At 37.1% G+C, this 72,089-nt stretch overlaps 1 protein-coding gene across 1 annotated transcript; it reads right to left on the reverse strand.

The window, feature by feature from the left end:
- Positions 1–30,021: 30,021 nt before the first annotated feature.
- On the reverse strand, positions 30,022–41,558 carry LOC145609335 (uncharacterized). Its single transcript, XM_081664840.1, has 11 exons — positions 40,871–41,558; positions 38,109–38,373; positions 37,007–37,163; positions 36,104–36,863; positions 35,560–35,989; positions 35,287–35,468; positions 34,993–35,149; positions 33,569–33,805; positions 33,123–33,473; positions 31,255–31,356; positions 30,022–30,671 (listed from the first exon to the last, which is right to left on the reverse strand). The coding sequence occupies exons 1-11, from the start codon at positions 41,377–41,379 to the stop codon at positions 30,432–30,434; spliced, it is 3,390 nt and encodes a 1,129-aa protein (XP_081520966.1). The 5' UTR covers positions 41,380–41,558; the 3' UTR covers positions 30,022–30,431.
- Positions 41,559–72,089: the final 30,531 nt, after the last annotated feature.

Below are 72,089 nucleotides of genomic sequence, written 5' to 3' on the forward strand. Positions count from 1 at the left end.
TAATGCGTTAGCTTGGGTATTTTTGTCTCTGAGTATCTATTTGATGGGGAATGGGTTAAATGTTTTTGCAAGGGTTTTTGCTTTCTCAAGGTACGCCATCATCTTGGAGTCTTTGGCGGCGAATTCTCCATTTAGCTGGCTGGCAATCAGCAGTGAGTCGCTAAAGACGTTGAGCCCTGTAGCTTGCAAATCTTGTGCTACCCGCATCCCTGTTATCAATGTTCATATTCTACTTCATTATTTGTTGCCTTAAAGTCACAGCTGATGGACTGTACTATTAACTCCCCCTGTGGCGTCTTTAGCACAACTCCTAATCCAGCTCCGCATTGATTAGATGATCTGTCGCAGAACATTGTCCAGATTGACTGCTTATTGACGTTGTTAATCTCTTCCAGCTCCTTGTTTGCCGACGTCTCTAGTTCTAGGCTGAAGTCTGCCACAAAATCGGCAAGTGCTTGAGACTTAATGGCTGTCTTGGGCTGGTAGGTGATGTTGTATGTGCTGAGGGATATGCTCCATTTGTCTAGTCTACTTGTCAACTCGGGCCTACGCAACACAGACTTAATTGGGAAGTTAGTCCTCACCACCACTAGGTGAGTTTGAAAATAATGACATAACTTTTTTACAGCTGTATATAAAGCAAGTATGAGTTTTTCAAGGGAGGAATACTTGGTCTCTGGGTCGAGAAGAGACTTACTTATGTAATATACGGGCTACTGTTGCCCTTGGTCCTCTCTTGCAAGGACGATGCTGACTGCTACTGGACTAACGACCAAATATAACAGCGTCTCGTTTAGCTTTGGCTTGGATAATAGCGGAGGCGTCATCTAATAGGCTTTCAAATCCTGCAAAGCTTTTTCGTGCTATTCAGTCCATTCGAACCCCTTATTCTTTTTGATGACGTCATAAAATAGGTGGCACTTGTTTGAAGACTTGGAAATGAAGCGGTTTAGCGCGGCGACGCGTCCAGTTAACTTTTGTGTTTCTTTGACGTTCCTCAGGGACTGAATATTGATTATGGCTTTGATTTGATTGAGGCTAGCTTCGATTCCTCGTTGTGTCACAATTTATCCTAAAAATTTCCCTGCGGACACTCTAAAGGAACACTTAGTAGGGTTAAGTTTCATACCATACTAACGCAAGACGTCGAAGGATTGTTTGAGGTAGGAGATGTGATCCGACGCCTTCTTGGACTTGACGAGCATGTCATCGATGTATACTTCCATTGTTTCTCCTAGCTGGTCTTTGAACATCTTATTCACGAGCCTTTAATACGTTACACCTGCACTTTTAAGTCCAAAGGGCATAACTATATAGCAATATATACCTTTATCTGTCATGAAAGCTGTTTTTTCTTTGTCTTCTGGATGCATCAATATTTGGTTGTACCCAGAGTAGGAGTCCATGAACGTCAGCAACTCATGTCTTGCTGTAGCGTCGACCATTGCGTCTATGTGAGGCAGAGGGAATGGATCTTTGGGACACGCCTTGTTGAGGTCGGTGAAGTCGATGCACACCCTCCATTTGCCATTTTTCTTGCTGACTACGACGACGTTTGCTAGCCAGTCAGGGTATTTTACTTCTCTGATCTTTCCAGTTTCAATCAGCTTCTGCACCTCGTCGTGATAATCTGGTTTCTCTTGGGTGCAAATTTCCTGCGTTTTTCTTTACTGGCCGGTGGTTTGGGTCGACTTTCAACTTGTGTGAGATGACGTCGAGGCTTATACATGTCATGTCTTCATGTGTCCAAGTAAAACAATCCGCGTTAGCTTTAAGAAATGAAATGAGTTCTTCTCTCATACCTGGGTACATCAGACGGTTTGTTCAGGTTTGCTAGGATCCAGCGCTATTTAGTTGATGGATTGTTCATCTAGTTCTTCTGACACTGGTCCATGCTGTAATTGCTACGCTGTCCTTTTGCTTGGTTTTAATGTAGAGCTGTAGCATATTTTGGCTTCCCTGGGCTCTCGTTTGATTTCTTAGACTCCCCATCTCGGAATCTGGTGATAGGTTGACAAGACAGCTTTCATCTTGTGAATCCAGGGACGTCCGATGATGGCATTGTATGCTGACGGACAATCTACTACGTTGAACTTGGTTTGAAGGTTGTCTATCCTGAAAAAGTAGGCAAAACAATTTCTCCACTAGTAACTAGTGCCTCACCGCTGAAACATACCAGTACTATAGATCTTCTGACCACATCTCTTGCATCTATGCCCATGTCTTCTAGTGTATCTTTGAAGATGATGTTGGATGAGATCCTTTTGATCAAGCAATTGCCTATCGTTAGAGAGATGACCAGTCCATCATGATGCTCTCCGAGATCGCAGTCGTCGAAGAAAATTGTCATGGCTTCCAAAGATTTAATTTGTCTTGCTTGGATCTGACGTCTTGTGGAATGGCGTCCTCTGATGTGTTTTTCTTAGCCGCTTTCTTAGCTGCAGAATATGTTAGCCCACATATATCTGATCCACCAGAGATTATGTTAATTACCTTAGAGATGGTTGGCCTTTTTGGGGGTTGTTCGGACACGTCTTTCTTGGAGGATTTCCCTTTGCCCAGCAATTCTTTCAGGTAGCCTTTCTTCAGTAGGAACGCTACCTTGCGCCTCAAGCTGTTGAAGTCTTTAGTCTTGTGACCATGGTCGCTGTGGTAGTCACACCATTTGGATTTATCCTTCTCTTCGTCTGGCTTATCGCTCTTTCTGGGCCATCTGGCTGCGGATCCCAATGAATGAAGGGCATTCACTACTCCCCTAATGTCGACACTGAAGCCATACTTTGCTACGTCGGGGTATGACTCAACGTCTGACCTGTCATTCACATCTAGCGGCGCAAGGTTAGTATTATCAATACTATCGACAGTGTTTACTTGTTTAGGCCTGTCGTAGGGCTTTCGGTGCCAACTTTTCTTGGGGTTGGAAGGCCTTCTGTCGACTCTGTCGCTGTTGGGGGTTGAGGTTATTGAGGCTATTGACGCCTTTTCTGGCTGCGAGATCGTCTTCTAACCGCATCTGAGTTAATGCCCTTGTTCAGACCTCTTCGAATGATGTGCACGAGTGTAGACACCCAATTGTGTCTCCCCAAAACCAAACCTAGTGATGAATACCTTTCGCGTTGAACCATAATCGAATGAAGTGAAAGTGTAAAAAGACTAGTGTTGCGGTTAGTTTCAAAATCCTTCTTTCTGTTTTCGAAAACCAACTCTATTTTATAAATATAGCCAATCCAATTTAGTTTGGTCCAATGATAGTGTAGTTGGATGGGGCTCAAAAAGGGCTTTCCAACGATATATTATAAAGCCAATTCCGATGAATAACGAGGAAGTTATGGCCAAAATACTAAACTATGCCCGGTTTGATCCTTACATATTTTCCTAAAGCTAGTAGGATTGATTATAGTCTTCTAGAAACTTCTAGAAGGTTCTTTTCATATCTTAGTGGAATTAGGATTGATAATTATGAATACGAGTTTTACTTGGAATAAAATATTGTTTTATATGAATTTACAATTTTAGCCTTCGTACGGACTTTACACTCAATTTTATTGATAAGTGGACTCGGTGCTGAAAGCGCGTTGAAAAACCACTTTGTCGCAAAACGACAAGCCTGTCGCCTGGCGACAGTCCTGTCGCCTGGCGACAGTCCTGTCGTCTGGCGACAAGATGAGTTTCTGGCGACAGAGTGGAGTTTTATTCCTCTTCAAATTCTGATCGTTTTCAAACGATTTCCGGACAATTTTCCTATAAATAGGGTCCTCGGATCCCCGTTTTCAATCATTCACGTTTCACAATAATCAACATCTACAATCTACAACTCTCATCTCTCTCTGTCTCTCTTTCTAGATAGCTTTTACTAAAAACAATACCGCATTCACAAGACTTAGAAACACCAAGCAAAGTTCGAAGTTTCCTTCGCCCTAGATGTGAAGGGTTAATACCTTCTAAGGGTTTGGTCCCAAATCCAATCTAAACTTTTTAACTCTTTCTTTTAATTATTTGATTCAATTCTTTAATTTTATTATTTCATTGAAGTTTACTAACGCGTATATTTTGTTATTAGAAAGAGGTACGAGGCATCAAAGTAAGTAATTAGCTTACTCCCTATTATTTCAATGTAGAAAGCATGTTTAGATTTAATTAATTCCTAGTATCATGTTAGGATGTTTTTATTGCATTCTAGTATCATGTTTAGGTTGCCTCTTATTATTTCTAATAGCATGTTAGTACCATGTTAGGTTTAAAGCTTTGATCTTTAATGCTTAGTGACATGCTAGGATTTGTTATTAATCTTGTTAGTATCATGCCTAGGATCTTGCTATTATTATTAAGCTTTATTATGCCTTAATATATATGATTATGATTGATATTATGTTGCTTTATATTTATTTTATTGCTTGGTCACGCCTTTTATGCATGTTTAAAGGGAATTTGTAGTTGAAATCACGCCAAATAAGATAATTAATAATTTGGTTTAGGCTAATATAATTTTAATTCAAGTGATCGCCAATAATAGATTTATTTGTGCATTAATATTCAACCAACATAGATTAAAAAGGTTTAGGATTAACCTATTGATTGTATGTTAGTCAAAAAGCGCACATGAATACGAGTAAAATACAGTAGAGGCCTATTTTATAGGGCGGGTCCTCTCTTTTGTAAATTAGATTCGTACCCTCATCCCCGAACGCTATTTGGTTCTTGACCTTTTGGAGTTGACGATCTCATGGATCGTTAAGGGGTGTAACCTTCACCTTGTGAATGGTTTACAAGTTCTCAAAACTTGTTGGCGACTCTTCTGCTCTCTTTTCTTTCCCTTTGGACGCCATCATACTAAGTGTAGTATCACAGTGGGGTTCGAGCTTGGGGTTAATGCTTGAAGTATTCCCTACAACGGGTACTTGGTCAATTCCTTGTAGAGCTCTGACTCCGGGAACAATCCTCTCTTGAAGGCCTCAATGGCTGTGCGGACGTCATAATTCTTGATATCGATCATCTCTTTGTTGAAGCGTCCGATGTAGGATTTGATTGGTTCTCCATTGCGCTGCACGACGCGGTATAGATCAATGGTTTGCTTTTCCACTTCGCAGCTGTTGTTAAATTTTGAATAGAATCTGTTGCACAAAGATTGAAAGTTAGTAATGGATCCTCTTTTTATATCACACATTTATTCTAAAGCAGGGCCAGTAAGAGTTGGTTCAAAAGATTTGCAGAGGACAAGCTCGAGCAGATCGCGAGGGATGGAATATTGCCACATCCGCTACTTGTAGTAGTTGACATGCTCTAATGGACAGGTGCTTCCGTCATAGAGCATTGCTGGCGGCGGGATATTAAGTCTGCGGGGGATGTCGGCCATTGCGATCTCGTCCACAAACGGCGACGCGGCATAATCATCACACTCTTCCGTCACGGTTGGGACTGGTGCTCCTGGCAGCTTCTTCAACAGGCGGAGTAGCTTGGCATTTTGGGCCTCGATCTGCTTCAGCTTTCGGGCTGTTGGATCAGTTCCTTCCTTTTCATTGAAGGTGCCGATATCCTCTTCCTCTTCCCCGTCATCATCCTTGTCGCCTGAGTCATCTTCCGAATCCAGGCTCATCATGGTTGAGACGTCGTGAGTGTTGCGGCGCTTTCTCGGGGCCTTACTTTGAACAGACTCTGGTTCCTTCTGCAGCGAATCCACAGTCTTCTGGCTTTCAGACGTGAGATGCTCATTTTCAGCCTTCTACTTTGCGAGCTCCTCTTGAGTCTTGCGAACTTCTTACACCAACTGCTCCAAGGTCATATCTCTTGAAGAAACCATGGTGATGGAAAGGATTTTTGTTTGAAAGGTAGTATTTTTGGAATTTATGAACGAAATCTAGTCGTTGGCCCCACGGTGGGTGCCAAATTGTTAATTCCAAAAATCGTCAAGGGACGACGTTAGGCTGGGACGTCGACGGCTAGACATATTATGCTACAAATAATCAAATGCAAAATATCAAAAAGAACACAATGATATTTTGTTGACGCAGAAAACCCAATGAAGTGGGAAAAACTACGGGTGGGAGAAGTCCACCGATCACACTATGAATAATTGAATGTTACAATGCGTTTTAAAGCTTAAAGATTGCTAGGTCGTTGTGTGTTGTTCCTTAGTTACATGACTATTTATAAGAAAGAAACCAATAGCATAAGCCTTAGAATTATCCGTTGAAGCTTGATGATTATCTTCCCATGATTTTAGGGAGTTGGTTGATTGACTCATTCTATCTAATTGACTGAGCTTGAGCAACGGCTACTTTCAGTTGAGCATATCAGCGGCTATGTATACTTGGTCAAACGGATCCCTAGAATATAGGGACGTCAGTTACGATCCATAGACGACGCTTCTTCATGACGCTTGACTCTAAGACGCGTCATAAAATTCTGCATTAACAGTCTTTATTTGGAAATCAAAGGTTACTATAGAGTAAAATTCACATAAGACGCTTAGAAGGTAAAAATATTACAGTAATGAATAATAAAATGTAGTTGGGATTACAAATCATTAGTACCATTTTTAATAATTTTGATTACCATTAAAATCGTGTAAAGTAAAGCTACTAATTCGGGTATTTAAGTCGAGTTCGGATCGGGTCAAATCAGAATCCAGGTTATGTCGAGTCAATCTAGTCTCAGATCAAGTTTAGGTTCGAGTCAGGTCAATTTCAATTCAGGTTATTATTGATCGTTCACTCTTTCGGGTATAAGTCGGGTTTGATTCGAGTCAAATTCAGATCGGGTTCAATATCAGGTTCGGGTTGTGTTAAGTCGGGATTAGGCAGGTGTAGGGAATATTTCAAGCATTATGATAACCCCAAACTTGAACCCCACTGTGATCATACACTAAAGTACGGTGGCGTTCCAAAGGGAAAGACAAAGAGCAAAAAGAGTCGCCAACAAGTTTTAGGAACTTGTACCCAAAACACAATCCAAAGGACCGTCAACTACTCCATAAGATCTTGAACCAAACAGGGTCCGGGGAAGAGGGTACGAATCCAATCTACAAAAGAAAGGACCCGCCCTATAAAATAGGCCTCTACTTTTTTCTGCTCGTATTCATGCGCGCTTTTCGAATAACATACAAACATTATGTTAAACCTACCCTGTTTATCTATGTTGGTTGAAATTAATGCACAAATAAGACTATTATTGGCGATCACTTGAATTAAAATCACATTAGCCTAAACCAAATTATTAATTATCTTATTAAGCGTGATTTCAAGTACAAATTCCCTTTAAACCTGCATAGAAGGCATGACCAAGCAATAACAATGAAATATATCAAGCAACATAATAATAAACAATAATGATAACGATAATAGCATGATAAGGCATAATAAAGCTTGATAATAATAGCAAGATCCTAGACATGATACTAACAAGATTAATAACAAATCCTAGCATGTCACTAAGCAATAAAGATCAAAGCTTTAAACCTAACATGGTACTAACATGATATTATGATACTAGAAAGGATAAGAGGCACCCTAAACATGATACTAGAAAGCATAAAATAACATTCTAACATGATACTAGGAATTAATTAATAATAAACATGCTTTCTACATTGAAAGAGAGTAATAAGATTACATACTTTGAAGCCTCGTACCTCTTTCTAATAACAAAATACACAAGTTAGTAAACTTCAATGAAAATAATAAAGAATAATTAAAGAATTAAATTAAAATCAAATTAAATAAAGTTTAGACTAGATTTGGACCAAACCCTCAGAAATTATCAACCTTGCACGTCTAGGGCGAAGGCAACTTCGAACTTGGTTAAGAGATTCAAGATCTTGTGAATGCGGAATATTGTATTTGTAAAAAGGTAGTTTAGAAAAAGAGGGAGAGAGAATAAGAATTAAGCTATATTGCTTAAGAGAGAAAAGAATAAGAATTGATAGTGATTGATGATTCTGAAAACAGGAGTTCGGACGCTATTTATAATGAAAATAATCCGGAAAATCACGGAATTTGATAAGGAATAAAACTCCACGCTGTCGCCAAGAATTAACTCTGTCGCGACGCGACAATATCTGTCGCGAGGCGACAGGGTCTGTCGCGCGGCGACAGACTTGTCGTTTGGCGACAGCCTGTATAAGCGCGTTTTTCTTCACGCGGAATCCGATCTTTAATCAACTTGATCTACGGAATCCGTACAGAAGATAAAATACGTATTTTTAAGATAATAAAACAATATTTTATTCCAAATAAAAACCTTTAAAAGATAATTAATTATTAAACCCATCAATATTAGAATTAAAAAGAACATTCTAGAAACTTCTAGAAAACTATAATTAATCCTAATAATTTTGGGAATAATAATTAATATTGGGCCCTCCTCTAGATCATTGGGCCGTATTAAAATAAAACACCGGGCCCAGTTTAGTATTTTGGCCATAACTTCCTCAATATTCATCGGAATTGGGGTAATAATATATCGTTGGAAAGGTCTTTTCGAGCCCCATCCAACTACACCATTATTGGAGCTTTATCATGGACCAAAATAAACTTAAATGGACATTTTCAAATAAATAAAGTCATTTTCAAAAACAGAGAGAAAAGAAATTAATTAAAACTAAACCGCGACACTTTGACTTTCGAATCACTTTCACCTAATTCGATAATAACACAACGCGCAAGGCATTCATCACTGGGTTTGGTTTTGGGGAGACACAAATGGGTGTCTACAGAAGCCCCCACTTTGACTGAGTTTGAAGAAACTTATGTTTCGAAAAAACGAGAGTCAAAGTATCGATAGGGACGGAGAATGATTCAAAACATTCTGCGATTCCAAATCATTCTTATAACGCCGATACCTGCAAACTAATCATTAGTTAAAACAGATAGAAGAGTTAAGAAACGCGTATTTTGCACCGTCGCGCACACGTCTCTGAGAGTAACCGTTTTGCTGTTGCTTCTGTTGTTTGTGACAACCTCCACTATGCCTCGTGAACGCCACCGTTGAAGATAACCATATGTCGTCGTCTTCAATATTCTTGGTGACAATCCTCCACAGTATTTCGGGAACATCATCGAAAATAACTGTATGTCGTCATCTCCTGGGTTGTGGTCGTATGTCGCCACAGCAGTATGTCGCCGCTATAGACAATCTCTTCTTTACCTTGAGGGACCGCCGAAGGTGACCTTACTTCGCCATCTCCACCATTTGTGACACTACCTCGTCACGACCGTACTTCGCCGCTTAAACAATTTCCCTTTATGTTGAGACATTGCCCAAGAATCACTTTACCTATTGACCCTTAATATCATTATTCATCATTGCTTTTATATTTGTGCCGGTACTTTGGTGCTTTTGCCTTTGTAAACCATTACTTTGGTGCGTTTATTGAACCAATATTTCGGTGCCTTGAACCATTATTTCGGTGCCCTATTTGTTGAACCATTATATCGGTGCCTCATTTGTTGAACCATTATTTTGGTGCCTTATTATGAGCCAATACTTAGGCGCTTTAAGCTAAAGTGAGACGATCTTTCATCAAGTCGATCACTCAGTGCATTTGATCAAGTTGACTAAATCATGTCAATTACTTAAAGGGCTAACTTGCATACCAAGGAACCCAAATTACTAAACTGGACCCACAAAACCATAAGGAGAGGCCCAGCACTCTGTCGCCGCTCCAGCGCCGAACAGAAGTTCCTGTCGCGAGCATTTGCATCTGTCGCCTCGCGACAATTCTGTCGTTTGGCGACAGAATCGGGGTTTTAAACCCGTCTTCTTCTTCTTTCTCATTTCGCTGCTCTGCTTCACGAAATTTACGAAAATCTTCATTTTACTCGTTCTCGCTCATTTCTCAACCAAATTCGCTCAAACTTGTCGCAAATCGAAGCTTTTCTCATCTAATTTCCGGATCTATGTAAGTTTTGCTCAAACTCTACTCGGTTTTTGATGAATTTCGCGTTCTTGTTTGCGTATTTTTCGAAAATTCGAAAATGTTTTTCCTTAATTTGCTTTGTTCGTTGAATTTTATGCCTTGAATTTGTTTAATTATGCTTGTATATTACCTTGGGAGTGTTTTGAGACTTGTTTGATTCAATTTGGTGAAAAAACGAACAATTCACCATTGTTGGACCTCTTGAGGTCGTGAAGAACAATGTGGGTCGTTTTTGGTATTTTGACTGCTCTACTTGTACAATTTGTCACAAATATTCATCATATGTTTGCAAGAAATTGTTTATTTGCTCAAAGAATGCTTCCATGCTTGCTTGAGATTTTTTTGCCCTGTTTTAGTACTACGTACTCTGTTTTTTTTTTTTTTTTGAACATAGTATCATGCGGCTTAGGCGAACTTTAGATACTGTAGAAACTTAAGTTTAATTACTTTTACATACTTTAGCATGGCTAGACGACGTGGTTCCAGTTCTCGGTCGAGGGACACACGTCGAGAGGACGAGCCCACCAGTGAGGGCGAGGACGTACCTTCTACTTCCGGGTTGGGCGTCATGCCTGATTGGGACGAGCGCACCTTGTTTCACGCGTCGGTTCATCATCTGTCGGAGAGAATCCGACAAGGTCTAGCGAGTGGGAGGACCCGTAGCCATGGCTCGGGTAATTCTATTATCATCTCTCTGTACGACAACTTCATCTGTCGCGATGAGGGGCTTCGTCGTCTTTGGGAGTCATGTGGGTTGACTCCTCTGCTGCAGGCGACTCGGGCCATGTTTTCATACGATGGGGGTAACCTCGTCGTTCGGTCTTTGGTGGAGTTCTTTTGGGACACCACCAACACTTTTCACTTTCCCTAGGGTGAGATGACAGTCACTCCAGCTGACTTTAGTCTCATTACGGGCTAGAGTTCCAGTCTACTCCGCTGCCCTTCGATGCTGGCGTTACTGTTTATTCGCCGGAGGTTTTGGAGTTATTTGGGTCGATCGTCATTCGGGCCCAGGCTGAGGCTCAGTCGGGACAACTGAGTTCCCGATGTATCCGTCGCTGCACGTTGGCTGCAGCTTTCGAGGATGATGCGACTACCCGAGAGCAGCGGGTGCGCATCTTTGTGCTGATTCTGCTATCAGGGACGTTTTCCCCTGATCGAGGTAGTAGAGTACTACTATACTACCTGTCTGCCGTTCGCGACCTCCAGTTGGTCGGGACATATGATTGGGCCAGCATGGCCTATGCTGATTTTCTACTGGGCTTACGGCGCTCCTGTCGTCACAAGGCCCTGTCTGGAGAGGTTACCCTTTCCAGTTTCTGGAGGGTCGTAGAGGTATATCTCTTTTTCGTTATTCAGATTTTGCTCTAGATTTTAGGAACATAATTTTTACTGATTTTTACTTTTGTATAGTTTGGTTCTACGAGTATTTTCCCTCTCTTGCACCTGCGAGGCCTTCTCCTCGCGTGCTCCCCATTGCTGCTAGTTGGGGAGGCCGCAGAGGTCCGCCGGATGTGTTACGCCTTCGAGAGATGATCCTCACGGTGGGTTTTTCTTTTAACTCTTACTTTCTCTTTTATCACCCTTAGCACGCATTAGTATCTTACTTAGTGGTGTTCCAGGAGCCTAGCCTAGTATATCGACCTTGGGCTGCTTTCCCTATCCCTGCGCTGGCGGCGCAGTACACAGCTGAGCGTCATTACTTTCTGGGGACATATGACGCGGTGGTCTATCTAGGGGAGAGGGTGGCCATCCAGCACTCTTCAGATTCCTTCGTTGTCCCTGCCCCTCCACCTCGGCATATGTTCCACGATGCCTTGCAGCGGGATCGTGCTGGTGGTCCTTCGCGGGGTACTCCCTGGAGGTCCCATATTCTTCTTGAGCAGAGCTATGAGGAGGACTTGCTACCGTTGCTGGCGCCGGCTCCTGTCCCTTCAGAGGAGGCAGCGGTACGCTTTTATTTGTTTAGTTTTATTCGCCTTAGGTAGCCCCCAAATATTTTTCTAACTTTTTACTTTTAGCAGGCTGGTCCTAGGGAGTTCATTCCTCCGAGGATGTCTATACGCTACCAGGGTACGTATGGACCGATCGAGGAGCTCATTCCGCCCGCTCCAGAGGGAGAGCAGTTTGTGGAGCGGTCTATTCCTCGTCACCAGACTCGAGTAAGTAGTTTGGCTATTTTATATCATCCTCATATTGGGTTTATATTCGTTATTTGACTTTGATTATTTCGGCAGTTCTCTCGTGAGGTGGTGACGGCTATGGCCAGGTGCATCGACGCTTTCGCAGCCAGCTTGTGAGGTTGCGGAACCGTGCTACATGTCGTAGCAACGACGCTGAGGAGGTATTATTTTACTTTCACTGCTTTTGGCTTTATTTTTGTTGCATTTACTAACTTGGATCTACTTTTGCAGGGGCAGCCTATTCCTTCTCCACGCACTCGATCGAGGCCCGAGCCTAGGAGGGAGACTACTAGGTCCGACTCGAGGCGTCGCCGGACTACTTCTAGTGGCCGAGGTGGTCGTTCTGAGGCCGCCGCTGTAGAGGATTCGGCGTCATCACCTGAGGATGTTCCGACCGGGCTGACCGTTCGAGGTGGGATGGGTGGTGGGACATACGAGTTTGGCTGTCGTCGCAGCAGCCTTTGCAGCCCCAGCCTCTTTCTGTCGGGTTTCAGGGTGAGGTTAGGTGGCCTGGTCCTAAGCTGCAGTTTGCGCCATCTGGTGGTCCAGGGGACGATGATGGACATACTCCGCGGAGTAGAGCATTTTTTTGATACTTTTGGTATTCCTCGCGACTTGCGACCTCCAGCGCCATAGCTGTACCTGTATTTGTTTTATGTTTGACTTTTGTAGGACTTTGCCCAGTGTATTTATGTGACTCATGTACCAGACACTTTTATTTTATTATTTATTAAGCATTTTACTTAGTTTGTTATTTTATAATGTATGCATTGTGTAAGTGGGTGGAAAAGTGTAATTTTTGCGCAAAATTTTTCCGTCATTTTTAATATTAATGGAGGGTACCGACTTTCTCCCCCAAAAAAGAAAAAGGAAAAATGAGATCAAGCTTAAAATTAATTAAGCTTTATTATAATAATAATATTGACAATAATGATAATGATAATCATAATAATAATAATAATAATAATAATGATAATAATAATAATAATAATAATAATAATAATAATAATAATAATAATAATAATAATAATAATATTGAGGTTATGAGAAAAGGAATAGAACAGTAAGTCAAGTCAAATTCGAAATCAGATACGTAAAAAACACGGTTTCCTACGCGCAATAGGTGACGCTATTAAGGAAAGTACTGGCGCCGCGTAAACCAATCTATTTTGTCGCCTGGCGACAGACGCGCTTTCCTGTTTCCTACAGGAATTGAAGTCTGTCGTGCAAAAAAGTTATAAATAGCCCCCGAATAACCCGTTTACAGCATAATTCGATCAGCTTATCAAATAGTTAAATTAACTAGTAATCATGTCTCTAGCTAAAAGAACCTTTGGTGGGTACATGGATGAATGGTGTCGTCACTTAACTGCTAAAGATAGAAAAGCATTAGATCTTTCTCATATGGGGGGTATGTTTGGAGTCAAGGGGATGATCCTTGATATTGATTTTATATATTCTGCCATAGATTATTGGAACATTGATACTCATTGTTTTAGATTTTTTCATGACGAAATATGTCCTTTACCGGAAGAATTTGGTGCCATCATAGGTTATTATTCCACAGACCTTGCGGTAATGCCTAGAGTCAATGAATATTACTATAAGGATTTTGAGCACTTCTTTGATTTGAGGGGGACGGCTTTAAAACACATAGTGCATGGGAATGTAGTTAATTTGACAGAATTTGCACATTATTTTTATGACAATCCCAATCTCGATTTCCGTATATATAAGAGAAGGGCTTTCCTTTATTGCTTATTTAATCAATTGCTCTTAGTGAGTGGTAAAGACAATGAAGGTCAGTCAATAATTATATCTGTTATAGAACAAGTTGAATCTGGGAGAAATCCAATGCCATTAATTGTTGGAGAGACTATGCTATGGTTAGATGCATTGAGAAAGAATCCAAAAGCACCTTTTAGAGGTTCTCCAATTTTATTACAGGTATAAAATAATTTTATTGTTAATTGTCAAGAACTAAAGCATATTATTTTTACACTGTAATATTAATTTAAACATATATTTTGCAGATATGGCTCATGGAGAGATTGAAGCTTATTAATCCCCCTGATGGCATTCATACATATGTTCCAAATTGCATAATCCGCCGAAAGAAGCGATTCTTGAAAATCGGTCGCCGTGAGTGGAGCAAGGTGTTCGCTGCTGGTGACTTTACCATAAACTGGGTTGTTCCTTGGTGGAAGATCGAGGCGATGATTGGTTGTAGTAACCAAGCTTATTGTCGCCTCCCGAGCTTGTCAAGACTAACCTTTTATTTCCCTTGTAGAGTCATGAGACAATATGGTCTTGCACAAACCATCCCTACAGGAGATCTTCGCCGTCCTTATGAATTTCCTATGTCACAAGAGATTGAGCGCTTTGATGGATACTGGAGTGGTAGGCCGTTATGGGAGGTGATTACCCATAAGGAACCACCTTGCTTGTCAAATAAAGTGAAGCAGTGGCTTGATGGAAGATTTCAAAAGCCTCAGGTTACTATTGAAAATACCAATGTGAAGGACCGTCTAGGTGACAAGAAGGTTCCTGCTAAAGAGCGCCTAGGGGAAAGAATTGAATTCAAGACTCCTATTATGCCTAGGAAGAAGAGTACTAAGAAAAATCAAGGAAAAAGAAAAGTTGATTCTACTAAAAAGGAAATTTGGATAGAGAAGAAACACGGGGTCCTAGCGGAAGGAGAAACTATCCATACTAAAATAGAGTGTAGATCTTCTAACGGTTGTCTCCTAGCAAAGGTTATGGATCAAGAGGAAGAGAAAGAAGACACAAATTGGAAGAGAATGAAGAAAGAGAAAAAAAATTAGAACATTGCTTTTCTTTTGATTTATTAGACAAAATTAATTTGCTTTAGTTAATTTTCCAGCTTTTATTTTATCAATAATGTATTTTCTTTATTAATCAATAAATTTCAGCTTTTATTTTAATTAACTTTCAATTAAAGCAATGAAAACAATTACAACATTTATTTTTCGGATAATTAATTCGAGCACGAGAGTCGAAAAAATTTCCAGAATACGTGAAACTTGCCCAGACACGTGAAGAAGATTGGCGCTGTTATCTGAGGCACTGTCGCTGACGATTGAGCTCTGTCGCCTGGCGAAAAAATTGTCGTCTGGCGACATAGTCTGTTTTTTGGCACCAGTCTTGAAACTTTGCAGACGTGCATTTTTTGCTTCGGGGATACAGAATTTGACGGAATTAAAGTGGCCGCACCCTATTCGGGTTGCCTACGTATCCTTTATTTAAGGAATCAGGCCAAACGTAGCTCTCTTGAGTGTTTCCTCAAGTATTTATGGGTAGTATTTCTTAAGTTGGTCAAGGTTTGTCATGTTTGAAAATTCATTGCCATCCATATCAGTTAATTTAGCTGCGCCTCCTGACAAGATTGTTTTGACAATATATGGCCCAGACCAATTAGGCCGGAATTTGCCTCTTGGGTCTAAAACATTTTTCCTTAATGCTTTTAATACCAAGTCCCCAACCTTGATATTCCTAGTCTTGACCTTTTTGTTGAAATGTCTAGCCATGCGGGTTTGATAACATTGGGTATGGTGTAGAGCTTCTAGTCGTTTTTCATCGAGTAGAATTAGTTCTTCATATCGTGCTCTGGTCCACTCAACTTCATCGAGTTTACTTTCTAACGCAATGCGTAAAGAAGGTATTTCTAATTCTACAGGTTGTACGGCATCCATCCCGTATACTAAATTGAATGGCGTATTTCCTGTTGATGTTCGGATTGACGTGCGGTAACCCCACAGTGCGAAGTGAAGTTTGTCAGGCCAATCTTTATAATTTTTAGTCATTTTCTCAATGATTTTTTTCAGATTCTTATTAGCAGCCTCAACTGCCCCATTTGCTTGAGGTCTATACGGGGAAGAATGGTGATGTTGAATACCATACTTTTGTAGCAATTCTTCGCATTCTGCTTGAAAGTGAGTTCCATTGTCACTTATCATCTCATGTGGGACTCCGTATCGACAAATTATGTTTCTTTCGATAAAGAGTGCTACATGTTTGGCGGTGAGTTTAGCATATGATTGTGCTTCCACCCACTTTGTGAAGTAATCTATTGCAACCAAGATGTATTCGTGACCTCCTGTTCCTGGGGGTGTAATCCTTCCAATTATGTCTATTCCCCATGTAGAGAAAGGCCATGGTGAAGTGTAGGTGTAGAGAAGAGATGGTGGGATATGTTGCAAATTTGCATAAATTTGACACTTTGGGCATCTTTTTACATATTGATGACAATCTTTGTTCATGGTAGTCCAGTAATATCCTTCTCACATTATCTTTTGGACTAGCATTTTGCCGTTAACATGTGTTCCGCATATACCCTCATGAACTCTCATAGCCTTTTGAGCATCTTTTTTACCTACACATAATAGAGCTCGTCCCTTAGGTACCCTTTTGTGTAGTTCATTTCCTATGAGTACAAACTGGGAAGCTAAGAGTCTTAATGCTCTTTTCGCTCTTTTGTCAGCATGAGGAGGATATTCTCCTTTGGTGACATAATTCAATATATCTAAGAACCATGGTTCCTCCTCTGGTTCTTCTTCTTGAATTACTTCATCATCCTCTATGGCTTGGATGTACGCTGGTTTATGCCTTTTTTCTATGGTTAAAGGCATTTGCTCAATTTTTTTAGGTATTCTAACCATTGAGGCTAACCTTGCCAAGGCGTCGGCGAATTGGTTTTCCTCTCTACGTAGGTAAGTGTATTCTACCTTTTCCAATTGATCAGTGAGAGTTTCCAAATATGTCTGGTAAGGAGCTAAACTCTCACTCCTAACCTTCCATCTTTTGGAAATTTGATTAATGATTAGGGATGAATCTCCAAATATCCGGAGTTTCTTCACGCCTAGGGCTAAAGCGGTTTCGAGGCCTACCACGCATGCTTCATATTCAGCTGCGTTGTTGGTGACGTCGAAATCTAATTTGATGGATATAGGGACATGTTCTTCCTTAGGTGATACTAATAAGACTCCTACGTCGCACCCCTTTTGGTTTGAGGCTCCATCAAAATATAGAGTCCATGTGTCATCCTCCGTCATCATTAAGTTTTCGTCCGGGAATTCATTCTCTTCTAAGGGTGTTGAATCTTCTATTGGGAAATCTGCTAGAAAATCCGAGACCACTGATCCTTTAATTGCTTTTTGAGGCATAAACCTTATGTCAAATTGAGCCAAATTTACCATCCATCTTGAGATTCGTCCATTAAGTGTAGATCTTTCGAATAGATATTTTAAGGGATCCATTCGTGAGACTACATAGACAGTATGCACGAGCATGTAATGTCTTAATTTAGTTGTGGCCCATACCAATGCGAGGCACAACTTTTCCAACGGTGTGTAGCGTGTTTCATACTCGAGCATTTTTTTACTCAGGTAGTAAATAGCATTTTCCTTGCTTTCTACCTCTTGTGCGAGCATAGCCCCCATTGTTTCCTTTGTGACGGTTAAGTATAGTCTTAAGGGTATTCCGGGGAGTGCTGGGGCTAATACGGGAGGATTCGCGAGATAGGCTTTGATCTTCTCAAAGGCTTTTTGACACTCATCGTCCCATATGATTGGTACATTTTTCTTAAGCTTTTTAAATATTGGCTCGCATATTGTGGTTAACTTGGATATGAACCTACTTATATATTGTAACCGACCAATAAATCCTCGAATTTGTTTTTCGGTTTTGGGCGGTGGCATAGACATGATTGCTTTGATCTTTGTGGGATCTATTTCTATTCCTCGAGAACTTATGACATAGCCAAAAAGTTTCCCTGAAGTGACCCCAAAAGCACATTTAGAGGGGTTTAACCTCATGTTGTATTTTCTTAATCTTTCAAAGAATTTCTTTAAGGCTATTGGGTGTCCTTGGCGGTCTTTTGATTTTACAATCATGTCATCCACATAGACTTCCACTTCATTATGCATCATATCATGGAGTAGGGCAGTCGCTGCTCGTTGGTAAGTGGCACCTGCGTTTTTTAACCCGAATGGCATTACCGTATAGCAATAAGTACCCCAAGATGTTATGAATGTTGTTTTCTCCATATCTTCTTCGGCCATGAGGATTTTATTGTATCCTGCGTATCCATCCATAAACGAGAGAAGTGCATGGTTTCCTGTGTTATCTACTAAAATATCGATGTGTGGAAAAGGGAAGTCGTCCTTTGGACTTGCCTTGTTTAAATCTCGATAGTCGACACACATTCGAACTCTACCATCTTTTTTCGGAACTGGGACTACATTGGCGATCCATTCGGGGTATTTGGATACCCGGATAAAACCTGCAGTTATTTGTTTTTGTACTTCTTCTTTTATTTTAAGGGCTACGTCGGGTTTCATTCGACGTAACTTTTGTTTTACAGGTTTCATTCCTGGAATTAATGGTATAGTGTGTTGAGCTATTTCTCTATTAATGCCTGGCATATCTTCGTATGACCAAGCAAATACATCGATAAATTCTTTAAGTAAATTTATTAAATCGGTTCTTTCTTCTTTGTTTAACGTTAGTCCGATTTTAACTTCTCTTTTAATGGTTGGATCTTTTGAGATATCAACCGTTTCTGTATCCTCAATTACTGGTGTCTTATTTTCAAGTGTTTCCATTGCTTTAATAATTTCTTTGTCATTTTCATCATTAGTTAAGCAATGTTCATCATCTTTAGATAAAGAAAAACAAGAGGAATAAGGGGAAGAAGACATATTATTAAACTCGGAAATCATTACATCGAATAAGGAAATATCCGTCGGGACTTGATTGCTAACTATCCTAGGAGTAGGAAAAGAAGATGAAGATGCTGCAACTAAAGACTTAGAAGACTCGATAGGGGGAGACTCTAACTCAGATTCTGACTCAGACAACTCTTCGAATATTGGTCCTTGTCCTGTAGTTATTGAAACCTTCTTTCCACTTGTAGTAACGATTTTCACCGTCTTGCGCCATCCACGCTCTTGATCTTCTATGGGAGTGATAAGTTTGGAGGGATCGAGGTTTTTACTTTGGGGGACTGCTTGGATAAGTGATGAATTATCCTCCACATGTTTTGGTTCATTCTTCTCCCTTCCAAAGAGGAGTCCCATGACATTAAAGTCGAAACAAGGAGGTGCTTTTTCCTTATATGTTGGAGCTGGGATCTCGTCTAGGAAACAACAATCCAGAAAGATTTCGAATCCAGGCTGCCTTATACCATTCACAACAAAAGGTTCGGAAAATTCATGACAAGGGTAATCCTCTCCTTCTCTTATAAATTGCCCATTTAAAGTAAGAGGATATTGATCCATAGGTATTTCCTTTTTTTGTATGCGAGCATTTCTTCGTGCTTTTAATTTTTCCTGGGCTCGTTTAAGGTCTTCGCGAGTTGGTTCGAAACCAAGTCCGAAAGTATCCAATTTAGGAAGGCCAGGTAAACCCATGTGTTTAGCTACTCCTTTCTTCTTTCCTAGGGTCATTCCGGGAAAGTGTCCTTGTTTTCTTAGGATAGCATTTGTTATCATGTTCGAGTGGAGGTCATAATGAAGAGGGGTCCTTTTGTCTTCCTCTATTAAGGAGACCTCTTCGCTAAAGCCCCACAAATCTTCGTCATTTTCATCGTGTTCCACATTAATTAGTGGATTTTCTACTGTTTTGATCCTCATAAATGAAGCATCAATGGTGATTGGAATGCCTCCAACTATAGCCTTTACTTGTTGATAGAGAGACGAAGGGACGGCCTTTAGATCATGAAGCCAAGGGCGTCCTAATAGCAGGTTGAAAGAAGCTTTGATATCTACTACCTGAAACGTAGTGGCATGTTCAATTGCGCCTGCTGTTACATTCATAGTGATTGTCCCTAATGCTTGTCGTCGTGAATTATCATAGGCTCTTATTCCTTGGGTTGACGGGGATAAATCCTCATCTCTTATTCCCAACATTCTTGCAGTTCTAAGTGGGCAAACGTTAATTGCTGAACCGTTATCAACAAGAGTCATAAGGACATTCATTCTTTTGCATATAACTGTGAGGTTTAGAGCTTTATTGTGTTTGTCACCTTCCGGGGGTAGATCTTTATCCGAAAAAGTGACTAAATTAATTGGACTTGGGAGATCACTCGTGAGGAAGTTTGCAAGTCCCTCAGGAGTGGTGTCCGAATCTATGCCTACCTTAGCCAGTGCATCCATAACTGCTATTCTATGTTCTCGAGACGTGGCTAAAAGTTTCCATACATTCATTTCTACTTTAGTCTTTTTTAGCTGCTTGACAACATCGTTGTCTTCTATAATAGGCATGGGAATTTGCTGGATAGAAGGTATGGGTTGCGTTGAAATGGGAGGTTGTATTCTCCCGGACCTAGTGAGGACATCCATGGGTGAATCCTCCTCATCCCAAATGTCACTTACTGGGTATATTGTTGATAGAGGAGTTTCTTCAATGTCTTTAAGGTAAACATCCTCATCATCACTGTCCCATACTCCATTTATCATGGCATCCTGTGGGAGTTGAACTAACTTTTTCTCATCAATCAAATGTTGAACCAAGTCCTTAAACTTAAAGCATTGCTCTATTGTATGTCCTCCGGATTGATGATATGCACAATAATATTTGTCTGTCCTTTTCAGCGATTCAAATGGTCTTGGCTCGAGGGGTTGGATTTTTCCATTCTCGAAGAGCATTTTGAATATGTTTGTGTATGACGTCCCAATTGGAGTGTACTTCCTATTGTTCTTTTTGGGAGTGTCAATTACTTGGAAAGAAAATGGTTTCTTTTGCTTAAGCAACTCATTTTGCTCTTTTATAGCTTCGAAGGTTTGTGACATAAATTCTTTCAATTCTGAAAGTATTAACGTTAATGCCAATACTTCTTGCTTAGTCGCGGGTTCCTGACCGGAGAATTCGAGAGCATCTTCGAAGATTTCTTCTTCAATGGTCTCGATAGGCTCTATGAGACTAGATGGATCCTCTTGGTTTTCTTCGTCGGAAATAGCCAAAGAATCTGATAGTGGTGCAGTATTAATACTTGGCTTCTTACTTGCAGGAGGTAATGGGAGCTTGTTACTATCAATCAAATCTTGAATGGCTTCCTTTAATCTCCAACAATTTTCTGTAGGATGACCTCTACCCTGGTGATATTTGCAATGTGCATTTGGGTTCCAGCTAGCCGTTCTCCTTTCGACAGGTGGATCTCCAAATGGTCCAATGGGAGTTATAAGAACTTTTGCATGTAAACGATCGAACGCGGTGTCATAACTCATACCAATAGGAGTATAATTCTTCCTAAATGGTTTCTTTTGTCCTTGATTATTATTCATTGCTAATACTTCATTAAGAAGAAAAGTGCTAACATTATTTGAGTGGGTAGATTTGGATGAAGAAGGATTGTCGTTCTTCTTATTTTTCCAGCCACTACTTGAGTTGTTACTAGCAATTTTCTGTTTAGTGAGGTCATCCTCAATGTTGATTCCAATATCATATACTGCTTTGAAAGTATTTAGGTTGCTTTGGTATTTGAGATGCTTGGAATATTTTTCTTGGAGGTTCTTAATGAACATCCTAACGGATTCCTTTTAACTAGGCACTTCAACCATTTTTGCAGTGGTTTCCCTCCATTTATTGAAGAAAGAGGTGAAACCCTCGTTTTCTTTTTGTTTCAGCATTTCTAATTCTCTGTGATCGGTTTCAACTTGTATATTGCATTTATACCTTTCAATGAAAGCGCTCACAATAGATTCCCAACTAGAGGTCTTTTCTTTATCAAGTGAAAAGTACCACTGTTGACATACAGCTTCTAAGGATAATGAAAATACAGAATGGAAAGCTTTTCTATCTATCCCCTTAATGCTCATTACAGTTTCAAAAGCTCTTAAATGAAAATAAGGATTATCCATAGCCTTGAACTTAGGGATGTCGTTGGGATTGAATTTTTGTGGAAGAAGATCCTTATCCACCGAGACCCCTTGGGAGCTAATCTCTTGAAATCTGAAATCGTTGGATAGCTTGCCCAAACTTTCCTGGATTAGGTCCATTTGTTTTTGTTTTTCCGGGTTACTTATTTGCAGTGACAAGTTTTGCAACATCTCAGCCAAGTTGGCTACCTGTCCCTTGACTTCATTAAGTTCCTCTTGACTAGCCATTGCCTTCTTAGCCTTCCTTTTCCTACCGATTGGTTTGTCAAAAAGTAAGACTTGAACAAAAGTGTTGTCTTTGATTAACCGCCCTTCCTTTCTTGACCACGGGCTGTAATTTAAACCATATTTGTTTTAATATTTGACTCTAATTGACTTGACTTTATGTTTAAAAGATTAAAAGCCAAAATAAAAAAAAATGATGGGGTATATATTGTATATATGTTAAGGGAAATTAAATTGGAGGATTAATATCCGACTTACCCCCCCAAAAAAATGACGGAAAACACGCATTCAAGACTCTCTAGACATGGTTATAATGTGACAAACATGTTATGTGTGTGCTTTATGTGTATGTGAGTGACATGCTTTGACTGCTAGTGTGTGACCATGGGACTTTTAAATGCCTAAACTCAATTAAAGACTTGAACATGATTTGAGATATTAACAAACTGATTAATCCGATTAGTAGACTGTTGATTAGACTCGCCGTGGTGACTCAAGCAAGAAAACTGGACTGTCGCTAAAACAACAGAACTGTCGCCGCCGTTTAGAGCCTGTCGCCAGACGAAAACATTTTCGCCAGGCGACAGACACTAAACTGCAGCGCCACAGTCCAAATTTCTGTGCCATTGCTGGAACATTAATCTGGACTGTTTCCAGTAATTTTACTTTAAATGGACATGCCTAAAGTCGTACTAAGTCGAATTGATTAAAGTATTAGCCTTTAATTAATTCAAAATTAATTAATTAATTAATTAGACAAAGTCCTTTTAGTCGTTAGTCAATTTATTAGTCTTGAACACAAGTCAAACAAACGGTTAACACACATATAATATATACAAACAAAAGGTACAAGTAGTTCACATAGTCACAACATGATGAGTTTACAACCTAACCATGGCTCTAGTTCTCTAAAGTTCGAGGATATGGGTTAAGTCAAAAAGGTCCATGGTTAAGAATCCACATGCATTGCACACAAGCCTACCGGGAGGGTTGGAGCGAATGGACAAGATTCCGCGAGTGCGAGATGAAATCGGACTCGACGCCATGGTTTGGTGGATTCACAAAACTTACACGTCCCCAAATCTGAACTTTGCACAAGATAGTGGAATATTCCATTGGGCAGGCGAAGCAGGAACCCCCAGAGGGTTATATCCATATGTAGAACACATATGGGTTCAGAAAAGTGAGAAAATGACTCAATCAATAAGCAAAATCGAGCCAACAACACTAGAAATGGTCAAAGCAAGAAGACAGACCCCTGGCTCGGTATTGGAAGAACTTGGCGCCATACAACAGGGACTGTCGCTGCAAAAAAGCTCTTGTCGCCAGGCGACAGAAACTTTTTACGGGCGACAAGCCCTGTTTTCTAGACGCTAGTTCCTACATGCCTTGGCAAGTTTCTGTGTTCTTCGAATTTTCCAGATTTCGCATCATCTTTTCGATTCTAGTCATGAAAGATATTTCCCAAATTTCCTACGTGTAAAATTCCTATGGATTGACTCATGGGGTACTCCCATGAGGACCTTTTAATGCATATGACAATAATGTTAATCAAATCACACACATGAAATACTTAGAATTTTTCGAGTCTCATCCGCTCATTCTAAATAATTGCCAAAATTAAATAAATTTCAGGAATATAAATAGAAACCCTCCCCAGTGGAGTCGCCAAAAACTGTAGGGAATATTTCAAGCATTATGATAACCCCAAACTTGAACCCCACTGTGATCATACACTAAAGTACGGTGGCGTTCCAAAGGGAAAGACAAAGAGCAAAAAGAGTCGCCAACAAGTTTTAGGAACTTGTACCCAAAAGACAATCCAAAGGACCGTCAACTACTCCATAAGGTCTTGAACCAAACAGGGTCCGGGGATGAGGGTACGAATCCAATCTACAAAAGAAAGGACCCGCCCTATAAAATAGGCCTCTACTTTGTTCTGCTCGTATTCATGCGCGCTTTTCGAATAACATACAAACATTATGTTAAACCTACACTGTTTATCTATGTTGGTTGAAATTAATGCACAAATAAGACTATTATTGGCGATCACTTGAATTAAAATCACATTAGCCTAAACCAAATTATTAATTATCTTATTAAGCGTGATTTCAAGTACAAATTCCCTTTAAACCTGCATAGAAGGCGTGACCAAGCAATAACAATGAAATATATCAAGCAACATAATAATAAACAATAATGATAACGATAATAGCATGATAAGGCATAATAAAGCTTGATAATAATAGCAAGATCCTAGACATGATACTAACAAGATTAATAACAAATCCTAGCATGTCACTAAGCAATAAAGATCAAAGCTTTAAACCTAACATGGTACTAACATGATATTATGATACTAGAAAGGATAAGAGGCACCCTAAACATGATACTAGAAAGCATAAAATAACATTCTAACATGATACTAGGAATTAATTAATAATAAACATGCTTTCTACATTGAAAGAGAGTAATAAGATTACATACTTTGAAGCCTCGTACCTCTTTCTAATAACAAAATACACAAGTTAGTAAACTTCAATGAAAATAATAAAGAATAATTAAAAAATTAAATTAAAATCAAATTAAATAAAGTTTAGACTAGATGTGGACCAAACCCTTAGAAATTATCAACCTTGCACGTCTAGGGCGAAGGCAACTTCGAACTTGGTTAAGAGATTCAAGATCTTGTGAATGCGGAATATTGTATTTGTAAAAAGGTAGTTTAGAAAAAGAGGGAGAGAGAATAAGAATTAAGCTATATTGCTTAAGAGAGAAAAGAATAAGAATTGATAGTGATTGATGATTCTGAAAACAGGAGTTCGGACTCTATTTATAATGAAAATAATCCGGAAAATCACGGAATTTGATAAGGAATAAAACTCCACGCTGTCGCCAGGAATTAACTCTGTCGCGACGCGACAGGGTCTGTCGCGCGGCGACAGACTTGTCGTTTGGCGACAGCCTGTATAAGCGCGTTTTTCTTCACGCGGAATCCGATCTTTAATCAACTTGATCTACGGAATCCGTACAGAAGATAAAATACGTATTTTTAAGATAATAAAACAATATTTTATTCCAAATAAAAACCTTTAAAAGATAATTAATTATTAAACCCATCAATATTAGAATTAAAAAGAACATTTTAGAAACTTCTAGAAAACTATAATTAATCCTAATAATTTTAGGAATAATAATTAATATTGGGCCCTCCTCTAGATCATTGGGCCGTATTAAAATAAAACACCGGGCCCAGTTTAGTATTTTGGCCATAACTTCCTCAATATTCATCGGAATTGGGCTTATAATATATCGTTGGAAAGGACTTTTCGAGCCCCATCCAACTACACCATTATTGGACCTTTATCATGGACCAAAATAAACTGAAATTGACATTTTCAAATAAATAAAGTCATTTTCAAAAACAGAGAGAAAAGAAATTAATTAAAACTAAACCGCGACACTTTGACTTTCGAATCACTTTCACCTAATTCGATAATAACACAACACGCAAGGCATTCATCACTGGGTTTGGTTTTGGGGAGACACAAATGGGTGTCTACAGCAGGTTATTAGATGGTACATTCGGATTCAGGTTTGGGTTGGGTCAGATAATTTTTGGACGGATAATCTTAAAGTTAGATCATTCTTGGTTTTGGTTCAAGTTCAATTCGAATAAATATCGATGTGGTCAAGTTGAACCTATATAATTATACCTTCCATAATTTGGTCAAGCATTGAAAAATTTTTATTAAAACTATATACAAAGTAATAGAGACCAAAAGGTATATAAGCTGAACCCAATATGTTGTTAAGTTTCAATTACAGAACTTTACCAGTATATAAACTGAACAAAAGGTATACAAAATTTTATTCAACCTTCCATGACTCGGGTGAATAATAGGTTGTGTTGGGTTACCACCATTTCAGGTTTTAATTGGGTCAGGTACTAGTTTGGGTTCGGATTATAGTCGGGTCTGACTAAATCGGTTGGCGGTCACTATCAAGTAGGTGCAGGTTCGGGTTTAGGTCATAAAGTATTGGATCAAATCGGTTGTCGGTTAACATCAGGTCAGGTTCAGGTCAGGTTATAGGCCACTAGTTTCATCCTATTGTTCGGGTAAGGGTCGGATTCAGATATCGGGTCGGGTCAGTTTTTGACAACTCTAATATAAAAGTATCATTACTCAACGTCTAATGCACCCAAATTACCCAATAAAAAAATAAATTAAAAAAATAAATAAAAAAAAAACATATTTATACCATTCATTCAACATTAGGTGATACTTTGAATAATTTCTTTTTGTTATAATAGATGCTTTAAAAGACTTGTTAAATTTTTTTTAATTCAGAATAAATTAGCATAAATTGAGATCGAACAATAATTTATTTTGGATTATAATAGGTTCTACTCCCTCCGTCCCATAATTACATGCAAATAACTCTAAAAAGTACGGTTTTTAAGGAGGATGGAAAAAAGTAGAGGAAAATTGTATGAAAAAGATAAAAAGTGAAGAATGTTGATGGGAATAATGAAAAGTAGAGAATATTATATGGAAAAGTGAAAAAGTAGGTAATGATTTTTTGGGTAAGTGTGTTTTTTGTATGAAAAAGAGAAAAAGTAAGTAATAATTGTTTAGGTATGTGTGTAATTTGTATGGAAAAGCTAAAACGTAAGTAATGATTAGGTGTTATTTTTAGTAATAGGAGGAACATTTTGGGACACCCAAAATAGTATATTTGTCTGTAATTATGGGACGGAGGGAGTACATTTTAATATGTGTATGTATACCTCTACCGTCTTTTGTACAAGTATAAAAAGATATAAGAAAACTCTTATGAATAATGCATGGACATTTATATCCTTAAAAATGCTATTTTACATATTTGCCTCCATTTGATTTCAAAACCTTGAAAGTGTCTCTTGAATCACCTAAATTAATTGATGATTTGTAAATAAAAAGTTGTGTTTAATTCAATATTTAAAGCCATCTTTTACTCTCTCCATTTTATTTTTTTGTTTTTTCTATTTAGAATTTAAACACTATTTAATACAAAGTATTCTAAATAATTAATTTCAATATATATATGGAATACAAAAATTACAGAGTATATAATTGTTTGATGTCTTGTTTAATTATTAGATATTTATATTTCTAGAAGTCAATATTTTTAATCGTTACCTCGCTAAATTTTTAGTAGGCTAGTAGCTGTATATACTAAATTCTTAAACATTGCACAACTACGCAACATCTAAAACATCAATCATCTATATGCAAAAGGTTATACTAAATTATCATGCAAACAAGCATAAGGCGTAAAGGCCACTGTAGTAATATATCTTGAAAGGGCTAGCCATACGTTGGAATCGCTAAGCTAGTTTGTACATAAGGGTTAATATGACATATTTTATTCTAATTGAGACGACGGTAATCTCTTTGTATGCATTTTTAATTTGTGATTTCATATGAATAAAGATTGTTGAATAATGATGTGGCGTGGATGGTTACACATTAACGGCGAAATCAATGGGGCTGAGGGGGGCCATGGCCTCCCCCTTGGTATAGATTATATATTAAATGTAGCAATATGTTAGATTGTTGGATGTTCTTTGCTCAATAGGTTTTAGTTGGCTATAAGATGACTGAGATCTATGTTAGAAACCTACTCCCTACATTTTTCACTTTTTATTTTACTTTGTAGTTTTTCACTTGTATTTTTTGTTTCCTTTTTAATTTCCTTTGCAAAACTTACATGAACTAATTTTACTACTTCGTATTTTGTGTAAGAAGTTTATAGTACTACTACAAGCATTAAATTTCTTTTTTCACATTCATTATGTAGATTTTATAATATATTTTTTATCAGTTAAATTCGTCTCGAAATCTAATTTTTAAATATCGATTTTTTATAATTTTTACAAAAGTATGATTAAAAATTTAATGACAAACTAATGCATTGATAAGCATGAAATCACTCATGGTACAATTAAAACACGGAGAAAGTGTATTGAGTTTGGCCCCCTAAATAAACAATTTCTGGCTCCGCCCCTGGTACACATGGTACATAAACATTTTTATAAACACCTTTTAATATATAGTATAGATTAACATGAAATATGGCCATGGTGTTTAATATATAGTATAGATTAACATGAATTATGGTTATGGTGTCGAAGACCAACAAAGGATGTTTTTTTTTTTTTTTTTAAAAAAAAAAAAAAAAAAAAAAAAAAAAAAAAAAAAAAAAAAAACTCAATTAAAAAAAAAACAAAAAAAAAAAAAAAAACTCAATGGTAACAAAAAAGTGGGTTATGCTTTGCAATAATGAGTTCTAGTTAAATATGTTACTCAAGGGGTATTCTTGTCTTTTCATATCTACCACTCAACTTTCAATTTGCTCACTCCTCTTCTACCTCAACCATCACAGCCACTATAACCACCACCACAATCACCATCATCACTTCGTCGCCCACCCATCTACGAACTCTTACTTCGTCGGCGTTAACTCGACCCATAACTGTCGAACCCGACCCATCATCAATTGAAGGAGCTTCAATGGAGGACATGGTCACCCCTTCCCTTTGGGGTTGACCATGCCTTTAATTTCACCCTTCATTTCTAGAATTTTCATTTTTTTTCCAGATGTTGGTAGAGATTGGGGGAGGTGGGTGGATTTCGAGGAAGGTGGAGATGGGGAAGCTTGAGTTTTGTTCCGCCATGGTGTTGTGGGCTTAAAAAAGGACGAAGAAGAAGTAGGTCGACGGGGAAAGAAGATCGGAAGTCGACACCGGAAAGAATATCAGAGTGGGAGATGGTGGATGTGATGATGGTGGCATGATGGTGGTGGTGGTTGTGGTGGCTGTAAGGAGGAGGAAAGAGGAAGAAGCAATTATTTACAATTGTGTCATTTGAGTAACAAATGTTGTTACTCAAAACTGGGGCTAGCTCCGCAATAATAGCCAAATAAGAGAAAGTTAAGAGAGAAAACATTAATGAAGGGTAAATTGAGAGAGAAGTGTGAGTTTGCTCTTCATAATTTCATTGGTAAGATAAGCATAAGCTAGTACGCAATAATCTTAGGCTGTTAGCAAGACCTCCGTCTTTCCTTGGCAAGCTTAGAGGATGTCAAATAACATCTAAAGGCTCCTTGATGGATATCAAGACAATTGGAGTGCTCTCTTCCTACCTGGATGCCGCACCAAATAGCCCCTAGCTCTGTTTGCAAGGCCAAGTTAGCTGTTACTACATGCTTCCTTTGCAAATGTATTCCTCATCACAAAGAACCACCCCCACCACTGCTTGATGCTTCCCCTTGTTGCTCCTCTTCCAGGCACCAACATACAAGACCGTGAAGACACGCTCATTTCCTACTTGGCATGTGTTCCAATGTATCAAAACCATCTTCATTTGGGTCTGGATTTATTTCCTTCTCCAGAACTCTGGCAGTGTTCTTTGATCTCGATATATTAGAGCAAGTATACGGATGGAATTTGGATGATGATCCCTGAAGATCACATCGTTGAGATGAATCCATATGCTCCACAACATAATCTGCAGTCACTTAAGCTACTCTTTCAGGTTGCTTCACTGGAAGTAGGATGGCAAGATCGACAACTTTGCATTCACAGAAGGATCCTTTCTGGATTAAATGTGTTTGCTAGCATTCATTTGTAAATCATATCTAATTGTTAATGGGCCATCAATATAAATACTGTAACAAATATTAAGATATTGGCATAGACAATGTAGAACTTCCAAAAGAAAAAATATGACATAGAAACTCAAATAAGCTTAGCCGTATATAAACTCAAAATCAAATCAACTTATCCATATAGAAACTCAAATCAGCTTATACAGCGTATATTACATTAGGCCTGAAACAAAAATGAAAACTATCAACCTAGTACTGGTGTAAACATAATGAAAATTCACTGTCAACATACAACACAATACGAAGTAACACTTATTGTTACACGAATACAAATACAACTACAATAATATTTATTGTTATTAATGGGAACTACAGCTTAAGATAACTTCCAATAAATAGAAAAATGGAATTAAACAACAGCCTAGAATTCTAGAGAAATGATATCCATGAAGTGACGTGATTTCCTAATCCAGGACACTACGTCGTAACCCCCTTTATCCTATGTCTACAAAATTTGTGATGCCGAACATAAATCTAGATTACAAAAGTACATTATAATACCTAATTGGTAGCAGCAGTGAAAGAACTAGTCTTTGCGAGCAGCATATCATAAATATCTTCAGCTGTTGGGCGCTCATCAGGATTCCCATTTGTACATTGATGGAACAGATCTACCAAGAATCTCAAACCCTCCAATTCGCTGTCTTCTCCCTCAATTTCTGTACAAGAATTTAATCCGGAATGTTCCTCCAACGACCCCATCTTTTTAATTTCACTATTCAGTAGGGGTCTCTTGCCATTCTGCTCAAAGAACATGTAACATTAATAACAGTAGGAGTTGAGGGGAGTGGGATTGGAAGTGTAGAATAGAGGGAGATAGGATCTCTAGCAGCATGAATAGTATACAAAGTCCACATATATAGTCTAAGCAAAGGATATTAGGGTGCACTAGCTTGAACAAATGTACAGCCCGTATATATATTCTTAGCCAAGGATATTAGAGGACTTAAGCCTTTATCACACAAAAGGAAATCTAATCAGCTTAAGCCAAATGTAGTCATGACTCAAAAAGACCTTAGATGTTTGGCAGATATAGAAGGCTTCATATTCTCTTTGGGGCTACTCCCACTCAAGGTCACAAACTGTAACCTTCTGTCTCCCTATTAACAAACCAGGAAAAAAAAAAAAAAAAAAAAGGGGATTCTCAATATGCCTGTGGCCATGCCCTACAGCAACCACATACCACAACCCAGTCCAAGAAAACAACATAATAAAAACCTCTAACCCCATTACAAAAATCAAGAGTGCAAACACACACACACAACAAAAAGGGTCACACCAGAGGCTGAGAGAGAGAGAGAGAGAGAGAGAGAGAGAGATTTACTTGTAAAAGATCATGAATGTTTGAGTCAGATAGTCCTGAATATGGGATTTGCAAGGTTAACAATTCCAAGAGCAAGCATCCATAGGACCAAATATCAACTTCCTGCAAACAGAAAGAGTCAGCCAAAGGCCTAAATTGAGCATTTTAAAAAATAAAAAACATGAAAAAGTAGGCATACACCACTTCATTTATGGGGTTTTTTACCTTTTGTTTTAGAGGGGAGGGGATGGGCTAGATTACTTATATAAACACCAAAAACGTAGAATAACGGATGCAACTAATCTTAATTAAGGTTGTCAGGATCAGGAATTCAGGATCAAACTTCAAATTCAGAAGACAAGCCTTACTCAATGGACACCAAAGAGTCTCTCAGACAAAATCTTCCATTAAGAAGAGTAAAATTTTTTGGTAATGTCTTGATATAAGGGAAAAGCAAAGAAGAGTTCCTTCTACAAAAGATAAGGAATTGTAAGACTGACTCTTGCCCTTGAAGTACCTTTCTGGTAATGGACTTCTGTTTCTCTAAAAAGAAGTCCGATTCAGTTTTCTGAAGAAATTATTTAGCTACTTATCCAGCTTTGTATCATTCTACTGAACTCTTTTCACTTCAAAAGAAGAGTTGCAACAAATGTTTGTTTGATGAATTCACTGATTTTTTTTTCTTAAAAATAAAATCTGCTTTGACCCCATTCAATTGTTTTACACGCCGCTCTACCCTATATGGAAAGTGACCTTTGCTCTTCTTGGAGCAATAGTGATCTTGTAGCCAGGTATGCTAATTTATTGAAAATGCACAAGAAACATCAAAGAGAGTACAATTGTAATCTCTTAATTACTCCCTCTTCCCCAAGTAAAGCACCCATTTCTATTGGGCACAACCACACAATGACACAAGTATTTAGGAGAGAATTTGTAGAGGGGTTTATGAAATAACAGGTTTTTTTTTTTAATACTCTTTTATTATATGGAGAAAGAATGGAAAATTAATGTATTATCGATTAATAGTTTCACGAAAAAAGAAGACGTGGACCAAACTCAATGAGAAATGGGAACTTTAATTGGGGACGGATGGTGAATATATAAAATAGGTACAATGATCTATTACAATGAACTAATAATGCACCTAAGCCTCCATAGTCCATACCCCACCAACACATGCAAACATCCGAAGCTATATGTGGCCGTGATCAAAGCACAAAGCATAAGATTGTACTACATTAAGAATGGTCCAACATAGAAACTAGGTTAGGGAGTATATATGTATACAAAGCATTTTACATGTACACAATTAGTTCGATGTTTACTGCAAATAAAAACAGATCACACCAGACAAATAAAAAAAGATTATATTGCTACATGCACAATACATTCCCAGTATGTGATTAGGTGTTTGATAATCATGTCATTCACTAACCAACTAATGAAAATAACCAGTTATTTGAGAAGCACAAAATATAGAAGCCTTTACAGCCTAATAGATTAAACCCTGAAAAGGAAAGGCTTGCATCTTTAGCGTACATACAGACAACATTTATCTGCTACTCCCAGTTAAATATTTCATACACTAACAAGTTTTGAGGCCTTTATGGTTTGAGAGAATGGGAAGCACATCATCCCCACAATATAAAATTTATCAACATACACGCCAAGCCAGCTAAACTACATGACAGATCTTTTCACTACGATGCAGGTCCAACCAACAAAATCCTGCTGGTTAGAATCCCCACCAGGATTACATCCTTTCTAAATCAAACTTGCAAGAACAATTAAAAGACTGATTCACATGCATGATTATTTCACATTTATGCAGACAGTGATCAGTCACATGCAGATCAGAGCACAAATTAATATCTGGAAGTGACACTTACCAGGCCATAGGTTTTACGTTCATGCATTGCCTGCAATACCTCAGGAGCCATCCAGCGGGGTGTTCCAACACAAATATCAGGTGGAGGTATACCTACATGGGAAATACAACATGTATGCAAGGAGGATCGAAGAGGAACGGCTCTGTCGAAATCAGATAGCTTGATAACAGGCATTCCATCAGCTCTCTTCTCATCCAAATCAATTAGAATATTTTCGCTCTTGATGTCACGATGAATAATGTGCTTGGAATGCAACTCCTTCAGTGCACATGAAACATCTCTAGCAATACACAAAGCAAGATGAGCAGGTACATGCTTCTTGCCAGTTTTCAACAGCTTCTCTATGTAATTCTGTAGTATGACACAGGTTTAAGTTGATGACATAAGATAATAGATTCATTAACGTAACTGACAAAAAATGCTTATAATGGAGAAAAGAGTCTCACCTTCAGAGAGCCCCCTCCAACATATTCCATAAAAATCGCAGAACGAAGCATACGACGCTCAGGCTTTTCATCAGATGAAGATGAAGGTATCCAGTCTGAAGAAATCTTATGCCCATAAATCTCAACTATGCATGGGTGCTTCTTTAGAGCACTCAAAATTCTTACTTCCCCAATACAGGTAAATTCAAAATTCCTGATTTCATCCAGGGCAGTTGCGCATACCTCTAAAGTACGGACCTGAAGTTATAACTATATCAGCTAGGAGTACATTAAAGACCACACTAACAATACCCCCAAGGATAAAAATGGTGACAAATCTCCAATACTGTAATACATATAAAATACTAAAAACAAATTTCAAAAAAAAATTCAAGGACACGAATAATAAAAGATTAAAAAAATATATATCAGAAAAGGGTTGTTAGTGCTTATGCGTGTGTAAGGAGTTCTGAGGGTAGTGATGTTGAAGATAACCAATTTTAGCTTTTTACTCTAAAATTTGTATCGACTTACTAGGCTATGCATAAGATTATTATGACAATGATAAGTTAAAAGTTTTCACTAAAAGCTACTGGGGAACATCAACACACATCCAGCTTAAAATAATCTATGCTTGAGCAAAAAGTTCACAAACGCAACATTGACTTATCATCCAAATAATGTTAGCTAGGTGGAATAATTTTTTTTTTTAATAAAAAAATCAAGACAGAGGTAAATATATATATATATATATATATATATATATATATATATATATATAGGTAAATATATATATATATATATATATATATATATATATATACATGATAACTGACTTACAGATAAAAAGAACTTGTTCGAGAACCACAAATTAATTTATGAATGGTCGACCATGGACCACCTATTTTCCATATTCTCCGAAGTCACAACTAAAGTTGTCAATAGTTTCCAATTGTCCTACCAAAGTACCAAACTAATAATATTCACATACAAGACACTTGTGATGTGACAACCATTGTAGTTAATTATGCTTCTTTTACCATTAATGAGCTAGCTGTTCTTGGCTCAAACTCGTCATTTCTTCTCAAGTATCCAAGTCAATTATTTGATACTCCAGGATATGAACACTTGTTTTTAAATCTGGACCAAAGGCACATTATATTCATAAAACAGCTAACAGTGAAACTTGGGCATCAATCACACACACGCACGCGCGCGCACACACACACACACACACACACACACTAGTACCCGAGACCAAGTAATATAACTTTAGCCTCCAGATAATCAGAGTAGGAAATGGAAACATTCAGAGCTAAATCACATATATAGAGTCACATTCTTCCAAAGTTCCAAAGACCCAATAGCATAGAAATTGTTCCCAATAAATAGGCTGAGTAAAACAATACATAAAATCAATAAACATTCATGTCTAGGAACCAAACCTTTGCTGCAGCTTCAACTGATCCCACTTTGCATAAAATGAGAGAGCTAGAAGCCACTTTTTCAATTTCTTCACATTCAGAGATCGGAGGAAAACCAGTCGAAACAGGATCGCTAGGAGCAAGTTTTGGGTAAATAATCCGAGTAAGCGGAATGTACCTGCAAGAATAATATTTCATGACAGCATGAGAAATGATATGAAAACAGTTCCGCTGAACAAGCTTAGACATGATGCGGCTACAAGTTATAGAACAAAAACATAATAAGACACAAGGCCATTAAATAATTCAAAAAACCTGCACAAGTACTCTGGATCCATCTCATCCCGTATATCATGTGGACGACAAGCATCAACTATCATGCGAACCCATAAACCACCCTTCTGGACAAGGACTGCATTCCAGGCATGTGGAGAAAAGTCCAGGTAACCTCGAATTAGCTCACAAGGGACAGGGGGCTCCATTCGATCACACAAGTACTGGAACGCGCAAGAAGTAAACAGTTCATACATGATTGAACAGCAATCAAAATTATAACAGTAAATGAATCAGAAACCACGAAATAGTTACCTTCATAAGAACTGCCCTATGTCTACATACACCAAGTTGCAGAGCCCCTAAAGGCACAACTACAGAATTGCGTCTCGCTTTGATAGTTTGAAGGGATTGCTCACAGATATCTTGTAAAACAACATCTTCCACAGCATGAGTATTCTTCTTCAAGGCCACCATCCCATTCTCACTATTCCCAACAGCACAAGTACAAACAAAAGGCTTCTGATAGTTTGAACCAGAAACATCTTTTCTAACCCTATCAAGGGAATAAATCCTGTCCCCACCTCCAAAATGATCCGAGACAAATAGAGCAAGCCAGGAAGCAACCAGAAAATTATCATCGGCTGTCAGGTCTCTTCTCAGCCTCAAGCCAGTCAACTTCTTCAACCGAAGAACCATTGCTTGAGCTGACAACAAAATTCCATCCAGTTCTTCATCCCTTTCCCTGAGCAAAGAGTAGGCAATCACAGATTTTATTAATTCAAAAGAATTATGATCTGAGCATCTGTAAAGACAGCCGAAAAATTATTTTGTATAGAGTTATTTAAAATGTAACCACCTGTCAAGTAGAATAACCTCACGAGAATGGATCTCCAAATTTTGCTCATAATCCCTCAGTGACATAAAAGGTCTATCACGTCCAGCATCATAAAACCCATCTGGTAGATGATCCTTAACACCACAGAAAGATGTGAAATTATATATGCGAGAAGTAGCAGCCTGATCATCAGTTGATCTCCGAGACTTTCTGGGCTTTGGGTTATCAAGATATTTATCTGACTGCCTTTTACACTTGTGGGAAGCTTTTGAGACTGGGGAAGAACTGCTTTCTTTAGCCTTATCAATGTTATCACCCAAACTGCATATGCAAGTTGATGGAGCATCACAGCAACAAGTATCATTTTCTCCTTCACTGTTGGCCTTATCTTCAATACCATTGCAGTTATCCAAATCAATTTCCTTCTTTGATTTCACACTATCATCAATGGTATCAAGAAATACTGCACCACCCTCATTTTCCCCATATATTGACTGCTTACATTGGTCCTCAACACAAGTAATGTCAGTAGCACACTCAGAAATAGAGTCAGATGCAAGTGGCGCTTGTTCGCACCGTCTGCACTTTTCACTCGATTTGATAGTGAAAGTATCACCATGGTCTTCAATTTTCCATTTTCTGCTATGATGTAATCTCTCTTGGCGAGCACGTTGCTGTAAATATTGCCTTCTCTTCCACCGCTTACCTAATCGCCGTTTACCAAAACATCTATCAATCAAAGAAGACCCAGGTAGATGATATGAGGTAGAATTAGAAGATGCTGCACCATATAGAGCACTATTGGTCAATAGTCTGCTGATCGTTACAACAAATGATTAACTTCAATGAACATTTGGAAATTTTAAAAAAATAATAATAATAACACTCGAGAATCACAAAATAACAAACAAAAAACATGCTAACCATCACAAGAAATGCTTCCATTGTCATCAATTGTTGCTTCCAAAACATCCATTTCAACAGTAGAATTGATAAAGTCATCACTGCAGACGCCACTTCCATTACCCTCCATATTGCAGCAAACCCATGCAGGTATTTCGCAACTGAGAAGCTTATTGTACTTAGACAATAATAAAAATATGAAGTAAGCATGTTAGGTTTAAACATTTAGACATAGAAAAATCTTCAAGAGCTATGTGTTGATGGAATGGCAACCCTACTTCCTTGCTATCCAAGATTTTGTTTAATGAAAACACACAACTTTGTACCCCCCCCCCCCCCCCCCAAAAAGGCCCAGGAAATATAAAAAATAAATGGAAAGGACAACCCCTATCCTGGTCTAATGTATTATGATTGGTTTTGATGCCTTCATTATTTATAACACTGCCAATCATGCTACCTAGGAAAACCTTCAGTTTGAGGAAAACAAAACTCTATCTCAACCAAAGGGCAACAAGTCGAACATAATAGGAACAGAATATAATGTAGGTGGCAGATCAAAATACGTAAAGTTATTAAGTTGCAGGAAAGCCAAATTACATAAGAGTGTATTTAAATGTTAAGGGTGTTACTATTTGATGACAAAGAAACACTCACAACGACATTATTAAAGACCTAGCCCGTAAGTGTTTTCCAGCAACTATTTGCATTAACCTCTGGCAAATCTTCCCTCCCCGCCCAAATCCTCCAAGTATACGCATTCCACCGTCGCCCGTTCTTACACCCGAAAATGTACGGTGGTAGTGGTGGTGACTGTGGTGATGGTAGTCGCAGTTGAGGTGATGGTGGGTGGTGGACTATTTTGGGGGTTGAAGGTGGTCAAGCCATGAGTAAGGATAAGAAGTAATAACAATTCAAAGTAGGGGTAGGATGGTAATTTACAATGTCATCGTGAGTATTATTTTGTCGTCAAATAGCAATTCTAAACATCAAGCTCTCCACTTTTTATAACCATCAATAATCAGCAAGAAATATCAATAACCAAATATGATCAGAAGTTTATTAGAAAAATAATAATAAATAAAAGCATATAAATAATAAATAAAAGCTAGGTGTTCCTGGGTACCTGAAGATTCAGCTTCTGAAGGTTTTGCATAGAGCTAAGTTCAAGCAGTCCAAGAGATGTCAACCTATTTCTGGATAAATCTAAATTCTGCAGTTTTTGTAGAGTGGACAATCCAGCTGGTAGCTCAATTAACTTATTATTAGCAACCTTGAGTGATATGAGGGCCTTTAATGAGCTTATTTCCTGTGGTAAACTCCTCATCTTATTGAATGACAGATCCAAATACTCCAGATTAACCAGGCAGCTAATTTCAGGAGGAAGGTATCTGCAGTATGAGCATAAAGGAATATCCGTAAAACAGAATTTTCATGAATAATTAAAATGAAAGTTAATATATTTGAAGGTGTAGAACAGGAATTTATAAAGCTTAGTAAAAATTAAATCTGAATGACTATTTCAATTTTCACATGCACAAGATAACAGTGATGGCCAGAGATACTTTACCCAATAGTATCGCCAGAAATACTCTAGACACAATTATCACAACAGTGATAAACTGATAACACCTTTCGTTCATCATGAGACAATAAAAAATTCAATGAACAACAAGTAGCACCTCCTTTGTAATATCCTCTCCACCCCAACCTCCTTTAATCCTTTATTCTATTAACTTTTTTGTCTACTTTTCTCTACAGTTTATCAGCAGACTGCGATTTAAAGAGAAGTTGCAGCATTTACCTTGATAAATTTAAGAAAGGAGATAAGAAAATTAACTCAGAATGGTAACATTAAAGAAAGAATTGACAAGATTGATAGACTAAACAACTTCCATTTACACAGTACTAATACCTCTTTTGGAGAAGTACAGAAGAATAAGTAATATTTAGATATGATTAGAGTGATTATGCAAAATGAATACAGCATGCGGGGACAGGCAATGATATGAATGCTGATGATTTTTCGGAATATCATTGGTAGCTCTTTATTGTATTTTATTTATTTACATAAAATGACATCAATGATGAAATTGGTAAAATAATCCCATAAAATTTAACTTTAACTACTGTTATAAGGTCATTCACCCATTCCACTCCCTACCTCCCTCTCTCCCCTCAAAACTCAGCTTTTTCACCATCGACAAACTCTCATCACTTTCTCTTTCCACCATTAAACCCCAAGTTCCCCACCTCCCTCCACCTACCACTGGACCCACTGACCTACCATCGGATCCTCTACCCTCCTCTCTTTCTTCGCCCACCGCAAGAGTCATCATAACACATCACCACTACCACAAAACCCAAATTCTCTCTCCTCAAAACCCCACTCTTCAAACAAATTTGACGTGATAATGAGCAAATTTCACATCAACATCCAACTCCTCCGTCTCTATTGACCCTTTAATCACCCAAACACAAATCCATCACTTCTTACAAATAAATCATGACTAGAGATAAATTTAATAAATAAATTTAAAAATTAAAAAAATTAAAAATTAAAAAAAGAAAGAAAGTGATTTGTGGTGGTGGAGATCATGTTCAATTGGTCATTGAAGCTAGCACTTCAACACATATGGAGGTTAAGGTTCATAGATTTGGAGCAATAGTGGTTAAAGGTAGTGAGTATGGAGGCCGGCATTTGTTAGTGCAATTAAGGACTATAAGGAGTGAATAGGAGCAGTTGTGGTCCTGCGGTAGAGAGAGAAAGTGATTTATGGTGGTGGAGATGAGATGCGATGAGCTTAAGAAATCTAAAAAGGTTTTGGGAGGGAATTTTTAAGGATGATAAGCAGATCATAGGGTATGCAGTTGTTGTCCTACATTGATGTGTTCTTGAGAAGTTCAAATATTAAAATTGACTTTTTTAGTTTCTTATAGGAAAAGTCTAATGACACATTAATGTGGGGGAGAATCCATTAATGGGGATGGAACAATGTCCAGTGTAATGCCGAATGGAAATTAGTTGAGTAACTTAACATTTAAACAATGATATTAAAAAAACTCCAAACTTTAATTTAGGCCCCAAAAACTAAAATACAATTAATAAAAAAATAAAAAAAATTGTCCCTATCTCCATATAAAAGCAACCGCATCATTTTTTCCTACTCCCAAACCCCAAGATCTTTCATTCCATCTTACACTATATGGTCACTTTCCTACATGCTCATATTTACTTCCTACGTTGTCCACATTATCAGCATTCTCATTATCATCCTCTGCAAGTTTGTCCTATTCTGATGTCTCTAATCCGTGCCACAATGTATGCGATTATCTTTTAAGTTTATTTTTCCCTAGATTTCCATGTGCCTATAAGTTAAATTATGTATTCTTCTATAATTTGTGTAAGTGTTTCTAGACATGAAGACGGATTATCCTGGTCCACTTCTGCTTACACTATCAACTACTCTGTAAGAATAACACATAAAAGAGATCACAACATTTGTTAATTTTCTATGTCTTTTGTTTGCAAATTGCAGATTGCACAATGCAATTGAATAACCAGCATATCATCAAAACAAAGCTAGCATCTTTCACATCATTCAACCGTGAAAAACATGTATTATTCTCTCTTTGGTCTCTAATTCCATTAAATCCATTTCATCAACATACTAACAACAGATATTTGAACAGGCACATAAAAAAAACAACTTTTCACAACCACAAATTCTTCTCTCATAATCAGTGACTAGTTGACCACATATATTAAACTGTACCAAAAACATAAGTGTAATCCAGAACAACTAATTACTTGTAATTCATAACATCAAAAAATTAAAGTAATTGATCAAAAACACAAAGAAGCAAAAAATGTATTTAACCACCAACCTGATAGAAAAATGGCAAACTGAGAGCTTGGTTAAACACTTAAGGGCAGAAATCTCAGCCATGATGGGGAACCCGGACCGCTTCGGTGGCGTTTTCGAAAGCTCGAGTTCCTTCAAAGACTTCAATTTGCTAAGAGGCAAACCCATAAGACTAATTGGGGATACCTTAACTTGCAAACATTGAAGCTCCACCAAATCCCTAACCTCTTGCGGAAACAAATTAACCTCATTAGCAAAAAATTTAAGCTTCTTCAAGCTTCCCCCAAAATTCCCCAACGATTTGGGTATCAAATTGAACACATTACGATACACATACAACCCTTCGGCCGAATTCCCACCATCGCCGTCGAGGAGAGAGAGAGGAAGATCTAAATTCTTGTCGGAAACATCGATAATAGAGTCAAATTCATCGGATTCTGCGCCGGAATTAGTCGGAGAAGGTGGAATTTGATCGGAGTCTGGGGTTTGGGGAGTTTGAGCTTCGGATTCAGGGGGGGTTTGGTCTTGCATTGTTAAAGGGAGGAGAGAGAAAATAGGAGGTTAGAGGAAGAGATCAAGCTGCCGCCATTGAAGCATGGTTTGAAGGTTGGAAGAAGGAAGAAGTGAGAGAGCAGGGCAGTTGTTGTGACCGCTGCTGCTCTTTCGAAACCCTAGAAGGTGAGAGACGATGCTGTTTGGGCATTGTTTAAAATTTGATTTTTATTTTCTTAAAAAAAAAAAAAAATGAAGTTACAGCAATGGATAAAGGAAAGTCAAGGCTTTCACACTTGATATCGGTACTCATACTAGTCATACAATCAATTAAAGTGTTAAAGTTTCTACTCCCTCCGTCCCATAATTACAGGCAAGTAACTCTAAAAAGTACGGTTTTTAAGGAGGATGGAAAAAGTGGAGGAATATTGTATGGAAAAGCTAAAAAATGAAGAATGTTGATAAAAAGTAGAGAATATTGTATGGAAAAGTTAAAAAGTAGGTAATGATTTTTTAGGTATGTGTGTATTTTGTACTCCCTCCGTCCCTAAATTACATTCCTCTTTGGAAATTCACACGGGAATTAAGGAGGGAAGAATAAGACAAATAACAATAATTAGATTATGCAATGGGAAGTACAAATATAGAGTAGTTATTACTATGACATGTGATCAATCCTTTGCAAAAAAAAAAAGGACTAATCACATGCTCATAATTGAAATTTTTTAACCAATCATATTCATTGTAATTTGGCACAAGGATTATGAGTGAGATTAGGTAAGGATGAGTGAGAAAGCATTAAAAATAAAACAGAAAAAGAGAGTTGATTTACTAAAAAAAACTTACCAAAAATAGAAAGGAGAAATGTAATATTGGAATACCAAAAATAGAAAGGAGGAATGTAATTTAGGGACGGAGGGAGTATGAAAAAGTGAAAAAGTAAATAATGATTTTTTAGGTATGTGTGTAATCTGTATGAACAAGGTAAAAAAGTAAGTAATGATTGGGTGTTATTTTTAGTAATAGGAGGAACATTTTGGGACACCCAAAATAGTATATTTACCTGTAATTATGGGACGGAGGGAATATTTTGTAAGGGACTGAGGGAGTATTAATTATTTTTTAAGAAAAATTACAAATAATAATTTTAGGGCTTGTTTGGCATTGTTTTTTGTTTTCAGTTTCCAGTTTTTTTTTATAAAACAAAAAACCAAAAACAGGAAACAAGAAAAAGGTGTTTTCACTTTTCTATTGTTAGTTTTCATTTTTATCATGGTTTTAATAACTTTGATTAATTTTTAATTCATTATGTGACATATATCATATGATTTTAAAAACAAAAAACCAAAAAACAGAAAACCATAGTGATGCCAAACGAACCCTTAACTTCTCGTTTTTTCATTTATGGAATTATTCGAGTTTTTGGGGTTTTTTACTTTTTTTTCAATCCCAAATCGGTTAACAAAAGTCAATAACATATTATGTTAGGTCACTTGACACGTGTCAAGTCCTGTTTGGTCTGAAATTTTTTTTAAAAAAATAGTAAAATAAAAACAAAACAAAAAAAATAAAAAAAAATAAAAAACAGAAAAACACCAACCACCTCCTCTCTCCTACTAGCGCAACCTACCCCCCACCCCCACTGCCCAGCCCGCCGTTCTTCCCTCACTGGCCCTCCACGCCTCCCCACCCTAACGTCGTCGTTTTCCCCAAACCCCCTCCTATCCCCCCGCGCAACCACCACAAAAACCTTTCCCTAACTCCTATAAGCCCCGAATCGCTCCTCCCCCCCCCCCCAACAGCGAAACCCAAGCGGCTAGGGTTTTTCAATGATGGGGAGGAGTGTTTGGGGTTTTTCAGGAGTGAAGGAGGTGTATTAAGGGAGTTTCGAGTGGTGGTGGTGGTGGTGGTTGCTAGAGCGTGAGAGAATTGTGAGCCGACGCTGACTATGGTTATTGAACTTGCTCCCTAGACGCATCAGCCAACGCTGGCCTTCTAACTAGCGTGATTGGGCTTGCTGCCTAAATGCATCGACCAGCGCTGGCCTTCTGGCGTGACTGGCCTTGCTGTCTGGTTGGGTCGGTCGGCTAGCCTTCAGCCTGGCCACGGTGGCAACGGCAGTGATATGGATGTGAGTAGCTCAGTCTCGTACCCCCTGTTTTTTTTTAAAAAAAAAATAAATAAAAATAAAACTGACCATGGGGGCAACGACATTGATATGGCTGTGAGTAGCCTAGTCTTTTACCCCTGTTTTTTTTGAAAAAAAATAATTAGTTATAGATAATTATTTTTAGTTATCTTTTTAACCAATTAACTTGTGACACGTGTCACTTTCCAAAAAAAAAAAAAAAATTCATTCAACCGGTAACCGACATTTGGGATTGAAGAAAGTAAACAACCCACAATGTTCGGATTATTTCAGAATAATCCGAAGTTAGGATTATTAAAAGAAAATATGGCAAAGTTGAGATTGATATCTACAATTTTTCCTATTTTTTAAAATAAAATAAACTTTTTTAGTTATTTTTTTTAAAGAATAAGGAAAATATAATTTAATAATTTAAATGTTATCCGATTTATGTTGAATAATCCCAACAATTGATTAGTCTGCAATAATTTTAACTTTCACTTATGTTTCTTTATTCAATCTCGATTGTCGAAGAAAAGGTTAAAAAAATTCAAAATAAATCATTTGCCATGTGTTGGATGTTTATTGGTTCAAAAAAATATTTTAATTTTTTTTTTAAATAATCAGAAAAACCACCTAGCCCTACCCCTTCCCACCGGAACCCAAACCACACCTGCCCCTCTCCCCTTCCCCCACTGGAAAACCAACCTTTTCCCATGAACTCTCCCGACAATCATCGACGGCCGCACATTCTCCGTCGAATCCACTCACCTTTTCTCCCTTCCGATGCCTGCGGCTTCTCTCTTCCTCGTTGTGACCGCGCGAAATCACCCAAATCCTCAAATCCCGAGTTTTCGACCCTTTTTCTGGTCTCTCCAATTACCTTCATACCCTAACCCTGACTCCTTCTGAAGCCTCCTTAATTCTCAAATCCCTAAAACATTCCCCTCATCTTTCTCTCAAATTCTTCCATTTTTGTCCCTCCCATTTCCCCAATTTCTGCCACGTCACCTTCTCTTACAATTGATTGCTTCACATTCTCTCGATTGTTGCATCGTGTTTCTGATTGGGTTGGAAATTACCATGAAGTGGTGGCGGAAATAGAGAAAGATGGAGTTCATGGGAATATTTTGATTGGGTTTTTGGGTAGTTTTGTGGGTGGGGCTGGGAAGGGGGAGGTTGTCGGGGCTAGGGGACTGTGTAACACCCCCGATTTTCTAACTAATACTTGTAATAAACAAGAATTAGAGGAAAAAATAAATAACCTTTGAATAAAATTGTGGAAGTATATACCTAAACCAGAGGTATTACGACCACACTTGACAACCTGTCAAGTGTTAAGGGTTACAAACCCAATAATTACAACTCAATAAATTAGGTGAGCTATTAATACAACTTTACAAACTCGTTATAGCATACTAATTGAAACACTTGAGCTCCTTTCGCTACAATCACCTACTCAACCTGCTTAAATTTGAAAATCTTGACTGCTCACCGTTAAGGACAATTTCCAAAATAGATCGTCGCAGGGCCACCATAAGAAAAAGACATGGCCGCAAACATAAATAACACAACAAAATAACACACACGTCAGCAAAAAGCTGAGTAATCACCACATATCAGGCAACAAAGAATAATAGAATAATTAATATAAATAGCTCACTTAAACAATGTAGTTCGAAACTACATTACAAACATACGCCTCAAGACAAAAATAACTCTGTACTCGGAAAATATCCTTTATCAATTCAACCTCGAATAATAATACGATCTGTTACATAATTAACTCATCTATCCCATAAGTGGCCACCTTGTTTTATACCTAGCCTTGGACATGAGTAATTCAAATAACAAACCAACAAGTATAAAAACTTGAATACTCTTTATAACCAGAAAACACCTTGAACTAGACCACATACGGGCCAAATCCCACAGAAGGGGACCATAGAAAAATCAATAATATAAAGATTGTATCTCATTCTTAACCCATGATTATCATCTTTTTACCAATGCCAAGAACTAAAGTTTATAAAGCCGAGCCTCAAACCAAGAACAAAATAATAATTCACAATCTTTTGATCTCATACTTCGATCAAATACTCATTCACAAACTAATAAGCCATATCTCAATAATGGCACATGATCCCCAAAAATATGACAATTCGATTCATAAAACATCTCACCCTTATAGGGAAATAATTCTAATACCCAAATATAATCAGTTCTCAACCCAATATTACATCAGTCTCTCTAAAACCTCAACAATAACACTCCCTAGAGCAACAACATTAAAAACCCTATCAAAATAAAACAATCAATCATATACAACAATAGTAACAAGACAATTAAATTTGATCAAATAAAATAATTATATACATGAATCATACGTATGAATAACAAATCATAGAATAATTATATAAAACAATTATACAAACAACTCCAAAGTGGCAGATCGTGTGATTACCTTATCACCAATAATGGTACTATATATTGATAATGCGTGAAAGAAGCAAGAGATAGGTCAGAGCTCACAACATAAGGTTACCACAAAATATGGTTGGTTGGTGTGTTAGGTGAGTTACATGAGTATATGTGATAATTAGACCTGGCAAACGGGTCGTGTCGTGTCGTGTTCGTGTTCGGGTCATATATAAACGGGTTGGAGACCCCCTAACACTGACACGACTGTAGACACCTAAAAATGTCTCCTCAAAACCAAACCCGATGATGAACAACTTTTCACCGCCATTATTGGTCGGGTTGAGTATGTAATCTTTAGAGTGCTTAAATCCAGGTTCATATACATTTCTTAAAACAACCCAATTCCTAGCCCATTTTCCCAAACCATAACTTATTTTCCTCATTTTGTGTCTTTAACCCAAAATCATTCATTTCGTGTCCTTTATAAAAAAAACGTTTAGACCAGTTTATTTTGGTCCATAATCTGGCTCCAATTGTTAAATGGTTGGATGGGGCTTGAAAAGAGCTTTCCAACGATATATTATAAGCCCAAATCCGAGTTATAACGAATAAGTTATGGCTAAAATATTAAACTGAGTCCAAACCGAACCTAAGCCCACCTTACCTACGACCCAATGATCATGTGGAGGGTCCAAAGGATTTAATCCCACTCCTAATCCAATTAGGATTAATTGGAAGCTTCTATAAGCTTCTAAAAGATCTTAATTATTCTTTTTGAAAAGATAAGATTAAAGAGTTTGAAATAAAATAAAACTCCTCTAGTAATTCTATTCGAATTGAAAGACGTTCAAAGATTGACAGATATTATTTCCGTTCCTCACTGTTTTTATCTGATTCTTAGATGGTTGGATAGCTCTTGAAATTATCTTTCCAATGATATATTATAATATTAATTCCGAGCTATAACGAAAAAGATATAAAAGAAATACGAAACTCTATCCAAAACTGACACCGTCCCACTATTTCGGCTATATATATTTTATTCTACATAATATTTTAATCTGATTTTAATTGGGTTAGAAAGTAGACTTCAAGGGCTTTCCAACGATATCTTATTCATCTTATTCCGATTTCTGGATCAAAAGATATGATAAAAACAAAAACCGCAAAAACTGCTGTCTATCGCAAGAGTTTTATCCGATTCGAATTCTTATCTTTTCTTGATTCGACCTCTCTTTTTTCCGAGGTCATATCTCCCCTTTTTCAATCATCAACAAGCTTGATCACCAAATCATCTTCTCTTCCTCTCTTCCTCTCTTCTACACCAAAAATTATTCTCTCTCCCTACACCAAAAATCATTCTCTTGCTCTAGCCTAAATTCTAGCCACCCTATTCTCTTATAATACATCCCTTAAGCACTCTAAAAGTCCATACAATACCCGAAGTTCTATACTTAAACCAAGGCGGGAAAGGTAGAATTAACTGAGGGTTTGGACCAAATCAACTCTACTTTTTATTTAGTTTAATTTCAATTTGATTTGTTTTAATTGAAGTTACTAACAGTTTATTCATGATGTAGCAATTTCAAGAAATCGCGGAAAGTGAGTAATTAATCACTTAATTACTCTCATTATTATTTCTTGTTGCTATTATCATGATTAGGGTTTATTATTATTTGATTTGATTAACGATATTATTGTTGAATTGCTTCCAATATTAATGTTTGTTCTATTATTTTATGATCACCATATTGCATGTTTAAAGGGAATATGTAATTGAAAATCACGCCTAATAAGATAATTTGGACAACCTGTTTAGGTTTCTTTTTAATCTTGTTGTTTAATCAAGTGATCACAATATATTAGAATTATATGCTGCATTAATATTCAACCAATTTAGCATAATAATAGTTTGGAGCAAATTGAATATTTGTTTGTATGCCTTTGAGATCACAGGAATACTTTTCAATATAAGAATCGAGTAGAGGCCAATACGGGCGAATGTGACTCCATGACTCACTTCGTACCATCATCCCCGATCCTCCTTTCGTGGTTCCGAACCATATGGAGTTAGTAATCTCATGGATTATGAATGAGGTGTAACCTTCACGGGTCAATCGTTGTTGCCTATCGTTGTCCCTTAATCGTGGTTGTCTTTTATGATCCGTGAACGGTTTACAAGTTCCTTAAAAACTTGTTGGCGGCTCCCTACTTTATTTGTTCCTAATCGTTGTCCCTTATCGTAATGACAATTCCCACTTCCTATGAGTGTCAAGCATATTCACCACTATGCTTTAACGTAGGCGCACTTCGATCGACGCCTACAATTTGGCGACTCCACTGGGGAGGATTCTTGGTTATTTATCGATTTGAGTGATCGATATTTAATTGAGATGAGTGGATGAGACTTGAAAGATTCTTGAATTGTGTTCCTGCAATTTAATTGGCATTGTCACATATGCATATTAGGTTACCTATTTTTCCACAATAGTACGTGTTCTACGTACGTGGCTAGCCCGGGGGATTTAAGCTCTATCAACCCAAAAACGCTCATGGCAATAAGGGTTCATCCGAGTTTTTAAATCCACCCAAACCATGGAGTCGAGTTCGATTCCATCACGAACTCGCGGAGCTGCCCGTTGGCATACACCCTCAAGGGAGGCTGCCTTGCTAACGCGTCCAAACTCTTAACCATGGTACCCTTTGACACCCAAATAAGCTTGACCATAGTGGAACATAGATCTTGACTTTAGGTTGCGAACTTCATTACATCATTCGTGACAATGTGCTTATGTGTTCATATTTTTATTTTATTTTTTCTTCTCTTTTTTTTCTCTTGTCAAACCTTTTTTTTTTTTATTAGAGTCGAGTCATAGGATTTTTTTTAATTTATCTTGAGTCAACCCGGATTTTTATTCCCGTATCCTGCATAAGAGTCAACTTGTTTTGGTCATAGCCAGAGTTCTAGAAAGAGTTACGTGTCGTGCCACCTATGAATCTGTAGCCCCGAGTTTTATCTTTTATTTGTCGTTGGTTTCGGCCCAATCAAAGTCACAGATATAAAGTTATAACCGATATACTACAGCCTGTCCAATTTAGGTGTCTTTTTAGTGTGCAACCTCTTATTTTTATTTTTTCTTTTCGTGCCAAGCATATTCACACCATGTTTAACGTAGGCGCACTTCAAACGACGCCTACAACGACCCATTTAATAAACGGGTCAGGAATGTTGAACACGAACACGACCCGTTTAATAAACGGGTAACACGAATTTAACATGTATAACCCGTTTAGTTAAACGGGTCGTGTTCGTGTAAAGAAACATGACCCGACCTGTTTAGTAGTTAAAACCAATTCAGCCCAAAAACTTTCATGCCCAAGTTTCTTTCCTTTGTTGCTTTAAACTTCGTCTCCTTCAAAATTTCATTCTCTGCCTCACCAAAATTTCCCCATCCCCATTAATTTTTAGTTGACTAAGGCACATATTCCATCTGACTAAGACAAGATCAAGGAAATAAAGTAGTAAAAGATGAACAGATCTGGAAAAATTAAACTAAAATTAATAAATAAAAAAAGTCGAAAATTATAAACTAAAAATCGGACCTTAAATAAATGAAGACTCAACCGAGTATTTGAGTAAAATACCCAAAAGTAATTAGAACAATCCAATAATAATAATGAATAATTGAAAGGAAAGGAAGTTCCCTCAAAAAAAAAAAAAAAAAAAGAAAGGAAAGGAAGAATAGTAAGGAAGGATAATCATATAGAACTAGAGAAGTGAGGTCAGTGAGATAAAGAGTGAAATTGCTAGTAAAAGCCTTATATATGACGGCTAATGTTATGTTAAATTAGGTTTTTCAATTTTTTTGGGCCATTGTAATTTTTTGGGCCACAGTAAAATTTAAGGATTTAAATCTTTTTATAGATCTTATTTCTTAAGCGGGTAAACGGGTTAACCTGAACACGACCCTAGGCGGGTTGAGTCGTGTTACTTTCGTGTTAGAACTTTCAACACTTACCTGACCCGTTTAATTAGTCGTGTCGTGTCGTGTTGACCCGTTTAATTAAACGGGTCGAAAACCCTCAACACTAACCCGCTTTTTTCGTGTCCGGTTCGTGTCGTGTTATCGTATCGTGTCAGTTTTTGCCAGCTCTAATGATAATTAACATATGATTATCAAAAAGAATACAAATCAAGATCAAGGTGATGATGATGAGGGATTATATGCATAATGGGCTATCATGACTAGCAAAATGATTCGATTTTGATGATGAAAATACACAAGAAGGAAAAGCAACTAATTGAAGAAAAAGAAGTGAAATTCTAGGGATTAAATAAAAATTGCACATAATACCTAATATAATTAGGGTTACGAGCTTTTTAAATAGGAAAAATACACTTTAATAATCCCAACTATGAGCGATTTACTTCTAATAATCCAAACTAAGGTTTATTTTATAATAATCCTAACTATGAGGTCATTTTGCCGCTAATAGTCCTGGATGACCGGGGACCTGATAAGCAGGTTAAATTAATTTTATTTTTTTTAAATTACACGTGTTGCCATTCTATTGGTCTAGAAATTTTTTATATAAAAAAGTTAAAATTAAATAAATGAAAAGTTTTTTTTTCAAAATAAAACCCAAAACACCAGCCCATCCCCCTTCCCCCTCCCCCAATCTCGTCGGGCCGCCACTCCTGAACCATCCCAGCCGTCGGCCATCCACGTTCCGTCTAAACCACCATACCCTCTGTAACACCCTAGAAATTCCTTTCCTTTAAATACACACTTTACTCTTTGAAAATATGTTTAGGAATATCTAAGACATTACCGCCACCGTGAAAACGGCTAAGGCAACTATCAAAGATACACAACGGAAGACTTAAAAACCAAAACTATTTAAATAACACAATTCAAAATCCAAACCAACGAAAGTAAAGTTGAAAATCAACGAAACCAAAGTCAAATAAAATCCACTACAACTTGGAACTATTTAAGGCCCTTATTCAAAACCGAATCAACCAAACTTTTGCGTTAGTCCACAAAATAAACATCATAAAATATTCAATGCATAAAACACATCATATCCTAATGGAAGCTAGCATGATTCTCTCTTCACTCATGCCCCGTCATGAACATGCTTCAATACCTGAAAAGTGTATCTCTACTTGCCCCCACTACTCTCCATTAAAATGGATCATCGTAGGGCCAAGATAAAGACATAGCCAGACACAAGCAACACACACACAATCAGCAAAGCTGAGTACATAAGCGTAATCACTAGTAGAAAAAAGCAAAAAGACACCGTTCAATGGCCACCGATTTTCGAAAACCGGTGGCAAAAATTAAGGGGAAAATGGGCGGGATGTTGAAGGATTAGTATTGCCACCGGTTTAGACCGAACCGGTGGGGAAAATATTAATCCCACCGGTTCAAACCGGTGGCTTAGTTAAAAAAAAAAACAACGCCCCCCTTTATAAACCCCTAACCCTAAAATTTTCCTCTCCCTCAGCCTCTCTCCTTCACTCTCCCCTCTCCCTCAGCGATCTCCTCCTCTCTCCTGTCTCTTTCTCTCACATCTCCTCTCCACCTTCTCTCTCCTCTCGTGCGTCTCTCATCTCCTTCTCTCCTTCTCTCTCGTCACCCTCCTCTTCTTTCCCCTCAAACATCAACAACAACATCCTCCCTTGTCACGTCCTTGAAAACACGTTCTTGATGGTTTTCAAGGTCAAATTCGACCATGAAAATGCTAGATCTAGCGTTTTCATAGTCGAATTTGACTATCAACCCAAGTGTGAGGGAATTTCGAAGCTTTTTTACTTTAAAGGTACGTTTTAATGTTTTTATTTTTGTTTTTGATTTTTTTATTTAATTTTTGGATGGTTTTAGGTTGGTTTGATTGTTGGTTCGGTGGTGTTGGTGGTGGTGTTACGTGTTGAGGGTTTTAGGTGGGTGGGTTGGAGTACCGGTTCGGTGATGTTGGTGGTGGTGTTACGTGTTGAGGGTTTTAGGTGGGTGGGTTGGAGTGTGGGTTCGGTGTTTAGGTGGGTAGATCTGGGTTTGGTGGGGTTCGGTGAGAGTTTGGTGGGGTTCGGTGAGGGTTCGGTGAGGGTTTGGGTTAAGTGGGTGGTGGATAAGGTGGTAAAGTCGTGAGTGGTGGGTGGTTGTAGGTGGTAAAGTCGTGGGTGGTGGGTGGTTGTAGGTGTTTAGGTGGGTAAATCTAATTAATTTTCATTATTTTTTCTGGGTTTTCTTTTTTATTTTGAAGTTCATGTTTTCTGTTTTTTTTTTCTTCTTTTCGCATCTATATTGTAAGTTTAATTAATTTTGGTGTTTTTAATTATGCAGGTACTAGTTTATGACTCCACATAGAAGAATCAAGAAGATATTGATGTTGTAATTTTTTTTATATTGATGTTGTAAATTTTTTTTATTTTTTTTGGGTATTGTACAATAACAATTTAATGATAAATTTATTTCTGATTAAATATTTCATTTACAAGTTTAGTTGATTTTGATGTTGAGTTACTCATATTTCAAGTGAAATAAGCAAACCAAAAATATGAACTCATAACTCTGACTATTTTTCAAGTGAAAAAAAAATATTATACCTTATATTGCCACCGGTTAACCGGCGGCGAAACTAATAAATACCCAAAAAAATTTAAAAAGCGCCAATTAATATTGCCACCGGTTAACCGGTGGCAAAAATATTTATTGCCACCGGTTAACCGGTGGCAATTCTCGTTTTTGCTACCGGTTTTGAACCGGTGGCTTTTTAAATATATTATTGCCACCCCCCAAATGACCACCGGTTCAAAACCGGTGGCATAAGGGGGTTTTGAACCGGTGGCCAATTGCATTTTTCGTCTAGTGAATTAAACAAACTAACATGCTTTCTCCTATCATCACACACTTACCTCATTGCACCTGTTTACAAGCACACACAACATTCAACAAGACACTTTAACTAGACACTAAATAATTCATTTAGCGTTGATTACGCATCGAACGGGTTTCCAACTATACCTCCCCAAATAAATTGAGGTTAACTGACACGGGAGCTAACCGTGCCAGCGACAAAACCACTCAAAGGTGGCGGAATTCCTGCGCATAATAATAAATAAAAAGGAATGTTCATCGTCCTGTACTCCATTAGAAGTTATGGTTAATATAAAACCCCATAACTCCCCCCCATTGTTCATACTCAAGGTATATACGTTCCAAGAGTTTTGGTGCGTAATCTCTTTCACTTTACGTTATTTACATATTATTAGACTTGGTGATGTCCCTCAAAGAATAACAATTTAATCATCAATAATAATTCAATCAATCAAACATACCAATTTAATTCTTGAATATTTAGTGACCACATAATATTTAATGTTGAACCCTTTTTAATTCTACCTCAGTGTCAAAGACACCTTAAACGCATAAAGTGCCAAAAATCCTATCCCTCGGTGTTAAAAACACCTTAAGTGCACAAAGGCACCAACATACTTTTTATTCCTCGTGTACATAGACACTTATATAGCTCCTTCCTCATGCTTATAGCATCAATAAAAATTATATGAACCTTAATAAAATTCCTTTTCAATATTCCAAACATAATTAAACAATTAGTTTGATTAAACATGCTCTCTATCATGCCATAAATAAACATGTGGTTCATAAATAATATTCCAAACTATAAATTTCCATTCAATAACTCACACAAATAAATCATGCATCTCAATTCCATCACTAATAACATCCAAATCACAAATTTCCACTTCAAACCTAGCATGATACTATTTTTAATTAATCAAACACCTTTAGCATACTACTACATCAACATAACTATGCTAAGTACGCGAACGTACCTTGAATACGATCTTAAAATCGCCACGACTAGTAAAAATTGCTCACTTCGAAGTCTCCTACACATTAAAATTATAATAGAGCATTAAAATCCACTCTAAACAAATTTCCAGCAATATATACTATTTTAAAACCCCTCATAAAGTAATTAGAATAAGCTGAAATTATATTTAAAACACCATAATTAAGTCCCACTTAATGGGTAATTTAAATTTCCTTCAAAAACATAATATTAAGGGTTCTACAAAAAATTCCAGCACTTTATTTCTAATTAAAATTTGCTGTAATTTAGTCTTAAAGCACTTTAATTGAAGATTTAAACATTAATACATCATATACTTTCATAATTTCAAAAATCAAGAACCTAGGGTTTCAAAAATTGGGGCTTTTTAAATTAAAACCAAAGCTGAAAATTAATTAGCATAATTACAACATTCAAACATCAAAATTAAATCCCAAAACTCATAATTTATAATTAGATCTAAGCATAGATTAAAGTAAAATAAGAAAGCTAAGTTTTTTTTTAATAAGTGGTTCGAAAAAGGGGGAAAAGGGGAAAGAGAAACGGCATCCACCACCGACTGCCGACTGCTGGCAGCGGAGGCTGCCTGCTGCCGGCGGCCACCAGCTGCTGGTGGCTGGCAGCGGTGGTGAGGGAGAAGGGCAGCCGAAAAAAAATAAGGGGAAGGGGAAAAAGAAAAAGAAAGAAAAATAAGGAGGAGAGAGAGAGAAGTTTACCTTGGGTTTTCTCCACTCCGGGCAAAGTTTGATTTACCTCATAAATTGTATATTTATACCCCTTCTCTATTAACCCTCTTCCCTAAACTTTTCTCTTTTAGGTTTTCCTAATTCCTTCCCTAATAAACTTGTTACAATTAAACTTTCCTAAAATAAAACCCCAACTTTTAAATAAAATAATTAAATAAACTTTCCTTTTATAATAATATTAATTAAAATACTTTAATTAAAATAATTACAACTATTTTAATACTTTATAAAATACATACTTTAAATAAAATACGTATAAAAATACGGGGTATTACACCCTCTTCCCTAAAACCACCTCCCAATCTGTTATGCATATTCAATCCGAGGAGCCCGTTAGTTCGAAGTGACAATTGGCAATTAGCAGTTCTACGTAATTTTTTTTCTTTTAATTTATTCAGCATTTGCCAGATTTCTGATTTTGCAAATGAAATAAGAATTAAATTGTATTCTATGATTAATAGTCAATATATAGTGATTCTATTTGATTTCCATAAGAAATCAAGCTTGTAATTACTGTAAATGGGAGTTCGTATCTGATTTAACCCAAATTGTAATTTGGATTGCGACTGAGAATTTTAGTTACCTTATGGAATAGTAACCAAAACATATTAGTGTATTCATGATCAATGATTTGGAAATTATTAATTGGGGTCTCCGAGTAAGAAAACTAATTGCAACATCTACAAATTCGAAGCACATAATATAAGTAATTCAAAGAGTAACAATATTTTTTATTGACAGAAAATAATACCTCATTGCCATTTGATTGAGTTGCAGAAAAAAGATCGTAGCGACGATGATCACATAAGCTGGAAAAGGCATGAGGGGTGGTTTCGCAAGCCGGCAAGCAGGTGGGAGGGTGGTGGGTTCGCAAATGGCAGGTGATTTCAAGAGTGGGGCTAGGGAAGGTGGTTGTTTTTGGTGGGGTGGAAGGGGATAAGGAGGCTCCCTGCGAAGGGATAAGGAGGTTCCCGACGAGGTAGCTGGTCTAGGGGGTTGGGGGTGGCTGGTCGAGAGGAGAGGTTGTTTTTATATTTTTCAGTTTTTAATTTTTTTAAATTTTTTGTAAACCACTCACATGGTGCCACGTGTCAAAGCAACCTGTTATATTAGGTTGATGACCGATTGGGACTGTTAGTGGCAAACTGACCCCATGTAGACACCCATTTGTGTCTCCCCAAAACCAGACCTAGTGATGAATACCTTTCGCGTCGAATCATAATCGAATGAAGCGAAAGTGTGAAATGCGGTTATTTTAAATAAAATACCTTCTTTCTGTTTTCGAAAACCTGCTTTATTTTATGAAAACGTCCAATCCAGTTTATCTTGGTCCATGATAAGGGTACAATGATAGTGTAGTTGGATAGGGTTCGAAAAGAGCTTTCTAACGATATATTATAAGCCCAATTCCGATGAATAATGAGGAAGTTATGGCCAAAATACTAAACTGGGCCCAGTTTGATTTTTACATACGGCCCAATGATTTAGGGGAGGGCCTATTATTATTCCTAAAGCTAGTAGGATTGATGATAGTCTTCTAGAATCATCTAGAAGGTTCTTTTTTTATCCTAGTAAGATTGGGATTGATAATTGTGTATATGAGTTTAACTTGGAATAAAATAATGTTTTATATGAAAATAAGATTTTACCCTTTGTACGGACTTTATGACTCAATTTTATTGATAAGTGGATTCCGTATTAAAAGCACGTTGCAAACCTCTTTTGTCGTTAGAAGACAGGTTCGTCGCCTCGCGCTGTAGTGCAGCGCCTGCGACGAAGCCTGTCGTTGGCGACGAGATGGAGTTTTATTCCTCTTCAATTTCTAATTATTTTCTATCGGATTTTTGACTATTTTCCTATAAATAGGGTCCCTGGACCTCCATTTTGGGCATCTACAATCTACAATCACCTAATTCTCTCTCTTCTCTCTCGAGCAATATAGCTTTCTTTCTCTCTCTCTTTCTAAACTAGCCTTTTACAAAAACACAATTCCGCATACTGTAGTTCTAGACACACCTAGCTAAGTTTGAAGTTGCCTTCACCCTAGACGTGAAAGGTTGATACTTTCTGAGGGTTTGGTCCCAAATCCAGTCTAAACTTTTTAACTCTTTCCTTTCAATTATTTAATTTAGTTCTTTGTTTTATTATTTCATTGTAGTTTACTAACTCGTGTATTTTGTTATTAGAAAGAGGTACGAGGCTTCAAAGTAAGTAATTAGCTTACTCTCTTTTTATTTCAATATAGAAAGCATGTTTAGATTTGATTACTTCCTAGTATCCTGTTAGAATGTTATTTAATGCTTTCTAGTATTATGTTTAGGGTGCCTTTTATTCTTTCTTATAGCATGTTAGTATCATGTTAGGTTTAAAGCTTTGATCTTTAATTTTTAGTGACATGCTAGGATTTGTTATTAATCTTGTTAGTATCATGCCTAGGATCTTGCTATTGTTCTTATGCTTATAATTATTGTAATTATTATTATGTTGCTTGATGTATTATTATTGTTATTGCTTGATCACGCCTTTTATGCAGGTTTAAATGGAATTTGTACTTGTAATCACGCCTAATAAGATAATTAATAATTGAATTTAGGCTAATATGATTTTAATTCAAGTGATCGCCAATAATAGTTTTGTTTGTGCATTAATAGTCAGGGATAGGGCACCAACTCCTCACCCCAAGAGGTAGGAGGGGGCCAACCCATACATTCACTAGACTAAGATTCGTATTCCAAAGACGTTTAAGAGAAAGCCCATTCGGTATCAAGAGCCATAAGGCCACAAGAAGACTTATATTGATGCTTTGCAGATCATTGAGCATAAAAAGAATTACCAATTGTCTAACACGACATATACGCCAACCTTGCCGGACATCACATTCAGGAATAACTCTTTGAGGTACTCCCAACCTAGGCAAGAATATCTTTCAGGCGGCCAGTCTTCCCACACAGGCCCACATGTCGTAAGAGCGGTGCTGTATGTACTCCAACAATCATACAACCTTGTTTGGTCAAGCTTTTTAGCAGCCTGGCTTCTTTGAAGGTCAGACGGTACAACAAGTCCAACCTTTGGAGTGGCAGCTTCATCTACTAAAACTTGGGGAACAACCTTCTGCGTTCTCCAAGGATAATTGTGGCAATTAAAATAATAAATTATGTGAAAGATGATGATCACACGCCTATTGAAACATTCCCAAGTGTGGTGTCACAGAGAAGGACCAGGGAAAAAGTCCCCCAACGGCTAGAGTTCTAATTGACCAATGATATTATGACACGTGTCATAGGTAACCTATTAAATAGGTTACCGAATGGCACTACCACAAAAGTAGAAAAAGCAATATATAATACATAACTGTCAAGTTGGATAGACAATCTCTAGAATTATGGAGAACGCTTATGTAAGATGAGCATTTTGTTTATTGAATTTCAGATAATACCTCCCTTAGTTAGCTGTTATATACATGATGTATCCAAATTTTACACTATACAATATAAAACGCCCTCCATCGTACACCTGACATCTTATATTTTAAAAATAATAACTACTCTTACTCCTCCAACCATTTTACTCCCATAGTCCCATCTCCCCTCATTTCCTCTTCTCTAACTTCATTCCCTCCTCTAACCATAACTATCTCACTCTCAAACTTGGATTTCCACCATCAAAATCTATCACCATCATCACGATCTTTGATTGCGAATTACCACCAGTCGTACGCCCGTAACCACCAATCGTATGCTCATTCACTACGACCACTTCTCGTAGCGACAGAAGCCACCAGTTCTCCTTTGTGATCTATCCCACAACACCGGCCAATCACATGCGCACCAACGGGGCTGTACAAGTTACGAAAACTCAACAAATTAAAAGTTATCGAGAAGAAAGGATTTGAGGTATATATTTAATCTTTATAACAAATTGAACCCATTTACTCAATCACAAGGTAAGTTCTTTCTAAAAGGAATGGTGTCCTTCGGACAAGTGTATTATTCTGATAATGAGTTCATAATTATTAGAAAGCTAATATATTCAGTAAGGTCAAGTGATCGGAACGCCTAGGTGGAGGCCGCTTCCGATCAGTAATATTAATGCATAATTGATATTACAGCTTAATCTTGACTGAACCCTTCGGGTCACACCCATAGCAGTAAACGAACCGACTCGACAAAATAATTCGAAAGAAATTAATGAGTCGCTCGAGTATTAAATATTTAGACGTCGGAATTTCGAGCTTGGAGCGTCGCAATTGAGCGTCGGAGAATCTCAAATGTCGAGCCAAAATTTAGGATTTGGCGAGACGGAAAATGCTTCAAGTAACAAGTAAAATCCTAGTCACGTAAAAGGCTAGGAAAGCGCGCCCAATAGGAGTGTGCCACGTGGCAGCACACATGGCAAAACACCATGTGGTAGCCACGTCGGCAGCCACCAAGTGGCAGTGCGCCACGGTGGCGGCACGTGTGGCAAGGGCCGTGGACCTGGGGTGATGGGTCATGGACACGGGCCAAAATAAAATGGGACAACCGAACTCATCTTGGGGATCAAGGTTAATTGGGTGACACATGGTTAGTTCACAATGCATGTGAAATGCCTTGGGGACCAAGTGAGAAAGTGGTCCACTCCTAACCATGTGACACTTGTTACTTGTTCCTTGGTTTATTTAACTAAGGGTTGAATCCACCAATCTTTCCATGTGGGATCTTTTTGTGAAAAAGTCCCACATTGAAAGATGAGTGGAATTCACAAGGCATCCTTCCTTATAAATAGCCAAAGCATAGCTTGAGAATTCTTGGCTTGAGTAGGAGTTCAATAGAGCATTGCATTAGCAAAAACTCTTAAACTCATATAAGACTTAGGTTTTGGTCGAACCTCGCTAACCTTGAGGTAACAGACCTAAAAGTCGCTAGTAGTTTTTGCGGGTGTATTACCCGTGGGAGGCTCGCGTATTTTCGGAGCTAGAGCTTTCAAGTAAGAGCCCGTCTTTAAGGGCGAAGCACGCTTCAAAGGTATATTCCGATTTTACCCTTTTGTGATTATTTGCTATGCTTTATGGTTTTATTAATTGCGAGTGGATCCTTGGCTCGGGGTTGTTTCCGCGGTGAGTCGGACTCACCAAACCCCAACAGCGGTATCAGAGCCCCACTCGTTTATTTTTATTATCATGTTTTTCAAGATTATTTATGGCTTATTTTTCTGGTTTAAGTTGCTAATTAGATTAGTGGCTCGATTTTATTAATTTTGATCCCGTTTTTAATTTGAATTTTGGCCTAGAACTCAGATTTTCGCCCAAAAATAGTGAATTTTGGGTGGAAAATGTAGGGATTTATAGGTACTACGCAGCGGAAAAAACATGAATCATATTCATACAGTACCTAATCCAAGGATCTAATGTATAACACATAAAGCACAAATAATTGTACCTTTGAAGCGTGATTCCACGTGCGATCGAGCAAGAACAAAGGGAGATAAAGAACCCCAAGCGTGATTCCTCTACTTGGTCCACGGGCACAGATTAAGACCTCCACTAATGCTAGTTAGTCGTGACTGAACGCTTCAATCAACCTTCAACGGAGAGGAGAGACATACTAACCAAGAACCACCACGATAACCACCACACGCGCCACCAAGGGGTGGCCGGCTGTACGGACGTGAGGGGAGGATGAGGGCCGTGAGTTGGAGAGAGGATTAGGGTTTTGGGATTGGTCGCATTTGATGTCAAAATTCACAGTGTGTGAATTATGACTGCTAGCTGCAAACCCTAGGCATGGTTCTTATTTATAGATCTCATCTCTAAATAAGAGCCCATGTCAAAAGCCCAAAACCTAATTCCAATCTAACTATGCTAGCCCAATCCAATTCATGATTAGTTAATTGCTCATGAGGCCCATTAATGGGCCTCTTACTTGCTTAACCCAATACCCTTGTGTGTGACCAATATAGGATCCATTCTAAAGGGCTTTGGACCATTTGACTAGCCCAAAGATCATCTCTCATAGTCTAGCAACAGAGGATGACGCCCCAAAAGAACGAACTTATTATCTCCATAATAGTGATCCTTGATATATCTAGTAATTGCACTTATCGAAGACACAATTCATTCAATCTCCCACTTGTCTGAGACAAGTGCGCAATATTCAAATTCCTTAAGTCAATGTGTGTCGATTTGATAATATGATTGCATCTTATGTCGTGATCATATTAATCTACAAATCTTTTCTTGAAATCTGAGTTAGAATTACAAAACAAATGGTTACTATGTAACACATTTGAGCACGGCCATGCATTTTCTGAATTCTCCCTCTTCAAGGGGCCAAGACACATTCCTAATTAAATAGGTAGACTCAATCCAATCTTATGGAAACCAAAGCTCCCACTCAATTCATGAAGTGACCGGGAAACATCCTTTATAATCCCCATTTACGGCAAGACGTTTGAATGTACCACAGTCAAAACAATCATTGAATAGAATCAGTGTTCCACTCATGTCAAAGGAATCCACTAATATATCCGGAAGCTCTATACTTGAACTTCAAAGTAGGTCAATAGTTCGATCATGCATCATTCATGCATATCCATGTGATTGACCGAGCATCACTACGCTCCTATAGCCCATGAAACTGCGCTATCCAATCAATCTTAACATGCTAGTCCATTATTGAAATCATTTATGTCCAGTTTAATGATTCCGAACTAGGAACTTAAATAATATATGAATTTAGTTCAGCTGTGGGGTTTCATTCAAAAGGTCATCAACCTAGTGAGCCCATCAATTCATAATTATTTTGGACATTTTATTTAATCTTGAAACCACGATTAAATAAGATTGAAACTTTGTTTCAATTGATAAACATAATTCTGCAAGCTAATGTATTTACTTTTGTAATATGCTTTCTCAAAACATACACAACTAAAATTACATAATTTGCTTCAATCCAAAAACCTTAGTATGACTCTCATACCTTGGTCATGGAAGGGGTTTAGAAAGTAGAGTTCATGAGGCATTCTCATAAACATGAACTTTGCAATTTCAAAATCTTATAATCATTTTCATCTCCATACACTAAGAATTTTCCTTCGCCCTTTCGCAAGGAACTTTGGAATTTCTAATTTGTATTCCAACATCACATTGGATTTCGATTGAAATCTATCATCACTTGTTCTTTAAAACAAGTGAATCAAATAGACGAGTACAATCCATGGCATGCATGATGCATCCTTTGCGAATTGCATAAGGATCATCATTCAAAATCTTAATTTCATCAACCTTTCTTGAAGTATTAAATCATTAAGCAATGTGCCATGCATGTTACATGGGATTGAAACTCCTTTCAATATAATGTTGAACCCTATAAGAATCTTATCAATATAAGCTTCTAAACTAAAACTCAAACATCCTTCGAGACCTATCTATATAGATCTTGAATCCCAAATGTACTCATCTTCTTCTTCAAGGTTTTCATACAAAATGCAATAGCCATTACTTGATCCTTCATTAATTGCTCTTTGTACTAGGCCAAGAAGACTTCATAGCTCCCACTAAACATCTTGTACATACAAGACCTTTTCTTTATTTTACGAGAACATCAAACGATTTGATTAACTCACAAAATTAAGAACATTAACTCCCTGATGCTAACTTCAATCCATTATGGATCTTTTATGCATCCCTAGGATTATTGGATCTCCAAACTTTTGATTGTATCATATACGAATCTTCAATCATGAACAATTTCAAGAAAGTGTTTTGAAATCCATCTACCAAATCTTATAAGGTAGAAATCACTAAGTATCTTTAATAGATCTTTGCAACATGACTAATGTAAAGGTTTCATCGCAGTCATATTCATACTAAGAATTTGTTGAATCCCTTAACAAGTCTTTGCTTTAGTTAGAAAACACTTTCCTTTTTGTCTGCTTTGCTTATATTGGGTTTCACCCAATGTAGGCAAATTATTCAAGTGTCATACACTTGCTTACAGACTTAGAATCTATTTCAGATTTCATGGTTTTAAACCACTTGGAGTTATAACTTGTCAAATCATCCTTATTACTTGCATAATCATAATGTTCCAAAATAAAATATTTTAGAACTCTTAGTCAATATGAAATCATATTTCTTTGGCTAAGTTTTACATATGCTAGTCATCATTGTGGGTTTTTATGCAACAATTGAAACTCATACAACAACTTTGTTTAGTTTTCAATGAGAAACGACAATAGAGGATTTGTACTTGGAATGTACTACCTTCAACACATGGTTATTAATTCCATTACACATGATGAGACCACGCGTTGTCATTTGTAACATGAGGTGAATCATGCTCATATTGTTGCTGTTATTCGATAACTTCTCAAATTTCTTCGAGATTTTCGAAATCACTTTTCTTGAACTCTTTCAAGGCTCTCGAACTTTTCGAGATTCTTATACTCCCACTTGCCTTTTGAGGAGGCATATTTAGCATAGGGTGAACCAATCATGGTTTTGAACCATGTTTGTTTGTTGCTTTTCTCAAACTCTTTTGAGATTTATACTACTCCCACTTGACCTTTTGGAACAATTTCCATAAGGGCACCTACTTGAGCAACAAACATTTTGTGCTAAGTATGGTTTGTGTAGTAGTACCCCGTGCTCTATATAGGAATCGAACGTGCATCAAACGGTTTAATACATGTTTTATTCCTTGCTTTGTAGAAAGACTTAATAAGAACTTTTCTTATCCATATCACATATGAAGCCTTTGCTACATTTGATTTGACGTATGTAGTTTGTTTAGTTTTGTAGCTTATTTTAAAAGTATATCCCTTGAACAATGGTTGGAAGATAGGTAACTTACATCCATTATCAAAATGTATCTCATATAGATTGATAACTTCCTTCATAAACACTTCACAAGGTTTTCTTTCGGAGTTTGTTGTAAAACATTTTCACAACTCTTGGATGTTTATCAATGTGTTGGCTTAAATTCTCATTATTACGATCATATCACAATATTTCGAATATGTTGCCAATTACATGTCTTGACTTAAATTTTCACAATTACAATCATATTGTAATGTAATCATTTTCTTGTCAAGTTGATACTGAACTTCATACTGAACATTTTGAACTTTTCAAAATCTTCACTTCCATGCTTCAATTAAGCATAAGTAGTGATCGTATCACAAATGAAATTTCGTTGTCCGTCTCTAGCCTTTGAACCTTTGGTTTTCTTACATCAATATGTATTTGACCTCGAGTTCACATCATCATTTCTCTAAATGGTGACTTAGTCATAATTTCAAATTAGAATGATAATTACATATATCAATAGATTCATAATCTAATGATATTGAAAGTCCATCCCTTTGGATCTTTCGCATGCAATTTTCATTTTCATTCGAATTAATTGACATATTAGAGACAACTTATATATATAGAAATGGTTTAACTATTTCTATCATATAGAACTTTAAACCTATTTAGCAATTCAAAACACATTATGACTCAATGAAGCATAGAATAACATTTATTCCACGGTTTTGAATCTTCGATACTTAGTCATTACTAACATTGAATGGTGTTTTGATAATGGCAAGAATAAATAACATTTATTTAATTCTAGCCAATTATTAGTGGTGAGATACTAGTTCTACTTGTAAAGTTTCAACTTTTGCTTCCAAACTTGTAGATACTACTTGTGAAGTAGCAACATTTGCTTCTAAACTTGTAGATTTATTTCTCCTTTAGCAATAACTTCTTCCTTTAGTTCAATCACATTGTGCAATGAGTGATCTAAACAAGACATCATATGTCCAAGAGGTAGCAATATGCTAAATCAATTTCTATAATATAATTCTTAAATTGGAACATTTCCATTCTTTTACCTTCCAACTATATGAGGTAGTTTCTAATCAATTGGAATTGGTCCATTTAATTTGAAACATTTATTGTTCATAACAACTTTTAGCATATAAGTAGTTCTAGGTTTGAGAAGTAGCAACTTGTTTGCATTTCTTGGCCTATAACTTCTTAATGCAATCCTCATATATTCCTAAACCTTTCCCTTTGAGCCACTTAGAACATTTCTCTTAGGTTCAAAATGATACCTTGCTCAACTACTTTAAGCATTTTTCATGATTTTGCTAAGTCTATTCTATCATTATTTATATTTGAGTTTAATCAAGTATTAAACTCTATATAAAATAGATGAAGAATACCATCATTTGATCAACTTTTGATCATAGAGATTTCCAATCACTTTCTCATATTCAATCATATTGAAGATAAGAGATTTTATTGGATTTCTATACTTGTCTTTTGGAGGATTTGTACCTCCCATCTCATTATATCCCTTGAAACATTTTTCAAAATGAAGATGTGTTGGTATTTTACTCAAACATTTTGAATAAAACCAACCTTAGACATGTGACATGAATTTCTAAAACTTGCCTTTTACAACAATCTTAGCAAAATTGGGATATAGGTTTATGGATTATGTTTTAAACTTTTGAGACCGTTTCTCAACTTTATTTTCAATCGAGGAGATTATATATAATAATAAAATTAGAACGACATGTTACTTATAAGTAAACGCAAAATTCAATTATGTTTATTAAATTTAAAGTACCATAAGCGAATTAAATTGGTAACTTTAAAGCACTCTATTCAATTTTAAGCGATCCCAACTTGAATTAAGTGATTCCAAGATCCTTTATTCGTGCAATAATTAAGCGGACTGAGGCCCTGCCATCAACCATTACATTTTCAAGGTGAGTAAACTCTTTACTGATTACAACTCTTGTAATTCTTGGTTGAATAATTAACCATCACATGTTTAATTATTACCCTTAGCTTCAAGGTTCTAAACTGATCTTTAGGTAACCTTGTTGAATATAACCAATTAAAAGTGTAGAACGTGATCTACCCCCACTTCCCCAAGATATATTATGATGCTCTGCTGAGGCCGACCCATCACAAACGATCAAGGTTTTCGTCGGGTTTTTAATTGGAAAAGCTGCATCAATATTACTGGGATCTAGATTTATTATGTTGTGATTAAATAGTGAACTCTAGCGCATCATCACAAAACATCAATAAAATCTAACATGCATAAAATACTGAATGCATAAATAAGACATAGCATGGCCCCTAATCCTAAGAAAACTAATAAAGTAAATGCTCCCACTTGAATCATCATGGATCGCATCCATCTTGCTCATTTGGGCCTTCACTTCATGGGCTTCTTGGATTAACTGCAACCTGTAATTCTACTCTATTCTATCTACTACTTAAATAAAATAAAATAAAATTACAAAATACTTTATCGGTTCGTAGACCGTACTAAGATTACAAAAATACATCACGATGCGCAGATCGTATTTAGTAATCTACTGGGCCATACTAGTCATTATATAGCAATAAACAATATCATATATTATAAAATTGCCACATAATAAATCACTCATCATGCTTTCCTAAACTACAACATCGAATGTTCACAATTAAGGAAACATGGCATCTAAATATCTCATATTTTAATTAAAGCAATTAGATAATATCATATATTATTCATGATCATCAATAAAATATCATATATTCTAAATTAGTCATGAGATAGAATTAAATCTTATTTTAATCTTAAAAGATAAATCATATTTATCCTCAAAGATTATCCTAACAAAGTTAGGAAATTCAATCCTAATTACTAGCCAATCACAATATTTTAAATCAATAATATCCAAAAATAATTATGGGATAATCACATTATTTAAATCAATCTTTATCTTTTTGGAATATGCTCAGAATATTCTAATAAATCCTATCCAAAATTAACAACCTTAATTAAGGATAATTATCAAAAACCAACTTTTGAAATTTGATTTTATCCTAAAATAAAATCATATTTTATTTTGAAATTATCTTTAAAATAAAATAATTTAATAAAAAACATTTTTTTTTATTAAAACTGCTGCCACGTCAGCCAGGGAGTAATCCCCAGCCAACAAAGCAGCTGAACCACGCACATTGTGCGTCAGTCAGGAAGCCCCAACCAACGCACAACCGCAGCCAGGAACGAATCCCAGCCACGACATCAACCTGTAGCTAGCCGAGAACCGTTCCAGCCACCTGAGTTCTGCTCACCGAGGGTTGTTGGCGTCCGTCGCGGCTAGGCCGGAGCCCAGCCACCAGCAGACCGCAGGCTGCAGCTTGCGGCAGTGCAACAGTTGCACCGCCTGCTGCCGCCTGTTGCCACCGCCCTCACTCGTGCACCCTTTCCGACCTACTGGCAGCCGCCGTGGCCCACCTGACGGTGGTTCGACCACCCAGCCACGGCTGCCCATCCCAAAAACTAAATATTTTCCCTTTTTTTTTTATTTGAGATTTTAATTTAATTATACAACATTTGTACAATTAAATTAGATTGGGTCCATTAAATTAAAACACAACATTTATGCGTAATTCAATTTTGAAATCAAATTCACAATTCAATTCCAAATCTAGGGTTCTTCACAAAATTAATTCAAATTTAATCTAACATTTAGATAAAATTATTGACTATACAAAAAATCATATTTTATGTATCAAATCAAACTTATTAAAATTATGAAGCATAAAATTTTCGAAATTCATCAAAATTAAGCACAAAAATCAAAATTTTAGGGCTTTATTTCAATTAAAATTTTCGAAAATACTAGGGCTTAATTCGAATTTTGCTAGAACAATTGAGCAATTAAATCATATTTAATCATATTCCAAAAATTAAATCTCCATTTAATATAAAGATTGTACCATAATTAATTATTGTCCCTCCTAATTGAATTAAAATTGTGGATTATCAAAGAATTATTGGCAATATGCGTAAATGCAATAGGCTAACTGATACCACTGTAGGGATTTATAGGTACTACGCAGCGGAAAAAACATGAATCATATTCATACAGTACCTAATCCAAGGATCTAATGCATAACACATAAAGCACAAATAATTGTACCTTTGAAGCGTGATTCCACGTGCGATCGAGCAAGAACAAAGGGAGATAAAGAACCCCAAGCGTGATTCCTCTACTTGGTCCACAGGCACAGATTAAGACCTCCACTAATGCTAGTTAGTCGTGACTGAACGCTTCAATCAACCTTAAACGGAGAGGAGAGACATACTAACCAAGAACCACCACGATAACCACCACACGCGCCACCAAGGGGTGGCCGGCCGTACGGACGTGAGGGGAGGATGAGGGCCGTGAGTTGGAGAGAGGATTAGGGTTTTGGGATTGGTTGCATTTGATGTCAAAATTCACAGTGTGTGAATTATGACTGCTAGCTGCAAACCCTAGGCATGGTTCTTATTTATAGATCTCATCTCTAAATAAGAGCCCATGTCAAAAGCCCAAAACCTAATTCCAATCTAACTATGCTAGCCCAATCCAATTCATGATTAGTTAATTGCTCATGAGGCCCATTAATGGGCCTCTTACTTGCTTAACCCAATACCCTTGTGTGTGACCAATATAGGATCCATTCTAAAGGGCTTTGGACCATTTAACTAGCCCAAAGATCATCTCTCATAGTCTAGCAACAGAGGATGACGCCCCAAAAGAACGAACTTATTATCTCCATAATAGTGATCCTTGATATATCTAGTAATTGCACTTATCGAAGACACAATTCCTTCAGAAAAGGCATTCTAGAAATGATTTCATCTCTTTGGCCCTGTGATTTTAGCCAAATTCCAACCAGAATTGCCTTTTTCGAGGGATTTTTCGTTATTGACGAAAAAATTTTAAGTCTTTCTTACCTTCAATTTGATGGCATCACTTGGTGATTATGTACTTGATTTATTTGCATTATTTTTCTGCAATGTTAATCTCTTTAAAGCGTATTTACTTGGTAGTATTTAGTGCTTAAAAGATTGATTTATTTTCACCTAATTGTAAACTAATTGCATTGTTGTGTGAAATCTTTGTTTTTGAGGCTTCCAAAGTGCTAAAGATTCAATCTTTAATTATTAATCCTGTCAAATTTCAATCTGAAACCGTTTAACTGTCCGAATCCAACCGACCCAAATGAAAACCGAACCGATTAAAAACCGGTTTTTTGAAACCAAAAACCGACCCAAACTGCATTTTAGTAAACCCGAAACTGAACCAATTCGAGTAATGTTAAACCATTTAAGAACTGAACATGTTAACAAACCGAACCAAATATAAACCAAACTGAAAGAAAACCAAACCAAAAAAGAACCAAACCGTATCTAACCCGAAACCGGTTCCAACCCGAAACTGTTTAAACTGACATAAAAACAGCTTACACTAAACCGTTAGCAAACTGCTACCCGTTTGCACCGAACCGTTAGCAAACTGCTACCCGTTTGCACCGAACCATTTAAAAACCAAACTAATTGTAAACCAAACTGGTTATAAACCAAATTGTTTATGAACCAAACCGCTTATAATTTGAACCGTGTACAAATTTTTTTTGTATGTAATAATAAATTTTTTTTTGGTGTACTTTTTTAAGGACAAATGTCCCTCTTTTCCAACTTTGTCCTCAACTGGTCGGGGACAAAGACATAGCATATAATTAAATGGATTAAGTATTAGAAATCTTAGAATATAGTTAGCATATATTCCATACTTATCAATTTTTCTTGAGACCCTATACTTATCATATTAGTTGTATATATCTTAGTTAATATTGTAAAAGGATGTTGTTGTCATTTACTTCCTCCGTTTCTTTTTACTTGCAACACAGCCTTGTGGCACATGTTTCGAGGTCGGGTTTATGTAATGTAAACGGATAAATTATTCATTATAATTTTTACAAATGGTACTTAACCCTATTCTAATGTTCATGTAAAAATTATATTGATAAAATCGCTCGTTTACCCTCACTAATCATCTCCAAAAACTGCGTGCCTTAAAGGTGTGTTGCAAGTAAAAGAAAATGGAGGAAGTATATTGTAAAAGAAAAAGGTCAATATAATGCAATACTGCTACAGTTCAGAATAGTAAAACCTTATCATAATTAGGTCTAAGTTTAGTATGCAAGCCTAATGGTCCAGACAACAAACTAACAAAGGAACTAAGCTAACTTCATATAGACTCCCTCATAATAAATTATTAAGCTAAGAAGAGAATTCAAAGAGTAAATTCCCATGTTGGGCAACATTCAAGCATAATTCACCCATAAGCTCAACCATCAATAAGAAGAGCCACATAATCAAGAACTACAAGCAAAAGAAATGAGTACAATGACACATATGATGGCTAGAATTTGTATATGACACATGTTATGCTCATATGTTTTACTAGCAGGCCAAATTTCCACAAATGCATGGGAAGCAAGTGAAATTTAAATGATTAACCTAACATCATATTCATAAAAATTCAAAATGAGTATTGGACAATACCCACAGAAGCATAGTGTGCAAGTCTGAAAATTGAAACAAGTAGCTTAACAGAATTAAGTTGCTCCAACCCTGCACATCATCACTAACTATGAAGTACTTGAGCTAAATACTTGACACTTTTCTATAGGTAGAAAATACATCCCAACATGCTACACACTTTAAAAACTTCAGCTAGCCATGAATTCAGCCGCATATTGGATATACACTAATTATGCTCATAAATAGACATTAGATAATGTTATCCACTCTTTAAAGTATAATCCCCTAGCCCTAAATCCTGAGCCATAGTTTTTCAAACACTTGGATATGTATTCTTAAATGATACCACTACACTTCATAAAAGTATCAATAACTATAAGTAAACATGAACTCTTTAAGCTGCAATTATAACAGCAGCATTGCAGTCTGCAGCAGAATGGCAGAACAGCAGCACTGCAGTCTGCAGTATAGCAGCAGAATGGTAATGGAAGAAGAGCAGTCAGCAGACAGAAGAACATCAGTCAGTAGAAGCATCAAAACAGCAATCAGGAGCAATCAGCAGCAAAATAGAAGAGCAGTAGTCAGCAGACATCAGAACAACAATCAGCAGTCAGTAGAAGCATTAGAACAACGATCAGCAGTCAGTAGTAGCAGGACCCCATAGTTATCATCAGTGTAAGAAATGAAGCAACACTTTTCTCACAAAAAAAAAAGAAAAAGAAATGAAGCAACACAATATAAATTAAGTATCAGTAAAATACAACATCCATACCTCAATTTCAACTTTCAGACCAACTTTTAATCGTTTGACAACAGGACTTGATTCACCGCAATGTAGCATCGCCTAGGCTTGAGGAAAAAGAAAATCAATATGTAAGCAGAATTCAGGAGGCAGAAGGAAAAAAAGCTATTTAAAAAAAAAACTACAACACTCCTATGCCATATGTGAGCAGATTATACTTAAGAACATAATTACAAAAAAAAGATTAAAGGACGTCAATACCTTCCGAATTAGATGCAAAACTTTCATCTATCACCTCTTTACCAATTTCAAGGACGTCTTCTTCAATATCACAATCAAGAACAATAGCAATTGAAAGGATCAAACTATAGTCATCCCAATAGCACTCAAACTTTTCAAGCATAACTTTTGCCATGGGTGCAAGTTTAGGACCTATATGGGCTTTAGTTATTGTGTGCTCAATTTTCAAGACACTAGCAAAATACAAATTTGCAGTAGGATATTCTGAACCAGAAAATAACATAATGATTTCATAAAATGGCTTTTGGAAATTAAATATTTTTGCAAGGGTATCCCATTCATTATCCGAAAGTTTGAATTCATAACCCATAAACTTATCGATAACCACTTTCAAGGCTTCCTTTGCTTCTAAAGCTTTCCGGAGCATCGTATAGGTGGCATTCCAATGAGTCACAACATCAAGACGTAACTTACCATTAAACACACATTTAACCTCAGAAAGAGCATGCTCAAATTGAGTAAGCCTAGAGTTCATAGAATCAAAATATTTACAAACTTCACGCAATTTTTGAACACTACTATCAACTTCTTTCAAACCTCTTTGAACAATACTGTTCAAGACATGAGCTGAACATCGAATATGAAAAAATTTACCATTACAAGGAAGAGGAGAAGTTAACATTAAATCTTTCTTCAAAAGTTTAACCATAACATCCATGGATCGAGCATTATCAACAGTAATTGCAAAAGCTTTACCCTGAAGCTTCCACTCCCCAATAAGCTTAAACACAAATTTTTCTATCTCAACACAGTATGAGGAGGACCACATACAATATCTAAAATTCAGAATTTTAGACCTTAGACACCAATTTTTATCAACATAATGTGCAGTTAAAGTGAGATAACCTCGATTAGTGCATGCTGTCCACAAGTCACAAGTGAAGCTAACTCTACCTTCAATTCTAGAAAAAGTTTGCAACAACAAGGACTTAAACTTATCATGCTCAGTAATACAATATTTCAAAATAGTGTTTCTACACACATGCTTCACATTAGGATTTTGATTCGTAAAAACTCCCCTAAGGCAATGATGCTCCACAATACTTAAAGGATAGGAATGCAAAATTATAGCTTTAGCAAGCAATTGTAAATGACGAGGTTGATTAAACAAAGGCCGAACACCACTTTCTTTATTTGCAGGATGATATGGATTTTTTTCCATG

The sequence above is a fragment of the Chenopodium album genome, chromosome 23 (assembly GCF_948465745.1).
Source record: "Chenopodium album chromosome 23, dcCheAlbu1.1, whole genome shotgun sequence".
Classification (NCBI taxonomy): Eukaryota; Viridiplantae; Streptophyta; class Magnoliopsida; order Caryophyllales; family Amaranthaceae; genus Chenopodium; species Chenopodium album.

What these genes read in the sequence shown, in the direction of transcription:
- LOC145609335 (XM_081664840.1), bottom strand. Translation starts at nt 41,379, where the DNA reads ATGCAAGACCAAACCCCCCCTGAATCCGAAGCTCAAACTCCCCAAACC. An exon ending in GAGGTTATTCTACTTGACAG is followed by an intron (nt 35,990 to 36,103) that starts GTGGTTACATTT and finishes CTCTTTGCTCAG; the next exon opens with GGAAAGGGATGAAGAACTGG. An exon ending in ACATTCATGATCTTTTACAA is followed by an intron (nt 30,672 to 31,254) that starts GTAAATCTCTCT and finishes TTCTTTGAGCAG; the next exon opens with AATGGCAAGAGACCCCTACT.